This window comes from Electrona antarctica (assembly GCF_951216825.1).
Source record: "Electrona antarctica genome assembly, chromosome: 18".
In the NCBI taxonomy this organism is placed as follows: Eukaryota; Metazoa; Chordata; class Actinopteri; order Myctophiformes; family Myctophidae; genus Electrona; species Electrona antarctica.
Genome location: NC_136799.1, coordinates 45,849,314 through 45,917,103, shown reverse-complemented (window position 1 = coordinate 45,917,103; position 67,790 = coordinate 45,849,314). Strand labels below are relative to the sequence as shown.

Below are 67,790 nucleotides of genomic sequence, written 5' to 3'. Positions count from 1 at the left end.
GGACATGAGACAAGACAGAATACCCTGTTAGAAAGACTGAAAGGAAAGAAGACATTTACTGCTGGAGAATGGAACAGACAAGAAGAACAATGGAGGAGGAGAGAGGAGGAGATGATAGAGAGGATGTTGCAGTTTGTGGAGAAGGAGCCAGAAGAACCAACCCTGCCACACGTCAGGAGAAGGAGCAGCAAAGAGATATTTAATCCAAGCAGTGAGTATCAATATTATTGATCTGATAACACAATCTTCAATGTGATCGTTTATTACAGTGACTTTTATAAATGTAACATTTCATCAGTTATTATTGTTGTGTGTTGTCTTTTGTTTCAGTGAGTGGTGGAATATTGTCATTATGTATTAATGTAATTTATGATGATACTAATACTGTTAATAATAATCAGTATATTGTTGTGTTTCAGTGAGTGGTGGAACGCCATCTGAAGCAGGAAGTTCATACCTCTGGTCACCTGAGAACAAGGTTCATGATTGGCTGCTGAAGAGACATGCTGGACCAATAGCGCCGTCTTCAGGATATGGAAGTGAAGCTGCCAGCCAGCTCGATGCAATGAGTGTGAGAGATGAAGATGATTCATAGATATGAAATCAGACAATTAAGAACAATAAATAATTACACCAATTATCAATATTCAATCGTGATGCCATGTACAATATAACTGCTAATCTCAATATATACAAAGATATTCTTATACAAAAGTATATAATCCTATGTGCTATAGATATAAATATTGTAAATCAATACATTTGTTGACTACAAAAGGCAAAAGTTCTGTCTCTGCACTGCAAACATGAGGCACATATTATGCTTTTTTGCATAGTATTGTATAATATTAAATGTTTTGACAAAGGACTCGAATGGAAACAACCTTTTGTGCATTTATATAGCGCTTTTATCCAAAGTGCTTTACAGAAATTGTGCATTATCTCTCTAGGTCGTCCTCAGACGAGCCCTCCATCGTTGCTTCCAGTCATCCCGGTGCTCCATACATCTGGCCAGCTCGTTGGTGCTTTGCGCTCCTGCGTCGTTCTTGAGTACATCCACATATGTTAGCGCGGGACGGACGTCCTTGTGACCGGTGCCCGTGTGTTGGTTCCCACAGCACTAGTTTGCTGGCTGGCAGCTCTTGGTGTCTTTGGCAGTGTCCTGCTAGTCTCATTCTCCTGGCTGCTATTTTCTGGCTCACCCTTGGCATTCCTTCATACAGATTTATGTTGGTAACATGTGTGCTCTTACTGAGTGCTGCACGAAGCATTCTGGTGTAGCACCCATCGAGAGACTTCTGCAGGGTTGGCTTCAGGGTCCAGCATTCACTGCCGTATAGGAGAACAGACTCTACCGTTGCGTAGAAGAAGCTGAGTTTGGTTTTACAGGGGAGGTTGGAGTTCCATACACTGGCCATGCCGTTTAGGGCCCTCCATGCAAGTGCCTTCCTCACTTTCAGATTCAAAGCAGTGCCTCCTGTTGTTGTCAGAGGTGGATGCTCTGATGGGATGTTATAGGTGATAACTTCAGTTTTCTTGGCGTTCAGCCGGAGGCCACCCTTGTCACACTCTGATTCCACTCTGGTCAGGAGCTCCTGAGCTTGTTTCACGTGGTCAGAGAGCAGGCTGATGTCGTCCGCATAGTCCAAGTCTGTCAGGACTACTGTTGGGTGTCGTCTCGACCTCCTTGGTGTTATGGTGAGGCCAAGGTCCTGCTCTCGTCCATTGATGGCCTTCCTTAACGCGTAGTCCAAGACTATGACGAAGAGGAAGGGGGCTAGGGTGTCTCCTTGCAGTACCCCAGCCAAGATGTTAAAACTCCTCACTGTTGCCATCTGGAGTCAACACCTTGGCCCTTGTTCCTGCATACACATGGTCTCTATCTAGTAAGTTGGGAGGGACACCGTAGGCCTTAAGGATCTTCATCATCGTGCCTCTGTGGATCGAGTCAAATGCCTTTTTGAAGTCGATAAAACACAACACGGCAGTCATGTTGTTCCTTTTAACCTCCTCGATGATTCTCCTTAGGGCCAAGATCTGGGCCACCAGAGCCGTTTTGGTTCTCCCTCAGATGAGGGTCGATGGCATGCCGTATCCGTTACAGGATCATACGGTTGTAGACCTTTGCGGTGATGCACGTCAGGCTGATGCCTCGGTTGTCTGGCTTCGAGAGGTCCCCAGCCTTAGGCACCGGGATGATGTTGGACAGAGACCATATGTCAGGCTGCTTGTTATTAGCAAGGTGAGGTTACAAAACTGTAGGATGAAGTTGTCAAGCCCGCAGTTCTTTACGACCTCTGGGGCTATGCCATCCGGCCCAGCACTTTTGGCCACTCTGTGTGGCTTTCGCCCTGGCTAACTCACTGACCGTGAAGGGGCGATGTTCTGGAGTAATGGTGGTATGTCTTCCTCTCCATCAACTGTTGTTCCCAGCAACCTTTGGAAATGGTTGAACCAGGTGTTCACCCTTTCCTCAGGGCTGAGCCCCTCCACCTGTCCCTCCTTGGTCCTCTTCCATCCAGTCATTTCCTTAATGACCCTCCCCTTTGTTCCTCCCCTTTGATCTTATCCTAGGTTCTGAATAGAAGCAGTTTGGCTTCGTTCAGTCGCCCACGTCTCTCCGCAGTTGGCTCTCGTGCAAAGCCAAGCCGTGCTTCCTCCACCCTTCCTCGAGCCGCCACGACCTCCGGGTGCCTGGACTGCAGGGTGGTTCTGGATGTATCCAGAACGGACACACACAGCCTGGTTGCCTCCTCATTTGCGACAACGAATCGCCTGTATTCGTCGTTAGGCTCCTCACCCTCATCCAGCAGCTGAAAGCGCCTTGTGACCTCCTCTGTGTACCTGACTTGCAGGCCAGGGTCTGTTGAGAATGCCTTCCAGTCATAGCGGATTTTAGGGCTTGGCTTGGGGACCCTGAGGCTCAGTCGCACCCTCATGGAGACCACGCGGTGGTCAGAGCCCACAGAGCTAAACGCGCTGTATGGCTCAGCGTTCAGGATGGAGTTCCTCCACTTTTGCCTCAATAGTATGTCTTGTCATTATGATTACATTCATACACCGATGGTGGTGGAGACCATGCAAGGCACCAACCTGCACATAGAGACACACAGGGACTACAAATTTCACGCCCCCAAATGAGACAGCGGCCCCACTTCAGGTCCGTTAGAACGGTGTACTGAGAGGCATCATAAAATACCCCAATTTCACTGGTTCATTACTGAGGCTGTAGCGATTCTAATAAAGTGTCCCGTATGTTTGATTTGTCCTTTTCAATGTCACATACTGTACCTGCCATCTCAATATACAACCCACAATGTACTATAATATACTGTATCAGTGTGTTTAGTGTCACATACCTGCCATCTCAATATACAACCCACAATGTACTATAATATACTCCATCAGAGATTCAAAAGTTCTAGCATTGTAAATCTCAAGTTAAGGCGAGACATGGTAGGTGAAATCATGATTTTTCCTTTTTTTTTGTTGCTATTTTGCTTCCTAAACATGTTTTCTTCCAAACTAAAGCAAAATAAACATTCAAAACACAGATTTAGATGTTTATTTTAGTAGTTTATTTTAGCCAATGACAGCTCGTTTTGCTGGGTGAAAATCCACCCTCTCAATTTTCATGATTGGTTGTTGGTACAAAGGAAGTGACCATATTTGGATCAAACCACAGTCAGATCGAGGTCCAGACCTTTCCAATGATATATGGCATTATATGTTGTTGCCAAGATTTGGATGAGATATGTTGTCTCAAAATAGTGGCTTCAAATAAAACGTTTTGGAATTTTACAATACAATTCTTTAAAGGCCGTTTACTCAAAATGAGTTTTCCTCATACCTGGGACAAATAATCTCCACTTCAGTTGCACTCACATACACCAAACTTTCCAGTCTTATTCATAACTATATTCTGCAGATATTTACAAATGGGTTTGTTGATATATCCTTCACAGCCTGATTTACATCACATTTTATACCTAAAAACATGCCGAAAATTGGGTTTTTTATGCCTGTTGACACTATTTTCTGATTTGTGGAGTGATAATTAGAGATATCTAAAATCCCTTCTGTAATTTTCTTTGTCTCTAATATGTCAACAAAATGATTGGAACCTGGCTTTATCCGATCTTCAGATTTATCGTCCCGAAATGAATGCAAATTAGCGCATATAATGCCTAATTTGCATATTTAAACTTATAATTTCAGAAAACTTGTAATACAAAGAAATCTTAGTTTTAATATAAGTAATCAACTGGAGAAGTTTCATTGTGATAGCTATCAGTTAACTTTTTTTCCCTATTCACCTTAAAGTGGTCGCATGGTATACAGTATACGTCACGGTCGCATCCCTTGAGGTTTTCAATACCCCACTGTTTGTATTTACAGACATCACTTCATCATACATTGAACTATGGCTGCTACCTTGTAGAGATGTCGTTTGAAAAGTGTCATTTTTGTCATAATGGTCTGGAAGCACTAGTTTAGGAGAGACAGGAAATGTGATACAATATGCATTTAGTTCATGGGTCATTGCTATGTATTTTCTGGGTCCATCACATATTTCTATGTAAGGTTTTGTTGTTTGGTACAAAAATATTGTTTCAAATATCTACTCTTGCCATGATCAAGTGAAGTTTCAATATCTATCACTCAAATGATGATCGCTCAGATTATGTGAAAACAATTAGATGACATGAGACACCCGAGTCAACATTTTAACTTTATTGCAACAAGAACAAAAATCCCATGCATCATATCATCTGGGGGATTATGCTGCTGCTTCTTACCAATAAATGGTAATAGTTATAATTTCAATTTAGAGATTCACAAACATTCCTTTAATTCCCAAATTGTATAGTAAAAAACAAAGAAGAAAAAAAGGCTTGAGGAGGTTTGAGGAAAGTCATGTTTTTAACTGTAGAATTACTAGAATAGCCAAAGTCAACAATACATATTATTTTCTAAATCTTTCAAAGGTTATGGTGTAGTTGGAACATACATTTTTTGAAATAAATCAGTCAACTACTATCATAAGGACACTTTGACATGACGAACAATCTTTGACAAAGACGTGTTTTAGATGCAGGTCATGACTGAAACCAGCAAAACATTTGAAATCAATTCACCTGTAATTCCGTCATCACCAGAGGGCCTCAGACAGTGGTTGTACCTGTATTATAAGTGACTGACTATATAGATAAAGCTGTATAACATTGTAGAATATAGTAATTGTATGTTTTCACGCAGTCCTCAGTGGATCTTCCTCATACACTTGTCTCAGAGGGAACACTGTTGCTTGTTGTTGACACTCTTGCTCAGCGGGCTGCTGAGAGCTGAGTGACTCAGGTGACAGCTGAAGCTGTGTCCCGAGTGCCAGCGCACGGAGGCCAGGGTGAGATGGCTGCTGAGGGTGTAGCTGCCATCAGGCTGGCGCTGCGACTGGCCCGTGTGGACCTGGGTGCCCGTCACAGAGGCTCCGTCCTCTGACCAGGACAGGGTGGCACCGTCAGCCCTTGGCCAGGCACAGCAGGGCGACACTACTGTCCCCAGAGAGAGGAGGCTGGACCGGAGCCATCAGGGCCAGACTGGGGGGAGACGGAGGACAAGCTGAGAGGAGAGGACACATGAGACCAACATGTCACGTCATGTTGGTCATGTCATAACAGGAAAACATTCAGCAAAAAATATGTGAACATTGATAGGAGATCTACAAGCTCACAACCTCGATTTTGAATAAATTAAAGAAATATTTAAAAAGTCAATATAAATATTGTTGTTGTATATTTGTAATTAAGTACAATGAATACAAACTTCAATTAATTTATTTTATTTCATGTTGACATGTTTTGTTTTATTCAAAATGTGCAGTTAGTGCATGGAGTAACGTACAGGAAAACAAGGAGAGAAAGATCATGACGTGCGGAAAAGAGACTCTGGCGGATGAGAACCAATTAGTCATAATTTGACCATCTATTAGATGCCAAGACTTATATCCAAGACCAATGACTTGAGCAACCCAGCTTCATTTGATGTTTTGTAATATACACTGTTATATTATATACTTGGATATTATTAATAAAATTAGAATTAATTACATTAATTAACTTTATTAACATAATTAATGAGTGGATCAGAAAAGTGTAGTTAAATCATTTAAATAAAGCTAATCAACAAAATGAACGGTAATGTTTTTGTTTGTTTTGTTGCTTATGCGGAAATCAAACAAATATTTAATGTCAAATATATGTATACTTGCTTATGAAATTATTTTTCTCTGCATACTGTTACTTTATGTAATTTGAGAAAAGCCCAAACTTACCAATAATGACTTCAGTCCCTCCACCAAAGCCAGTGTTTCAAAGTGATTTGTGAACCTCTGTGCTGTAATCGGCTGCTCAGGGTTTCTCACTACAAGTGAGAACTTTAAATCCATGAAAAGTCTGATAACAGACAAAAATATAGACTCTTGAGTCTGAACGCAGGTCTATGTATATGATCACTCTCCCTGACACAACTCAAACAGGTTCTGCTCTTGCAATGGCTTTGAGACAGAGTTCATTCTAATTTGTAGGGTTTTTGTATGGGCATCTCGCTGAACTGTAACACTGTGGTCTGAGCCACAGCTTGCGCAAGTAGCACAGTAGTACGTTGCAAAATCTTCAGCCTGGATTCCATTGATGTGCAGAGGCTGTGTTTGGGCTGAAGAAGATCCAGAGGTAGAGAACCTACTGGGTACTCCACTTGCTGTGTTGCCAGTTGTATAAAGTAAAAACTTTGGAACACCACCAGGTTTCTGTTGGTACCAGTAAATGGTATAGCTGCCACTTTGAGTACAGGAGATCTTCACATTGTCTCCCAGGTTCACAGAGACAGACTTGGGCTGGGTCAGAACAATAGCTGCTCCCAAACCTGTGGAGAAGAATACACTTTAATTCACTAACTTTGAAAACCACAAGAAACTCACTTATTGTGTCACAAAAAATATATATGTTCAAGATTTTAGAAAATATAATTTCTATGAGTTATACATTCTTACCACTCAAGGTCAACAGCAGGGCAGTGAGTGAAGCTGTAGAAAAGGCCATTGTCTGATCTATGATCGGTTCAGGTGTTGCAGAAAGATTAATGTCTCTTTCTTCACAATATTCTGTACTTCTGTGTAACTCTAAAGCCTTCAATGCAAGGAAGCCTCACAGTCTGAAAGCACGCACCCCACTCATATAAGACACAATCTACAACCAGTCATCCATTGTCTTCAAACAAGCAGCCAACCAGAAACACTCTATTCCTCTGTCATTTGCATGTGCAGTATAGTCAACCGATAAATCCCAAAAGGATTGTGAGCAGACAGGTGTACAAATCTCATCTCACGTTTTAGAACTGATAGAGAATTTGAAGACCGATTTAGTTGGATTAAAGTTGTTAGTGTTTATGTTGGTTTGTTTACATTGAGCGACTATCCAGTGTGCTTGTATACGTTATTTTTTTAAACTGACCTCACAATGGTGCAGACTTGCTCAGTAAATAAGTACCACAGCAGGTCACGTCGAGGGAATGAGCCAGAAAACGGAATTCGATTTTCAGCTTTCCAGCATGGAGACGAGACAGCATCAAGGAACCCAGTCCCAGATTGACGAGTTTACAAAGAGACGTAGAATGGCTTGGACCGGCGCGCTGGCGCAGAGACATAACGTTCAACATAGTATCTAAGCACAGTCGTGTTTGTTCACAACATTTTCCTTGTCCTTGTAATGTATTTGGGCCCGACGTTCTTTCTATCCATCCTGGTGTTTGTTCACTATGTTCACTATGCCAAGAACGAGCTCAATATTTACAAAAACATACCACCGTCACTCTATTCTGAGTGATGTGGGCTAGAATTGAATGCCCACGAGAGGGCCGTCCCTAGCTTTTCAGACGCCGCCCTCCTCTTGGTGACGTACACGTTTTCACACGCTATTTGTGAGTGCAGTCCTGAAGTTCTCTACCCCTCTCTGACAACAAATGCATCTCAGACCCTCTCACCAGACCTGCCATCAAAGTACTTTAAAATGTAGAGTAAGAAATGATTTCCAGTGAGTATATTTATAATTTCACAATGAAGGTATTACAGGTATAAGAATAAAATACTGTTCCAAATTTGAAATCACGCCTAGACCAAATAAAGCCATGTATCATAGTGAAGAGGGGAGCATCGGGATAGGCTTCAAGCACACTTTTGAGCAAGGATAGATTAGAAAGCTGCTAAAAAAAACATTTGTTTCGTAAGCACTTTGGTGATATTGTTATCTATGTACTGTAGGCCTACTGAACGTTTATATGTATTTTATTACTACTCTACTGAAATGCATTGTGTTGTCGTTTTTATTGTTGATCTATGTGATGCTCTTCTTTTATTTCATTTTATGTACCTTACCGTACCTTATAGGCTACCTTACCCTCCTGTCTAATCAATTTAGTTTACTTTAAAGGACAACTTTAGTTGTTTTTTTTTCAACCAAGGTTCATGTTTTAGGTTAGAGAAAGTAAAAGACGAGTGTTTTTCATTTGCTGCTTTCTTTCGTTTTAGCGATTTTAGCTATTTTTGACAGGGGGTGGGGGCATTCGAACATGGGGCTAAAATATGTATTTTTTTTTACAAAATAAAATGGTGATTTATTTTTGTATCATTTACTATAGTCCTACTAGACCCCAATAAAAATATATATCTGGCCACAAAAGATCATTAGATCTATTGAATGTGACAAACTGACATATTGAGCCTACGACACACAGTATGGCATCGCCCTAGTACCTCCATTCAGTAGATCCTGTGATCTTTTGTGGCCAGATGTAATTTCCTGGGGTCTAGCAGGACTATAGTAAATATTAATAAAGAAATCGCTGCCCCATATTCGAATGCCCCCGCCCCCCTGTCAAAAATAGCTAAAATCGCTAAATCGAAAGAAAGCAGCAAATGAAAAAGAATTAACACCCACCTTTTACTTTGTCTAATAACAACCTAAAACATGAACCTTGGTTGAAAAAAAACTAAAGTTGTCCTTTAAGTATGTCTATTTACACCTGTACACAAGATGTAACAATGAATGAAGAACCTTGAACTTGAAACAGACACTACCAGTGAGTGTTATTTAACCTGTCTTAATCTGTCTTTGACAAAGATGTGTTGGAGACGGTCATGATTTAACAACTTTATTCAACACAGAGAAGCAATCAGCAAAACAATGAACCCAGTTCTGTCCCTCACCACCAGATGGCCTCAGTCAGTGCATGGATAGAAAAGAGACGATCACATATAACATGGAAAACTATTGTAATTGTATCGGTGGGTCTTCTCCATGCATGTGTTCTTCTTGTCTTAGAGGGAACACTGTTGCTTGTTGTTGACACTCTTGCTCAGCGGGCTGCTGAGAGCTGAGTGACTCAGCTGACAGCTGAAGCTGTGTCCCGAGTGCCAGCGCGCGGAGGCCAGGGTGAGATGGCTGCTGAGGGTGTAGCTGCCATCAGGCTGGCGCTGCGACTGGCCCGTGTGGACCTGAGTGCCCGTCACAGAGGCTCCGTCCTCTGACCAGGACAGGGTGGCACCGTCAGGGTGGTAGCCCTTGGCCAGGCACAGCAGGGCGGCACTACTGTCCCCAGAGAGAGGAGGCTGGACCGGAGCCATCAGGACCAGACTGGGGGGAGACGGAGGACGAGCTGAGAGGAGAGGGCACATGAGAGTGACACCAACATGTCACTTAACTACATGAACCCCAGAGCCCATAGAGTATAAGATAGAGTTACAACTCTGTTCACTTCATTTGCCAATACAAATTGGCGAATAGGGACGCGGGAAGTTTACGGAATGCGTCCATGTGGGCTCGTGTGAGTACATGAACCATGCATGACTGGGCTGTTTTCTGCCCCCTCAATGTCGCAACTCTGTCTATACTCTATGGCTCTGATGAACCCTACCATCCATATTCTGGCCATGTCATCACAGGAAAACATTCAGCATCAGCAAACATAGGACGGAAACAGATTTAAAAGCTCACGTCGCGTCGCATTGGTCTAAAATGTAATTAGAGTTTACGTGGTTAAAGGTTATTTTAAGAACAGACTGACAGACAATTGGAGAAAAATAGACCTCAAATTTGATTATATTGAAGAAACTATACTGCAATCTAAAAAGTGAATATTTGTTGATTGTATATTTTAAATCAATTCCAATAATTAAAAACAGAAATTAATTTATTCGTGTTGGCATTTTTCGTTTTATTCAACAGTAGGCTAGTCTCTCGAGACAGACTGTAGACAGCAAATTCAAAGGAAAAGGTGGCACTGTTTTTCCTTTGTTTTGCTAATAGTTCCCAGATTGATTCAACAGTGGCAGTTAAATTAACAGACACAAAATCGCAAAAGCCAGGAGAGAAAGAACATGACATGCAGAAAATAGCCCTGGGCAGATTGGAACCAATTTGCCAACATTTTACCATCTAATAGATTCAGAAAATAATATTAACATAATTAATGAGTGGATCAGAGAAGAGTAGTCCAATCAATTACATAAAATTATTTAACAAAGTCAATAATAAATCTTGTTGTTTTGTTGTTCGCTTTGTTTGAAATCTGGAAAAAGTTAAAATGATTAAATTTACGATAAAATAAATACATGTACTTACTTTTTATATAAACTTAACTTACCTATAATGACTTCAGTCCCTCCACCAAAGGCAGCATCTTGCCAATCTCACAATGGTTTGTCTCCATACAAAAACCTCTGTGCTGTAATCGGCTGCTCAGTGTTCTCTTCATGCGTCACTCACTACAAGGGAGAACTTTAAATCCCTGAAAAGGCTGATAATCATCTAAAATATTAACTCTGAACTGAACCCATGTCTAATGTATGATCACATGATTAACCTGATACTTGTATCTCAAACAGGTTCTGCTCTTCCATTGCTTCTAGTTCATTCTAAACATGTTGGTAGAGTTTTTGTATGGGAGTCTTATTGAACTGTAACACTGTGGTCTGAGCCACAGCCTGCACAAGCACAGTAGTATATCGCACAATCCTCGGCCTGGACTCCGTTTATGAGCAGAGTCTCGGGGCGAGAGTACGAGAACCTACTGGGGAGTCCACTTGCTCTGTTGCCACTTTGCGAATCAAGTACAAACTTTGTAACAACCCCAGTTTTCTGTTGGTACCAGTCCAAATTATACTGTTTCCTGCCGCCACTTTGAGTACAGGAGATCTGAACATTGTCTCCCAGGTTCACAGAGACAGACCTGGGCTGGGTCAGAACAAGAGCTGCGTCTAAACCTGTGGAAACATATATATTTTAATTTACAGAAAAGAATGAGAAGCTCACTTATTGCTTAAGAAAACACATAAAAACAGAGTGTGTTGTAGTCTAATGTGATATTAATTCTTACCACTCAAGGTCAACAGCAGGGCGGTGAGTGAAGCTGTAGAAAAGGCCATTGTCTGGTCTATGATCAGTTCGGCTGCTGCAGAAAGATACCTATGTCTCTGTTCACAATGTGTACTTCAGTCTTCACCATATGTACTTCAGTGGAACGCTAAAGCCTTCTATACAAGGAAGCCTCCCCACCCGTCCTCTATGAAACAAACAAGCAGCCAACCAGAAACACTCTCTTCCTCTGACATTTGCATGTAGTCAACAGATGAATGCGAATCCCAAAGGATTGGAGAACAGCCAGGTGTTCAAATCTCATTGCATCTTTGAAGTGATATGGAACGTTTTGAGACAGATTTTGTTGGATTGAAGTTGTTAATGTCGTTTGTTCTGTTGACATGCTCAATGTTATTGAGCTACAGCAGTGATCATCTTTCTCATGCTTTCTCATGCATGTTTAAACAAAAGCTGCATTATGGAGGTCTTATTTTCACTATTCCTGAACATGTTTGACATTTTCTAAACATCTGAAATGTTTCGAGTACTTTTTGAATGTTTGTTCACAGTTTTGCCAGCAGAACATAGTCTGTCCTGACTGAGCAAAAACATGTGTGTGTGTGTGTGTGTGTGTGTGTGTGTGTGTGTGTGTGTGTGTGTGTGTGTGCGTGCGTGCGTGCGTGCGTGCGTGCGTGCGTGCGTGCGTGCAGGGACGAATAGTTTTCATAATCCTCATGGGGGCCCGTGCACAGACTCACTGCGTGCGTGCGTGCGTGCGTTTGTGTTTGAAGCTCTCAATCATATGTTGATGGAATCTCTTGGCAACAATACTATCACAACACCCAGAAACCAGTTGCAAACATAGCTTATTATGACACATAAGCAGCGAGGTTTGGTCATAGAATGAAAAGCTGATATCCACTCCAAATTCTAAATCTCTCTCTTATGGGGCAGCAGTGGCTCAGGGGTAGATTGGTCGCTAAAGCGTCTGGAAGGAAAACCATGAGGTTCCCAGTTTGATGCTGGGCTTCCCCAGAGTTAGCCAAAGTGTCCTTGAGCAAGACTCTGTCTGAACCCCTATTTGCCCCCGATTAGCAGGTTGGTGCCTGCCTTGCATGGTTTCCTCCACCATCTGTGTGTGAATGTAAAAAGCACCTTGGATAGAAATGCTATATACATGCACCATTTATCATTTAAATCACAGCTCGCTGTTTGATATAAATTCTTGTGGAAGGAATTCCCAACAATAGTATTACAATAATCTCTGAAAAGCCAGGTGGCATTACTATAGACTAGTGGCCACTCTCTGTATTTAAGAACTTTCTGGAAGGAGTTGATGGCCACAAAAGCTGCTGTACTGTGACACCACACACGCACGCGTGCACGCACGCACGCACACACGCACACACACACACACACACACACGGTAGGCCTAGATTCTAGACTAGCTGAAAATAGTTTAAATATGTACCTGAGGGGGCTTCGGAATAGTAGAGTTCGTGTTACATTCTGTACAGTGTATAAGACAAATGCACTTGGAATGGGAAATAGAGGGGGAGAAATGTTTTTTTTTTTTTTTTATCGTTTTCTTTCTTCAATATATTTAAATTAAATACTCTTTAGGGGCATGTCATGTGATCTACCTGCACAGCCTTTGTGATCTACTGGTAGATCGCGATCTACCTTTTGGGCACCCCTGGCCTAGAAGAACATTGATTGATTGATTGAAAAATTTAGGCCTATTAACAGTTTGCAGAATTACAGTACATTTCAAGCACAAACTCAATACAAAGGCTGTTAACTGTGAGTGGACGACCCAATTACACTTGTTTACAACAGGGTCCACCATGTTCAATTCATCAAAACATTTAGAGACGTACAAATAGACACTTCTATATAGACAAAGAACAGAACAGGAACACCTGCAGGCTGCAGAACACCTGCATCATAGGGGATCCATGGGCACAGGACCAGTGTAACAGTTTTTTTTAATATAACAGAGGGTGGAGGGATTGAATGAATGAATATACATAATAGATAGATAGATAGATAGATAGATAGATAGATAGATAGATAGATAGATAGATAGATAGATGTCACATCTGACAAAACATGGAGTTTGTCGCCGCCTGGCGACACGTCTGCGCGAACGCACCACACACACACACACACACACACACACACACACACACACAGAGAGCTGCATTCAAGATCATCTCCGGGGGCGACCCGACCAACAAAGGCCTTTCTTTCAAGACACCAACAGCGTTTCACTCCATTTACAATGAAAGAGTTAACATGACGCAGAGTGCAAGCAACGCTCCAAGAAGTCAATGAAATCTGCCTCACTGTAACTGTAGACTCCTTGTTGTCTCGCTCTTAAAAAAAAGGAAAAAAAGGGGGGCCTGCAAACTTATAACTAAAAGCAACCGGGATCGCGTGGATTATTCCTTCCGCGGTCAGACAGAGTCTTTCATCATCGCTACAATGTAGCCGTCGAACAAAACAACACCGAAGAGGATCAGTGTTTTGTAACCAACGGCGGAGGAGGCAAACTATAACTATATACCACTAGCCGACACTTCCTGGATTCACAACAACACAATGGAATGGGTCGGGAATAGATAGCAAATAGCTTTGAGTGTGTGTATGCGAGGAGGACCCCCCCCCCCCTCCCGTGTTTGTGTTTGTGTTTGTTATAAAACACTACTTTATAATAGGGAGTTATAAGCCCCCACCCCATATCGCTTTGTTTTGCTGTCCTCTGCTGTCGCGATGCTGGAGACCCCACCTGGATACCCCTTCGAGGACATCCAGTATGAGGACATTGAAGTTGAAGAGGTGAGTGAGTAAGGCTTTAGTTTAAGACTTAACACTGGCAGCGGTTCCCAAACTTTTTCCATGTCATGGACCCCCCCAAAAAAATGATACTCATTATAACCTGCGGACCCTCCAACCCATTTGAAAATATAATATGCCCATTGCCCAAGGACCCCCATAATAAGAGAAGCTATTTACGGCATAGGCCTCCGGTTTGACCTGAATTAGGCTACGGACCCCCCATTTAATATCTCTGGGACCCCCAATTTATATTGTAAAATCAATGTTAATTTAACTCAGAGTGTACAAATGGAACCAAATGGACCCGTTAAAGAGTGTACAAATGTTGTACACTCTTGAGTTACAGTACGTCCCATATTTGGTTCCAAACTATCATTTAGCTGGGGACCCCCTGGAACTCCCTCAAGGACCCCTGGGGGTCCCCGGACCCCACTTCGGGAACCATTGACTTAAGACTCGTAGATGTTTTATTTGTATTTATTTTTCATTATCGATTCTGACATAAAATAGAGTCTAAATCTTAGACCAGTGGTTCCCAAACCTTTTCATGTCAAGGACCCCCAAATTGACACATTAGCCCCGCGGACCCCCGTTTGAAAAGATATGCCAGGGACCCCCATAAGAGAAGATTTGTATGGCTCTAGCAGTGATTCTCAACCGGTTTAATGTCAAGGACCTCCAGTTTCACATGCATTAGTCTATACGGACCCCCCATTTAATGGCATTTCTATCACTGAGACCCCAATTTATAATGTAAAATCTAATGTTAATTATAACTTGAGAGTGTATAAATGGAATTTGGTTACATTTGTACACTCTCAGAGTTACAGACCCATAACTTGGGTCCATTTGGTTCCAAACTATCATTTAGCTGGGGACCCACTGCAACTCCCTCAAGGACCCCTGGGGGTCCCCGGACCCCACTTTGGGAACCACTGTCTTAGGCTATGCCCCGGGGCACGATTTTATCTCTCCAGCTGCCAGTGGTGAATTTAAGTATCAATACTGCAATATAGAAATACTCCATTTCAAGTAAAAGTCTGGAATACAAATGGACTTTAATGTAGTAAAATACAAACGTATTGGCAACAAAATGTACATAAACTAAGTATACCAAAAGGAAAAGTACTGCATAATGTCCCCTTTCACATTTTCAAATGTATACAAATATTTTGAAAATAGCAGATTTAACAGATATAGCAGATGTATCAGCTGAAGTGGTTAATGTATGTTTCGTAATAATAATCAATCTCTACAAAGTATATCTAAAAACTAAAGTTGTCAATTAAGTGTAGTGGAGTAGAGGTACAATATTTGCCTCTGAGATATAGTGGAGTAGAAGTAAAAGTATTGACTCTAGTACTAAAAATGCTTCAAAAGTGTATTTAACTTAAGTACAAGAAGAAGAGTTCCAAGTAAACCTCACTGTCCTTTCTCCTTCCCCAGGTGGTTGGCAGAGGGACATTCGGAGTTGTCTTCAAGGCCAAGTGGAAAGGCAAAGATGTTGCCATCAAGACCATCGAGAGTGAGAACGAGAGGAAGGCTTTCCTTGTGGAGGTGAGATCTGTTTGTTTTGTTGTGCCACAGTCCATAGGATATGTGCATGTTTAACTCTTGGGAGTGAACACATTTTTTGCAGGACTTTGCATGTTCATAGAATCCTGCAAGCACCAGGTACCCCTGTTGACTTGTGCACGTGTGTATATTGTGCACGATTTATGAATATCACCGCCTTTTATTTGATCTGATAATGCGATGATGACCTCCGAAGAAGACACTGTTGGTTGATTTTCACGATTTTTCAAAAATAGCAGACCTACAAGCTTGTAGATCTGCTATTTTTCAATAGCTAAAGTATAACATAATGCTTAAAACACCAAAAGGGGTTCCCGCCCAAAATGGGTTAATAGTTTCGAGTAAGCAAAAAAAACTCCTCAATTTCCATTGTCTGTCCAAAAGTCTGAATGCCAGTCAGTCTACACAGAGGGCTGCCAAAAGTCTGAATGCCAGTCAGTCTACACAGAGGGCTGCCAAAAGTCTGAATGCCAGTCAGTCTACACAGAGGGCTGCCAAAAGTCTGAATGCCAGTCAGTCTACACAGAGGGCTGCCAAAAGTCTGAATGCCAGTCAGTCTACACAGAGGGCTGCCAAAAGTCTGAATGCCAGTCGGTCTACACAGAGGGCTGCCAAAAGTCTGAATGCCAGTCGGTCTACACAGAGGGCTGCCAAAAGTCTGAATGCCAGTCAGTCTACACAGAGGGCTGCCAAAAGTCTGAATGCCAGTCAGTCTACACAGAGGGCTGCCAAAAGTCTGACACAGTCTCACACACAATCCCTGCCAGGATGCATCATTAGACCGTCAACTGAAAGACATGACGTTAACGGCTGCAACTGCAGAAGAGCTATAACATTACATCTTGTTTAACGGCCTTTAATTTCCACGGTGGCGTAGTTTACTAGTTTCCGAGTTTATGAAAGCTGCAGCGGGGCTGTGCTATATGTGGGGTTCTGCCACAACCAAGTTTCTGGGTTGCTCTGTGCAGAGTCTGCAGAAAGTAGCCTTGCCGAGCCCATAGGGCAGGAGCCTATCTCCTGTTTCTGTAGCGTGAGGCAGCTTGATGTACAAGGACACCCCCTGGACATGACGCTAGTATGTCGCAGGGACTTACCCCCAATCCAAGCCTTGATGCTAAGTGTCAAGCAGGGAGGCACTGGGTCCCATTTTTACAGTCTTTGGTATGACCCGGATTGAACCCCAACATCCCAGTCTCAGGGCGGACACTCTAACCACAAGACCACTGAGCTGGTAGAGTCTGCAGACCTGTTGGCATAATGGTGTGCGTGTGCGCTGAAAATGTCCCTGTTTAAAATGTATTTCTTTGTCTTTAACTGCCTGCTGCGTAGTCCCCCACCCATGCCATTCTTCTGGGCTTTCCTGTTCACCACCTCCTTTTTATTTGATTCGTAAACCCATTTGGATTCAGACCTGAGGCCGATTCTACAAAATGTCTTCTAAATCCAAGCGGTTTTCTGTTGGCTATATATCGGTGGTGCTAAAAAACCTTTTCATGTCAAAGACCCCCAAAATTGTATGCAAATGGGAGTTCCGCCGCGGCTCAAGCCTGAGGTAGGCTATAGTCTGGTGCGTCTCGGAGGCAGGAGTGACAAGTAGGAAAGGAAGACACTGGAGCATCACATTTCACAAGGTGGGTTTCCATTAAGCCGTTTCTTCAGCGCATTAAGGCTCTTGCGCAAAAACTGCTGGATGGAAACACTTCGAAATGCGAATAAGTCTCCATCTTTCGCAGAAACGCTTTTGCGCTTGCCGGGGGTGGATTTTTGGGCTATATCAAAAAAGTGAAATGCACAAATGGGGTATGGAAACACTTGCGGAAAAGATTTCTAATTTAGAAAGCATTGAACTCGCATTATATCGCTTTTGAACAGTTGGGAAAGAAGAAGGGAAAAAGTAAACACGCAATGGTGAATCAGTGGACTTAAACGGGAGGATGGGTGGCCAGGGTGGGTGGCATGTGGATACATTTACGCACTCTCGAAGCCTCTGCAGGCTCTTGCACCCGGTGAGTGCTTTGACCGTGGAAGTGAGATGAATATAATTCTCCAAATCACCTCGGAACGGACGAGGGGAGACTACTAAAATACGCTTTACTGCTAGTCCATATAATAGAGAATGTATCACCACCAATTATAAGGATGCATTTAACTGGTATAAGTTGCCTGGCATTGCAAGCAACCGTGATGCAATGATAGTGCAATCAATATATAAACGACCAATTAAGTTCAAGCCTGTATTTAATCGCACGATGGTGTCGTGCAGCAGAGGGTGGCTGGCTGTCGGAAAAAATACACTTTATTATAGGGACACACACACACACACACACACACTTGGATACGCTATATGTCCATATAGAATCTTCCCCGCCAAATAAGGATGTTTTAAAACTTTTATATAACGTGCCAGGCCCTGCATGGTCCCTGCAGGCTATTCGATCCATCCATGCATGCTTCATCTATTCTTATATTCATTGATGAAGCACAACTTACAGTTACACAACTGTTTTACAGCTGCAATCAATCAATCAATCTATAAACGCTATGCTCCAATCGAGTCCCGACGTATACGCTACATGCGCCCCGAATATATTATAGCCTACAAGTTCGACTCATAAGCCTGGATTGCTTTTCGTCGCATGTGTGCGCAGATAACATTTATGTAGCCTACAATATCACAGCGGATGAGATGCGTTGAATCAGTTCTGTACCGTGGTAAGAAGCACAAATCAGGCAACAGTAAGTGGCTATATATATATATTATGTATCTGATTCTGTGTGTGTTGTGTTTGCGAGGAGCAGCAGGCTGTCGGGGAGAAAAACACATTTTATTATAGGCTATTATTTATTAATGTGTTCGGCTTATGGTTGAATGTCCCTTTTAAATAGAAAGTCAGGAAATTACTTTAATATTTAGGCTACAATCTAGTGATTCTAGTCTTAACAGCTATATAGTTTAATAGTTCATTAAATTATAGGAGCCGATGGACACAAACCTGTCCCCGGCCTCTGCACAGCATAAAGTAGCCCAATAGGCCTATCTCACAGCCCCCTTTCCACGCCCCCTTCCGGTAGCTAGTGGTGTCATTTAACATTAGCATTTACACGTTTCTTTCTCTGGAGAATCTAAGTACATTTCCTAATGTAAAAATGTGACCAATATTATTATGAAGCAAACAAGATGGTAAATCAGCTCGAACAGATAGAACAAACCTTACCTTGAGAAAACAAAAGTTGTAGACTTCTTAAATTACCTCTGTTAACATGTAGTGTCTATGGAGTGACGTCACGCTATCACCACTAGCTCCGAAAGGGGGCGGGGAAATTCTGTGAGATAGGCCTATTGCCAACCAGGCAGTCCGTCCGTGTATAATATTTTTGTGTAGCCTAAAAGAACGTCAAAAATTAATTAAGTGAAATCACTAAATATACCTTTTTAACCCATTTTGGGCGGGAACCCCTTTTGGCGTTAGCATTATGTTATGCTTTAGCTATTGAAAAATAGCAGATCTACAAGCTCATAGCGCGCCACCGAGCGGCGCGCTACCAGCTTGTAGGTCTGCTATTTTTGAAAAATCGAAGCACGACTGACATAGAAACATAGCTATTTCAGAAAACTGTCATTTTTAGAATCTGATCTCAGGTCAAAATGGGTTAAAACTGTTTGAATTCCTTCTCTATCTGCTGTGTTGTTCTGCAGCTCCGTCAGCTCTCGCGGGTAAACCACCCCAACATTGTGAAGCTCTACGGATCCTGTGACAATCCGGTGAGAGGAGAACACCCGGGAATTACCTGTTACCAATTTGTATTATACTGTTGTTTATTTTTTCAATATTGCACGTAATTCCCACACACTGACTGGACTGCACGTGAAGACGACGGGACGGTCAACATATTTATTGTTCTATATGGAAAAAAAGAGAGACTATCCCGAGCACTCAAAAAGTTAAAAAGAAGCTTTTATTAAATAAAAAAAAACAGCCATATTTATTGTTCTGACATGCGTTCTTTCCCAGGTCTGTCTCGTCATGGAGTTCGCCGAAGGCGGTTCCCTCTACAACGGTAAGGCAGTATGCTGTAAGGCTGTGAACGTCATTCTTAAAATGAAATAGTTTGTGTTTGACTTTTGACACTCCCCCCCCCCCCCCCCCCCCCCCCCTGGGGAAGAAACGGAAGAGGATAAAATAATCTTATGTAACATGTCTATATAAATATATACAGCACAAGAGTACATCATTTCTGTTCCACACTCACCCCAGAGGGCCGCTATAGTTCCACACTCACCCCAGAGGGCCACTATAGTTCCACACTCACCCCAGAGGGCCGCTATAGTTCCACACTCACCCCAGAGGGCCACTATAGTTCCACAGTCACCCCAGAGGGCCACTATAGTTCCACACTCACTCCAGAGGGCCGCTATAGTTCCACACTCACCCCAGAGGGCCACTATAGTTCCACACTCACCCCAGAGGGCCACTATAGTTCCACACTCACCCCAGAGGGCCGCTATAGTTCCACACTCACTCCAGAGGGCCACTATAGTTCCACAGTCACCCCAGAGGGCCACTATAGTTCCACAGTCACCCCAGAGGGCCACTATAGTTCCACAGTCACCCCAGAAGGCCACTATAGTTCCACACTCACCCCAGAGGGCCACTATAGTTCCACAGTCACCCCAGAGGGCCACTATAGTTCCACACTCACCCCAGAGGGCCGCTATAGTTCCACACTCACTCCAGAAGGCCACTATAGTTTCACACTCACCCCAGAGGGCCACTATAGTTCCACAGTCACCCCAGAGGGCCACTATAGTTCCACACTCACCCCAGAGGGTCACTATAGTTCCACACTCACTCCAGAGGGCCACTATAGTTCCACAGTCACCCCAGAGGGCCACTATAGTTCCACACTCACCCCAGAGGGCCGCTATAGTTCCACACTCACTCCAGAGGGCCGCTATAGTTCCACACTCACTCCAGAGGGCCACGATAGTTCCACAGTCACCCCAGAGGGCCACTATAGTTCCACAGCGTCACACGACGTCAGTCAGTGAGGCTCTGTACCAGTTACTCTGATGGATTCTCATGTGTTCTTACAATGTTCTCTTTCTCTCACTCACTCACACACACACACACACACACACACACACACACACACACACACAAACGACATGTGTGCACACACAGTGCTGCACGGTGCGGAGCCGCAGGCCCCGTACACGGCCTCCCACGCCATGAGCTGGTGTCTGCAGTGTGCCGAGGGGGTCGCCTATCTGCACGCCATGAAGCCCAAGGCCCTCATCCACCGCGACCTCAAACCGCCCAAGTAAGCCCTTTCCTCTGTCCTCCCCCTTCTGCTGCCGTTTCGTTTACTTTGTGTTTCACGTGGGGAGGAGGCAAATCCTAGCCACTGATCGTTTTCCAGGTCAAAATCAGTGGGGTTCGATTCCCGCTGGGGACGCTGGGGGCGTGTTCCCTCCTCATCAGTGCCCATACCCGAGGTGGGGTTGGCAAAAGGGCCTTTCTGTGTGGAGTTTGCATGTTCTCCCCGTGTCCCCTAGGGTAGGTATACCCTCACAAAAAACATGCAGTAATCCTGGTCTCTAAAACTACCTCCCCCTGGCCAGCCGGGGCGCCTGATGGAGGGGAAAGGAACTGGTCGGAATAACGTGTTCCTTCCACGCGCTACGTCCGGCCAGGGAAATTCCCCCCTGTCAGGTGAGAATAAGCAGCTTGGACTCCTCATGCATATAAGGAGGCAGGAGGTCAGTCCGCTGCCCCCCCAGGTTGGCAGAGGAAGTGTAGCGCCCAGGATTACATTAGATAATAATTGGCACTGGGTGAAAAAACTGGGTTACAAAATTGTGGGATAAAAATTATAGAAAAAAACAAAAATCAGTGGGGTACAGGCTTTAGTTCCGACCAGAGCCATCTAATAGAAGAGTTATGATCGCTGTTCATGCAGCCAGCCTGAACTGAGACAAGCTGGAGTTGGAAATACATTTGATTTCAACGAGGGCGGCGCAAATAAGAGCTATTTCAAGCATGTGTGCAACATGACAACTGTTTTAAAGTATTGCACACTGACAACTAAAGTATCTTTTAAAGTATTGCACACTGACAACTAAAGTCTCTTTAATGTTTATGTTGTACTAATACTACAAAACAATCTAAAATAAAGGGATTTAAGATCATTAAAGCTTGGGTTGCCTGGGTCCAATGCATTTCTGCCTATACTTCCGGTCCAGGACATGTCCCAGTCGGTTGTCCCCCATTCTCAATAGAAGTCTATGTAGGAGGAGAGCCCAGAGTAATGTACTCTTTGATCTCGCCGCAAAGCGGGTGCCTATGGGCGATAGTTCCAAACATTGCTCCGATGGCTGGAACTATTCCATTGAGATAGAAGGAGCACTTCCGCATTCCATTGTTACAATGACAGTCAACGGGAGTGTCATTACTCTCTTTTATACTACTCTGGGAGAGCCACCATTGGACTGCCACTGTAGCCTGGCTAATAAGCCAGACCGAATCAGTCGTTGGCAAAAAGAAAATTGCCTGCCGGCGGATTACGGTCTGGAGAGGATCAATTCACTCTTCGCTAAGTCCCACCCAAGCCCGTTGTTGGCCAATACCACGTTAGCGACGGTTACTAAGGTAGAAAACTGGTCACGCTTGCATGCTGGTCAAATACCTGGCTCTCAAAGTCAGTCAGTTAGCACATAAGCGAACACAACAAAAGCTGATTCTGACAGTTTATGACATCAGGAAAACTTTTCGTCTTTTGATAGATTTATAAAGTAACTATTTTGGTTGGAGATATACAGTGAAGCGGTTCTGGTGTTCCCAACTCTCGTTTGTAAACAAGTCTCCATGCTGTTTGAGCACCCAGCTGCAGTCCCAGACATTTCTCCTAAAGTGTCTCCCTCAAACGCGTCCACAATTGTGTATGGTGTTTGCGACAAGTGGACGAGATCAAATACATTTGTTTACATCCAACGGCCTGGATGGAAGGCTGAGACCGAGGCTACTTCAGAAGTGTGTGTACAGATTTGGACCAATCAGATCGTTTTGTAGGCAAACCGGAACTTCTTTCCACACAAACTTGTCAGGGTTGCCAGGTCTGCTTATTTCCCGCTACTTTTGGCTTAAGGCTAATAATTAGTGTATGTAATACATTACCAAAACATTAATTATCATAGACATAGGCCTACATAGTATTTATAATGATAAATGCATACAATCTTTTTATTATGATTATATATGGTCATATTATTGTGTTTGTTTTGGCTTGTTTTTCTTGATTTGGCTTTAAGAGTTGGCTTGTTTTTGGAGGTGGGTTGGCTTATTTCTCTCACACAATGTGGCAACACTGAAGTCAAAACAAAAACAGACAAGACAACGTTGACATTTTTTATTAAAAATAAAAGTGAGTGAGTTTTCCTGATGTCATAAACGGTCAGAATCAGCTTAGTGTTCTAAAAGAGTGACTTTGAGAGCTGTTCCCCTGTTACAATGGAAGTCAATGAGAGCCTATTTTTATTTCTAATATGTACTATTAAACTGCACAACGGAGCGAAATAATTCATGGAACGGACTAGTTTGCTCATAACAAGGTAAGAAAACAAACCCTCTTTCTGAGGTCCACACATTAGTCCAGCTGCTTAGCTCCAATATATAAAGGAATCGTTCAGTTTGTGATAAAAGCATGAAATCTGGTACACATATAGCCAAGGGCATCCCAAACATAATTGGATGTGGAGGCATCCTGAATTTTCAACATGGCACCCATGGCAGCCATTTTTCAAAATGCCACCATTGACATCCTATTATAAGGCAATATTTTCTAAATTTCCGTATGCTTTAAGTAGCATGTGACATATCAAACTAGGGGGTTTTCATGATGCTGAATCTATTCCAAGCATTAGTTTTGCATAAAAACACTCATTGGGCTAAATTTGGCGATAGCAACTTGCCCAACTGTGCTGATGTCAGCACATTTGGGCAAGTTGCTATGGCCAAATTTAGCCCAATTTGGCCAATTAGCCCAAACTAATGCTTGGAATGGATTTAGCATCATGAAAACCCCCTAGTTTGATATGTTACATGCTACTTAAAGCATAAGGAAATTTAGAAAATATTGCCTTATAATAGGATGTCAATGGTGGCATTTTGAAAAATGGGTGCCATGTTGAAAATTCAGGATGCCTCCACATCCAATTATGTTTGGGATGCCCTTGGCTATATGTGTACCAGATTTCATGCTTTTATCACAAACTGAACGATTCCTTTATATATTGGAGCTAAGCAGCCATTTAGAATTTGACCTCTCCCGGGCCTCAGAGGTCAAATCAGACTTGACTCCACATCTGAAAATACACCTCATGGTATCATCTAACTATGGTAAAAGTTTCATGCTTTTTTGAAAAAGTGCAAAATTTTTTTGGTAATCCGCTGTACTACATGCTGTACAGCAAATATATTTATTGACACTGCTTAAACATTTTGACCAGCATTGCAAGCGTGACCAGTTTTCTACCGTAGTAACCGTCGCTAACGTGGTATTGGCCAACAACGGGCTTGGGTGGGACTTAGCGAAGAGCTAATTGTATGCCCATTTCCTACACCAGAGAACTGGTGTGGCCAATCGGGACACGGTATGCAATATGGGCGGGCTTTGGTACATTGACGTTCAATGCTTGAGACCTTTGACTGACAGTAGCTCTGACCAATTGCGTCAAAGAGAAAATGTTTGAACCCGCCCCCCGGGAAACAAGATCCATACACAGCATTTCCAGACTCAAATACCACACGACAGTGTGATTTGAGTCCGGCTTATTAGCCAGGCTACTGCCACTGGCCCCATGAAGTGAACGCAGTAGTTTGCGTAACTCTGTCTATATCTAAGGCTCTGGTTCCGACATAACCTAAACCTAACCGCAACCACAGAGCAGTGTTGTTTTTGGCAGCAAATTTAGATTTTAGTTTTAGTCACAGTCTCTTGAATAGTTTTCATTTAGTTTTAGTGTTAGTCTAGTTTTAGTCGACTAAATATCATAAGATTTTAGTCGTCTAAATCTACAGTTGATTTAGTCGAACAAAATGTATTTTGTCGGGCCTTGATGCTGTTGTAATGACAGTTTTTTTTCACTTGCTGAAAATAGCTGATCTACAAGCCCACTACGCTTCGCAGCATGACGCGTTGTGAGCTTGTAGATCGTCTATTTTCAGCATGCAACTAATTGTAAAATGACTCATACTGGATCTCTTGTCCACTAGTCCCTTCCTAACATTTTAGTCTAGTTTTTATTTGTTGACGAAATTATCAGTGTATTTAGTCTTAGTTTTAGTCATCATAGCTTAGTTTTTTTCAGGTGTGCCAGTACAGTACAGTACAGTACAGTACAGTACAGTACAGTACAGTACAGTACAGTACAGTACAGTACAGTAGACTGAGTAGAGGGTACAGTAGAGGGACCCCCACACGGTAACTCTGTCATTTCTCAACCGTTTCGGACGTGGGGCGGCTCGCCGGAATCGGGCCGGCACCCTGAGTGCGTTCATGTGGGTCTGGAACATGGCATAAAGTGGAATATTGAGTATAGAATTGAAGTTTTAGATGTTTTTCTTTTTCTTTTCTTTTTTCTTTTTACAAAATAAGAAATAAATTGACAGCTACAGAAACTACTTCAATTTCCCCTCTCGGATTAATAAAGTATATCTCATCTCATCTCAACAGAGTAACAATTACAAAAAAACAAAGATATTAAAGGAAAAATAAAACCAAACAAAAAACCAAGTACAATATTGAGGTATTTGTACTTTACTTGAGTATTTCCAATTTCCAGTACTTTTACTTCTACTCCACTACATCTCAGATCCAACTATTGTACATTTACTCCACTACATTTATTTGAAAACTTTAGTTACTTTAGCTACTTTGTAGATTTTGATCTACAAGCTCACAATGTGTAGCGATGCGACACATTGTGAGCTTGTAGATCTGCTGTTTTCAAAAAGATTGTTACACATTTGAAAACTTGAAATGGGACATTCTGCACAATGGATACTTTGTACTTTTGGTACTTTTAAGTACAATTTAATGCCGATATTTTTTGAATTATTTTGTACTTGTAACAGAGTATTTCTGCATTGCAGTATTGACAGTGGCGTGCACAGATGGACACTAGGGGTGCTGGAGCACCACCTGCCCTTGCCCTCTCTGCACAGCAATGTGCCTTTTTTTTGAAGAAAAAAAGTGTACAGTATGTGGTCCATGGTGACATTAATCAATTCTTGATAAAAAGCTTCTAATATATTATTTATGCCCCGAAATCTATAAATCTCACACTATTAAGGCAACCGGCCGGTTCCACGCGCTGCACAAGGTGCCCTTTTTTTCACTTGAGCACCTGCCCCTCTAAATGTCTGTGCACACCACTGAGTATTGATTGACATATACCAAAGTACTTATACCCGAGTACTTTTATCCCCCACACCACTGAAATGTAATGTACCCGTTGGTTGCAGCCTGCTGCTGGTGGCCGGCGGCACCGTGCTGAAGATCTGTGACTTTGGCACGGCGTGCGACTACCAGACCCACATGACCAACACTAAGGGCAGCGCGGCCTGGATGGCCCCGGAGGTGTTTGAAGGTGAGAGAGAGAGGGAGAGAGGGAGAGGGAGGGAGGGAGGGAGGGGGAGAGAGAGAGGGAGAGAGGGAGAGAGAGGGGGAGGGGGAGAGAGAAGAGAGAGAAGAGAGAGAGAGAGATGGTAAAAATCCTTTCTCTCCATCCACTGCCATTGAAATAAGGTGTTTTTCAGTAGCTTTTGTTTTTCAGTTGCTTCGTATTGATATTCTGTGCATTCAATTATTATTTTTAACTTGATGTCAGTAAAAAAAAAGAACATCACAGGTGCAGCATTGTGACTGGGCATGTTTGTTTTTTCCAAAAAGATGTTTTAGCAAATTCAACATAAACAAGGCGGAACCAGGGTGGAACAAGGCAGAAAGTTAGGCTGACAAAAAACAAATCCTATACTCAGTCTGTGTCTCATGGGAGTGCTGTGTGCCGTTCAGAAACCTGTCCACCAGTGATATCATCGATGGGGAATCCAAGCTAATAGATCTCAAAATCTCAAAAAGTGAAAAATAATTCCAATAATAATAAACTTTATTTATATAGCACCTTTCATACAGAGTTGCAGTTCAAAGTGCTTCACAGGCAGGACAGAAATCAGGTACTTTACAGTTAGGTCATAACATATCAGACACTCCACATAGTATGCATATAATCATCAATAAGAGGGGAATAAAAGGTCAGGCATCAATCAATCAATCAAACTTTATTTATAAAGCACATTTCCAACAGCCAAAGGCCGACCAAAGTGCTGAACAAGAAAAAATAAAAATAGAAAATACAACATGACATTGAAGGCAAAAAAAAACAATAGCGTACAAAGAGCAACAATAATAAGTAGAAAAGGGAACTCGAGCAATTAAAAGCAAGGGAGAACAGATGGGTTTTGAGTAGGGATTTAAAAACACCGATCGACTGGGCAGATCTGATGGTGAAAGGCAGTGCGTTCCAGAGCCCGCAGCATAGAGTTAAAAAAGACATACATATAAGATCATGAAAATAACATTTATTAATTTAAGTCTAAGGTATTTGAGAGAATAAGCACAGTACCGGGGAACCTTCTATAAAGTGCTATGGGAGGTGCTAAAGAGGTGTTGTAAATTTTTGTTTAAAGATGTTGATGGAGTTGGCCTCTCTGATTTCCTGAAGAATTGTGTTCCATAGTTTTTGTGCATAGAAGGCGAATGCGGCCTCTCCCATTTTCTTTAGTGGTTTATTTTTCCTTTTTGTGTCAAGCAAGGTTATAATAGTTTTTTTTTTTTTCATTATAGTTTAGGTTTAGTTAGTTTTGGCTTTTTTTTTTCTAATTCAGTTAGTTTTAGTTAGTTTTTAGAGCGGGTTTGCTAGTTTTTATTTAGTTTTTATTTTGGTGAAATGCTTAGTTTTAGTTTAGTTTTAGTTTAGTTATAGTTTTTTAAACTAAAAAACTATAACTACAACTATAAAAACTAAAACTATAACTAAGGGTATTTTTTCTATAATTTCAGTTAGTTTTGTGAACACACAATACAGTTTCAGTTTAGTTATCGTTTTTAATTTATTTTTAGTTTTTATTTAGTTTCAGTTAACTAAAATGTTTTTTTAATTCTATTTTTCGTTTTTTAGTTAGGAAGGGACTGCTCACTCTAGGGAACAGAGACGGACAACTTACTGCATCAACTTATTTAATAACGAATACGAATATGGCGAAACGTGTCGTGCTAACAGGTGTGTGTGCGCGTGAACAGCAGTAGACGGCAGTCTTTCCTGGCAGAAACTACACTGGAAAAATGTGTGTGTGTGTGTGTGTGTGTGTGTGTGTGTGTGTGTGTGTGTGTGTGTGTGTGTGTGTGTGTGTGTGTGTGTGTGTGTGTGTGTGTGTGTGTGTGTGTGTGTGTGTGTGTGTGTGTGTGTGTGTGTGTGTGTGTGTGTGTGTGTGTGTGTGTGTGTGTGTGTGTGTGTGTGTGTGTGTGTGTGTGTGTGTGTGTGTGTGTGTGTGTCACCCACAGGCAGTAACTACAGTGAGAAGTGTGACGTGTTCAGCTGGGGCATCATCCTGTGGGAGGTGATCACTCGGAGGAAGCCCTTTGATGAGATCGGTGGCTCCGCCTTCTGCATCATGTGGGCTGTGCACCGAGGTCAGAAACACCTTCTTTTTCATGTTTTTGTGGCTTTTGCCTTTATTTTTTATTTTATTTTTTTATAGAGGGATAGATAGTAGGCTGACAGGAGATGGGGAGAGAGATGGGAGGGGGGGGTGGGGGGGGGGGGGGACGACACGCACGCAGCAAAAGACCGCCGGGATCGGGAGTCGAAACCGCGGCACACTGCCAGACTAGGACTACCAGCCAAGGTGCCTGGACCGCTGAGCCACGGCCCAGGATGGACCTCTGAGCCACGGCCCCAGGCCTATAGGTGCCTGGACCGCTGAGCCACGGCCCCAGGATGGACCTCTGAGCCACGGCCCCAGGCCTATAGGTGCCTGGACCTCTGAGCCACGGCCCCAGGCCCGGCAACACCGTCTCACAGACATGCCTTTTGTATCGTTGCTGTCGGACAGAAATGAAATGTACGTGTGGGCCATGGCTCAGCGGTCCAGGCACCTTGGCTGGTAATCCAGTCTGGCAGTGTGCCGCAGGTTCGACTCCCGATCCAGACGGCCTTTACTGCATGTCTTCCCCCCCATCTCTCTCCCCATTTCCTGTCAGCCTACTGTCTGTCCCTCCATAAAAACATTAAAAAAAAAAGAAATGAAATGTACGTGTGCCTGTCCTATGCCTGGTGTTCTTGGGTCAGCCTCTTGTACATTTACCGTCTGATGTCCAGTGAAGGGTATTTCTCGCGTAGCCAGACAGATATTCCACCATCTCTCCGAATGCTATATATATATAACCTGACTCCGCCAGATGGGGCAGCAGAGAGTACACTGGGTTCCCCCCTCGTGCTCCCATCTGTGAACTCTCAGGCAGACATGATGCCCGGCCACAAAACGGCCTGGCCAATCAGCAGCAGCTATCCCGCCTCTAGCTGCTGCTGATTGGCCAGGCCGTACACCTCCCGAAATCCGAGTAAATGAAGCTGGCCGTTTTCCGTTCACGGAAATATATTTAAAAAAAATATCTTTACATTTCATTCTTCCATTTCCATCTCTGCTGAGCAGCAAGCTACATGTGCTTTCTTGTGATCTACAAGCTCATAGCGCGCCACCGAGTGGCACGCTATGAGCTTGTAGATTTGCTATTTTTGAAAAATCAAAGAACGACTGACATAGAAACATAGCTTTTTCAGAAAACTGTCAGGATGTAGAAGACCTTTTTAGAATCTGATCTCAGGTCAAAACGGGTCATACCGTTTTATATTGTACTCATGATCAGAGGGTCCGTTTTGCTCCGGCCTGTATGACGGAAGCATTTGAAAAATTTGCGAGAGGCAACAGTCTGGCCACGCGCGACTGAGTGAAGGGTGACGACGTTGCCCTGCTTACATGTCAAACGTGTTCCCACTGAGACTGAGAGAAGGGTGATGACGTTGCCCTGCTACATGTCCAATGTGTTCCCACTGAGGACTGAGAGAAGGGTGATGACGTTGCTCTGCTACATGTCCAATGTGTTCCCACTGAGACTGAGAGAAGGGTGATGACGTTGCCCTGCTACATGTCCAATGTGTTCCCACTGAGGACTGAGAGAAGGGTGATGACGTTGCTCTGCTACATGTCCAATGTGTTCCCACTGAGGACTGAGTGAAGGGTGATGACGTTGCCCTGCTACATGTCCAATGTGTTCCCACTGAGGACTGAGTGAAGGGTGATGACGTTGCCCTGCTACATGTCCAATGTGTTCCCACTGAGGACTGAGTGAAGGGTGATGACGTTGCCCTGCTACATGTCCAATGTGTTCCCACTGAGGACTGAGAGAAGGGTGATGACGTTGCCCTGCTACATGTCCAATGTGTTCCCACTGAGGACTGAGTGAAGGGTGATGACGTTGCCCTGCTACATGTCCAATGTGTTCCCACTGAGGACTGAGTGAAGGGTGATGACGTTGCCCTGCTACATGTCCAATGTGTTCCCACTGCTTTCTCCCTACGTATGACTGCCAAGTTGTCCCGTTTACACCGGCTAAGTAGATGTTGGTTGGATACTCGTATGGTCGTCTGCTTTAGGCGTGAAAGGGTTGACAGTTTGTGGAGATCATTTTCTCCTCCTACGATACAAATATGGTATAAAATGGATCGTGATTCAGGCCACAAGTGGGACGCTAACTATTGCAGGTGTATAGCCTCAATGCTGACTTTAAAGCTGTGGGTCTTTGTTGTGCGTTACCATAAAAAAAGTGTTTTGATAAAAGACCATTTTGAGCAGTAACTCCATCTCACACACCGGATAATGTTTATTTTGGTTGGTCCAAACCAAACTGCTCTTTATGTTGTTGATGCAGTCATGCTAGTAGGATGAAGTTGAGAGGTAGATGGTAAAAGTGAGGATTTCTACGTGACAGTTGAGTTTGTGATTGGATTGGAGTGAGTTTGTGATTGGAGTGAGTTTGTAATTGGAGTGAGTTTGTGATTGGAGTGAGTTTGTGATTGGATTGGAGTGAGTTTGTGATTGGATTGGAGTGAGTTTGTGATTTGGATTGGAGTGAGTTTGTGATTGGAATGGAGTGAGTTTGTGATTGGAGTGAGTTTGTGATTGGAGTGAGTTTGTGATTGGAGTGAGTTTGTGATTGCAGTGAGTTTGTGATTGGAGTGAGTTTGTGATTGCAGTGAGTTTGTGATTGGAGTGAGCTTGTGATTGGAGTGAGCTTGTGATTGGAGTGAGTTTGTGATTGGAGTGAGTTTGTGATTGGAGTGAGTTTGTGATTGCAGTGAGTTTGTGATTGCAGTGAGTTTGTGATTGCAGTGAGTTTGTGTTTGGAGTGAGTTTGTGATTGGATTGGAGTGAGTTTGTGATTGCAGTGAGTTTGTGATTGGAGTGAGTTTGTGATTGGAGTGAGTTTGTGATTGGAGTGAGTTTGTGATTGGAGTGAGTGTGTGAATGCAGTGAGTTTGTGATTGCATTTGTGATTCCAGTGAGTTTGTGATTGGAGTGAGTTTGTGATTGGAGTGAGTTTGTGATTGCAGTGAGTTTGTGATTGGATTGAGTTTGTGATTGGATTGGAGTGAGTTTGTGATTGGATTGGAGTGAGTTTGTGATTGGAGTGAGTTTGTGATTGGAGTGAGTTTGTGATTGGAGTGAGTTTGTGATTGGATTGGAGTGAGTTTGTGATTGGAGTGAGTTTGTGATTGGAGTGAGTTTGTGATTGGATTGGAGTGAGTTTGTGATTGCAGTGAATTTGTGATTGCAGTGAGTTTGTGATTGCAGTGAGTTTGTGATTGGAGGGAGTTTGTGATTGCAGGGAGTTTGTGATTGCAGGGAGTTTGTGATTGGAGTGAGTTTGTGATTGGAGTGAGTTTGTGATTGGAGTGAGTTTGTGATTGCAGTGAGTTTGTGATTGGAGTGAGTTTGTGATTGCAGTGAGTTTGTGATTGGAGTGAGTTTGTGATTGCAGTGAGTTTGTGATTGCAGTGAGTTTGTGATTGCAGTGAGTTTGTGATTGAGTGAGTTTGTGATTGCAGTGAGTTTGTGATTGCAGTGAGTTTGTGATTGGAGGGAGTTTGTGATTGCAGTGAGTTTGTGATTGGAGTGAGTTTGTGATTGCAGTGAGTTTGTGATTGGAGTGAGTTTGTGATTGCAGTGAGTTTGTGATTGGAGTGAGTTTGTGATTGGAGTGAGTTTGTGATTGGATTGGAGTGAGTTTGTGATTGCAGTGAGTTTGTGATTGCAGTGATTTTGTGATTGCAGTGAGTTTGTGATTGGAGTGAGTTTGTGATTGGATTGGAGTGAGTTTGTGATTGCAGTGAGTTTGTGATTGGAGTGAGTTTGTGATTGCAGTGAGTTTGTGATTGCAGTGAGTTTGTGATTGGAGTGATTTTGTGATTGGATTGGAGTGAGTTTGTGATTGCAGTGAGTTTGTGATTGGAGTGAGTTTGTGATTGCAGTGAGTTTGTGATTGCAGTGAGTTTGTGTTTGGAGTGAGTTTGTGCTTGGATTGGAGTGAGTTTGTGATTGCAGTGAGTTTGTGATTGCAGTGAGTTTGTGATTGGAGTGAGTTTGTTATTGGAGTGAGTTTGTGATTGGAGTGAGTTTGTGATTGGAGTGAGTTTGTGAATGCAGTGAGTTTGTGATTGCAGTGAGTTTGTGATTGGAGTGAGTTTGTGATTGGAGTGAGTTTGTGATTGGAGTGAGTTTGTGATTGCAGTGAGTTTGTGATTGGAGTGAGTTTGTGATTGCAGTGAGTTTGTGATTGCAGTGAGTTTGTGATTGGAGTTAGTTTGTGATTGGATTGGAGTGAGTTTGTGATTGCAGTGAGTTTGTGATTGGAGTGAGTTTGTGATTGCAGTGAGTTTGTGATTGCAGTGAGTTTGTGATTGGAGGGAGTTTGTGATTGCAGTGAGTTTGTGATTGGAGTGAGTTTGTGATTGCAGTGAGTTTGTGATTGGAGTGAGTTTGTGATTGCAGTGAGTTTGTGATTGGAGTGAGTTTGTGATTGGATTGGAGTGAGTTTGTGATTGGATTGGAGTGAGTTTGTGATTGCAGTGAGTTTGTGATTGCAGTGAGTTTGTGATTGGAGTGAGTTTGTGATTGGATTGGAGTGAGTTTGTGATTGCAGTGAGTTTGTGATTGGAGTGAGTTTGTGATTGGAGTGAGTTTGTGATTGCAGTGAGTTTGTGATTGGAGTGAGTTTGTGATTGTATTGGAGTGAGTTTGTGATTGCAGTGAGTTTGTGATTGGAGTGAGTTTGTGATTGGATTGGAGTGAGTTTGTGATTGCAGTGAGTTTGTGATTGGAGTGAGTTTGTGATTGCAGTGAGTTTGTGATTGGAGTGAGTTTGTGATTGGAGTGAGTTTGTTATTGGAGTGAGTTTGGAGTCGAACCAATTCGGCCACAAGCAACAAATATGAGAAACCTTGTGCATCAAGTGCAACACTGTCAGTGTTGCCACTGTCACTGTCATTTGAAAAAACGACTGACATAGAAAACATGATGTTTTTCAGAAAACTTGTCGGGATTTAGAAAGCATTTGTAGAATGGTCCTCAGGTCTACATGGGTTATTGCAGGCACTCGGCCCCCGCTGATCAAAGACCTTCCGGAGCCCATCGAGGACCTGATGTGCCGCTGCTGGGACAAAGACCCCGCCGAGAGGCCCGCCATGGAGGAGGTGAAGAACACCATGAGCCACCTCATGAAGGTACGTTGATTTTGGTTGACAAAAAAATGTATTTTCTTTTGTTGGGTAGTGCAGAGCCACTCCCAAGGAATGGCAATGTGTGTGTTTAGTACCACCAACAGGTGACAAAGTGGCGCTGTTGAGCTTCACACTGTGCACAGGTGCATGATGGGAAGCTGAGTTGTTGGCGTTGGTGTGACACCAGCACAGAGCTCAGTGCAGTACAGACTACAGTGTATAGCACATGCACAGGTGCATGATGGGAAGCTGAGTTGTTGGTGTGACACCAGCACAGAGCTCAGTGCAGTACAGACTACAGTGTAGCACAGGTGCATGATGGGAGGCAGAACAGTACAGTCTACAATCTACATAGTCCAACAGCCAATAGTACGACAGCCAATAGTCCGACAGCCAATAGTCTGCTAGCCTATAGTCAGACAACCAATAGTCAGACACCCCAACAGCACCACTCAGTTCAGACGTGTCTGATTCATTTATGTTACGCGTTATAATGCCTGATTTCCCCCGGCTGGACGTAACGCGTGGAAGGAACACGTTATTCCAACCAGTTCCTCTCCCCTCCATCAGGTGCCCCAGCTGGCCAGGGGGAGGTAGTTTAGAGACCGGGATTACTGCACGTTTTTTGTGAGGGTACCTACCCTAGGGGACACGGGGAGAACATGTGAGGGTACCTACCCTAGGGGACACAGGGAGAACATGTGAGGGTACCTACCCTAGGGGACACGGGGAGAACATGTGAGGGTACCTACCCTAGGGGACACGGGGAGAACATGTGAGGGTACCTACCCTAGGGGACACGGGGAGAACATGTGAGGGTACCTACCCTAGGAGACACGGGCAGGAGAACATGTGAGGGTACCTACCCTAGGGGACACGGGGAGAACATTTGAGGGTACGTACCCTAGGGGACACGGGGAGAACATGTGAGGGTACCTACCCTAGGAGACACGGGCAGGAGAACATGTGAGGGTACCTACCCTAGGGGGACACGGGGAGAACATTTGAGGGTACGTACCCTAGGGGACACGGGGAGAACATGTGAGGGTACCTACCCTAGGGGACACGGGGAGAACATGTGAGGGTACCTACCCTAGGGGACACGGGGAGAACGGTCTTAGCTTACGCATGTTTCGCGATAAATGCATTTTGTTACATATGTGATGTATTCCCATGCTTTTTGTTCTTGCCTATTGTAAGTCGCTCTGGATTAAGAGCGTCTGCTAAATGCCTAAATTGTAAATTGTAATGTGAGGGTACCTACCCTAGGGGACACGGGGAGAACATGTGAGCTTTGTGCCGGTTCAGTCTCTATCCTTCTTTATACTCTATGCTTCCATCATGGGTTCTTCTTTGTCCTCCACAGTACTTCCATCATGGGTTCTGCTTTGTCCTCCACAGTACTTCCCGGGTTCTGACGAGCCCCTGCAGATCCCCCATCACGGCTCGGCCAACAGAAGTGGCTCCTCGTCCGCCACCAGCACAGGTATATAGACGTCAGTGTTGTTTTCGTCGACTAAAACCAAGACGAAAAATGTCCGTCGACTGCCTTTTTCCACTGACGAAAACGAAATGGAAACTAACTGAAAACTAAGCTGCGATGACTAAAAGTAAGAATAAATATGTTGACAATTTCGTCAACAAATAAAAACTTAGACTAAAATGTATTGAGGGACTAGTGGACAAGAGATCCAGTATAAGTCATCAGTCATCATGACGGCATCAAGGCCTGCCAATACATTTTAGTCGACTAAATCAACTGTAGATTTAGTCGACTAAAATCTTATATTTGGTCGACTAAAACTAGACTAACATTAAAACATTCCACATGACTAAAATGTGAAATGTGTCTACAAGCTCGTACGCTACGAGCTTGTAGGTCTGCTATTTTTGAAAAATCGTGACAATGTGGCGCAGATTTTTATATTATATTCTTTCAGAGCGAACGTTTTTAACTCATATCTTTGCTTCTCGGGGGGGGGGGGGGGGCATATATAATTTTGGTGGTCCTTGACATGAAAATGTTTGAGCACCGCTGACATAGAAACATCGAGATTTAAGAAGGCATTTGTAGAATCGTCCTCGGGCCTAAATGGGTTTTGCGGTACCATGCTGTAAGACCGTTGACACGTTGTTGTAATGTGAATCACTCTTGTGGTCAATCACAGACTCCTATGCTGAATGCACCATCAACAGCAACAGGAGCGAGCGCGACATGGAGCTTGGGAACAGAGAGGAGACCCTCAAAAGCATCGAGGCCAAATTTCCTCTGCAGTTCAAACCCTCAAAGGTATAGTGTGTTTTGCAAAACGGAATACCGGATACAACGGATGCAAATGGGGGCATTTCAAAATGTCCGTTTTTCTTACTAGCTTTTTTTTACCAGGGCATGCAAGTATTAACCCATTTTGGGCGGGAACCCCTTTTGGTCTTCTTAAGCATTGTGTTATACTTTAGCTATTGAAAAATAGCAGACCTACAAGCTCATAGCGCGCCACCGAGTGCCACGCTATGAGCTTGTAGGTCCATGGAACAACATATTTTCAGATGGGGCTCGGCGGCCAAATGCATATAATTCTGGGGGGTCCTTGACATGAAAAAGGTTGAGAACCACTGACATAAAAACATAGGTTTTTCAGAAAACGGTCAGGATTTATAAGACATTTGTAGAATCGTGCTCAGGTCTAAATGGGGCTAACAGATGTCAGGCTTAATATCTAAGAAACTATTACCTAATGCTGACGGGCCAAATGGCATTCTTTTCTTTGGCCGCGAGCCAAAGTATGACACGGTGCTGGCCTAGGCCGTGGATGGAAGGCAATGTGCAAAGCATGTGGGTGATGGAATGATTACGGCATTTGCTCGTTTATCGACGGTGCGAGAGACGTGTTTATCGGCCAGGGTTTGCTGTTGGAATTCCTAAAACAACACCACGCAAACCTTAAGGCAGTGTTTCCCAACCTTTTTTTGTCCCAGGGCACACTTTTCATAGCCTAAAAATCTCAGGGCACATCTAGATACACGGTGTATAGGCCTATACATATACATATATATGTGTATGTATGTGTGTGTAAATATATATATATATATATATATATATATATATATATATATATATATATATATATACATACACACAGTGTTGGGAAAGTTCATTTATTTTAGACTTTTTTGAATAAAAAAACCTTGGGGGATTAAAGGAGCATTCAGTGATTTGGGTGATTTGGAAAACCACCCAGTCCGCCCCGGTAACAAAATGTGCACATGCACGCTCTACAGTGGGGGGGAAGTGCAACAGGCCAACAGCATGTGCACCAAGGCCTGCCCCCACTCGATCATGATTGGAGGAAGGCCCCTCTCATCCTGATTGGATGAAGGCTTTGCCACCCGCCACCAAAACTGAAACTAGGGTTTTTTGACCCCAGGGGCTCACTGGGGACAGGGAGGAACTCCTTATATGGTCAGCACACTCTATAGTAGGGAGGATTATCCAGAAAAAAAGAAAAAACAAGTGATATTTGAATTAAGTCAAATCACTGAATATACCTTTAATAAAGTGACAACTTTTACAATATCTCCATTACCATTATCCAAATTAATTCCTTATTATATATTTTTTTTAAATACATTTTGGAGAAAAAAATAGCTCATATGCAATGTGAAATGCCACCTAATTCTTAATCCTTTTCCTTGGCTTTATTATGGGCCAACTTGTGAAAGCTGCATGCTTTTATTGTGAAGGGTCTCAGTTCTCACAGCCTGCATATTTCCACGTGCTGAAAATAGCTGATCGACAAGCTCACAACACGTTGCGTCCGCAACGCGTTGTGAGCTTGTAAATCAGCCATTTTCAGCATGGAACACGTGTACGACGAAGAATAAATCAGGCATCACTGCGCTTCTGTGGAGGATTTTGGTCGCCGAACGAGGCGATCATGTATGGACACTTGGACAGCTATTTTTCGTGGCACATTATGTTTAATCACAACAACGTCACGTTTACTTTACCTCCTCATTGTTTGGGTCGGGACATGTAGGACTGTATGTGTCTGCTGTCTACGTGCGCTCCAGTCTTACTGGAGGGGGCGAAATGTAGCGTCTTCTGGATGCATCTCTTTAGCATTAACATTTCAATGGCCGAGGGTCGTTAGAGTCTATTGTTCCGTAGTTGTTGTTATCGCACGTCTAATGGTTAGACGTGTGACAACAACAACGATTGCTTTCGGGGGAGGGTTAGTGTTATTTTCGGTCAAATCAGGCGGCACACCTGGACACATCAAACGGCACAGTAAAGTGCCGCGGCACACAGGTTGGGAAACACTGCCTTAAGGCACTGCACTCTCTGGCCTCATTCACACCTAAAAGACACCCGTGTCTTGTCCGTGTTTAATGCCCCCCCCCCCTTCCAATGGAAGTCACCTGGTGCTCTGCCCCCCTCCCCCACATCAAACAAAAATGTTTGGTCAAACCATGTGACTTCCATAGAGCACCGAAGTCCTGACGTCACATTTGCATTGTAATCTCCATAGGGGGATTTTAGATTGCCTCATATGAGAACTGTGTTTGAAAAATAAACCGATCACCCCGGCCTTTTCACTCATATGGATATGAAGCATCGACTGAAAGTGGAAATGTACAAATATATCCAAAGAGTAACAAAATAAGCGTTAGAATAGAGTCAAACAACCCAGAGACTACATTTCCGGGTTTATTGATATTTAATGTTTCGTGGTTAGTACGAGTCGAGTCACCACCAGCTGAGCTTACGTCAACGAGGAATCTCAGGAACGCAATGTGTTGACAGCTGGGCGTGACGTATATTAGCAGTGACATTGCCTTCATATGTAGTTTCAAGGCTTTTGCGGCCACATTAATTCCATTTTCTCCAGAAACTGGCTGTATCAAATATGAATGGACATCATTAACGACGCACAGAAAGGCCGTGGTGGTCGGTTTATTTTTCAAACACAGTTCTTATATGAAGCGACCTAAAATCGCACTATGGAGATTTCACTGCAAATACAAAAATACATGAACCTGTGTATTGGCGCCCTCTACTGAAAGTGACGTCAGACTTCGGTGCTCTATAGGAAATGCATTGGGGGGCGGCCATTAAACACAGACAAGACACAAGACACGGACAAGACGGGTGTCTTTTAGGTGTGAATGAGGCCTCTGGTGCACATTCATCATGTCGGCAGACATTTGAAAGGACAAGCAAAACAGTAGAAAGATGTTTATTGTTGACATGAATTGATACATGCATACACACTAGAGTAGATGCGGTATTCTGCCGTTGCTCTCGGGAGGAAACCACCCAACTCCATTTTTGAGGTTTTAGATGTGTTTATTTATTTCATAAACCAGTGCTATTGAACACCCTTTACGTCTGTGTGTTGTTTGTTTTTAGAAAATAATGAACCAACGAAAAGTAGTAAACAGTGCTTCGAACTTTCTATGCCTTGCACGTCTTTAGAATCAAAACCACGGGGTGCTAAAGAGCCATTATATATATATATATATATATATATATATATATATATATATATATATATATATATATATATATATATATATAATTTTATTTTATTTTTATTTATTTTTGGGGGGGGGGGGGGGGGGGGGGGTCCTTGACATGAAAATGTTTGAGAACAACTGACATAGTAGCCTCGGAAACCCAGACGTTTTTATTTCCAGGGAGAAAAAAAAAAGTCTGGGTCCGAGTCCACTGCAATTCGGCATAGAGTAGCGCAAACATCACTCACTCTCTGCTGATTTCTGATCGTCTGCACCTTTGTTAAATTGACACACACACGCACACATGTACACACACACTCCTCTCTCTCTCTCTGTCTCTCTAAGTAATTTGTCTCATGTCGCGCAGCTGCGCATAGTTTCTCCCGGCGGATCCTGCCGGGAGCTGCCTATGCCATAAAAAGCATAGGTGAGTTCCAGGCATAGAAACATCAGGATTTAGAAGACATTGTTTTGTAAAATCGTCCTCGGGTCTAAATGGGTGTAAATGTTTTGTGTTTTTAGACGGCGGGCACGCTGCGGACCAACGTGTCCAGAGTGCCCAGCGTAGAGGGCCAGCCGCCGGGGCGCTCCCACAGCCCCGCTCAGCCCGCACAGCCCGCCCCCACCGTCACCGACCAATCGGAGCTCAGGAGGCCAGTCAGTCCCACAGGTACGTGTGTGTGTGTGTGTGTGTATGACGCCGTTAACAGGACGCCTATACGTCGGTGTCGATTTTGTCGACAGGAACTTAAGACGAGAAATGTTCGTCGACTACCTTTTTTCACTGACGAAAACTACATGGAAACGAAATGAAAACTAAGGTATGACGACTGAAATTAAGTACTAAATGTACTGACAATTTCGTCGCCAAATAAAAACTAGACTAAAATGTTAGGAAGGGACTAGTGGACAAGTGATCCGGTATAAGTCATTTTACACTTGGTTGCATGCTGGAAATAGCTGATCTACAAGCTCGCAACGCGTCTCGCTGCGACGCGTTGCGAGCTTGTAGATCGGCTATTTTCGGCAAGTGTAAAAACGGTCCTTACGACGGCATCAAGGCCCGCCAAAATGCATTTTAGTCGACTAAATCAACTGTAGATGTAGTCGACTAAAACAACACATTCCAGGTGATTAAAATGTGACTAAAACTATGGAAGCTATTCGAGAGACTATGACTAAAACTAAAATCTAAATGTTGCTGCCAAAATCAGCACTGCTATACGTCAGACTTTTGGGGGCTCGGTGCCCATTTAGGACTGAGGGGCCAGATTCTACAAAATGTCTTCTAAATCGTGACAGTTTTCTGAAAAAAAACCCTTATGTTTCTATATCAGTGGTGCTCAAACTATTTCATGTCAAGGACCCCCAGGATTATATGTATTTGGCCGCGGACTCCCATCTGAAAGTATGATGTTCCAGGGACCCCCCCCCCCCAGAAGCAAAAATAGGAGTTAAAAACGCCCGCTCTGAAAGAATATACATTCAAAGATTTGCCGCACATTTTCACGGTAAAAAGAAAATAGCAGATCTACAAGCTCGTAGCGCGGCACACGGTGCCGCGCTACGAGCTTGTAGATCTGCTATTTTTCAATCGCTAAAACACCAAAAGGGGTTCCCGCCCCTGAATGGTTAATGCTGCTGCGTTTTTTTTTTAAACCACACAGAACTTTATTCGAGTGCACGGTAAAAGAAAAATACATCACATTTCATTCCAATAGGGACGTCATTTATTTATTTATTTTTTAATCACACTCGTGTGAGGTGAGGGGCGCTCTTTATCATCTTACATTACATTCCGTGCTCAGCCAATCAGGTAATCAACATTCCGTGGTGCAAACGCACAGACGCACAAAGCTATACATAGGGGGGCGGGGCTAGCGGCGCCCCCCCCCCCCCCCCCCCCCTCAAAAAAGGCAAAATAAGTTGGCTTTTTGCACCCCGTGCTGTGACCTCATGCTATGCTTGAGTTTCACTCCCATGTTTTGTCAATGACTTGACCCATTCTGGAAGGGGAACCCCTTTTGGTTGTTCTAAGCATTATGTTATACTTTAGCTGTTGAAAAATTGGTTGAGAAGCACTGACATAGAAACATAGGGTTATTCAGAAAACTGTCATGATTCAGAAGACATTTTGTAGAATCGAGCTCAGGTCTAAATGTGTTTTAATAGACGTCCATTATGGCGCCAAAATAACTTTGCTTCTGGTTCCATTCAAAAAATACTTGGAACCTTATCACGGAACCGACAGCCATTTCAGGGTTCTGAAACCAATTCATTTTCGGTGGAAACACTCCGAACTGGTTCCATATTAGCCAATTTTAGACCTGAGGACGATTCTACAAAATGTCTTCTAAATCAGTTCTCTGAAAAACCCATGTTTCTATGTCGTTCTCAAACATTTTCATGTGAAGGAGCCCCAAAATTATATGTAATTGACCCCCATCTGAAAATATGTTGTTCCAGGGACACCCCCCCCCCCCCCCCCAGAAGCAAAGATTTGAGTTAAAAACGTTCGCTCTGAAAGAATATATATTCAAAGATTTGCGCCACATTTTCACGATTATTCAAAAATAGCAGATCTACAAGCTCATAGCGCGACACTCGGTGCCGCGCTATGAGCTTGTAGATCTGCTATTTTTGAAGAACTGAACCGGTTCCACCATGGTGGAAAAGGGGTGCCATGTAACACCAGGGCAGAGTGACAGTGCACCGAACAGGCCACTAAGGGGTGCTAGAGGACAATCATCCAGTCTTTTACACTAGACATGACAGTGCACTGATTTTGTAGTTTGTGCTTTAAAAGATAATATGTAAATATACTACTTGTATATATCTCTGCTCTCGGGAAGAAACCACCTAACTCCTACGGAAATTAAAAATATAATTCTTTTCAGGATATTAAGAAAACCTTATATTTGGAAAACAAAGCAACACTGCCTTGTCAAAGTTGGTGTTGTGACTTTATAAATTGAGAATGTTCTTGCATGAGAGGGGGAGAGGTGGTGGAGTTAGTTGCTTTAGGAGACAGTTTGAGGGTCCAATGGAGTTAAGAGGTTTTGTCCCAAGCGTTTTTGTTTTTTTCCCCCTACTTTCCATTGGTTTCATATTTCCGAAACAACACACAGACGTAAAGGGTGTTCAATAGAGCGTCGCAGTCCCGCCTCCTACCCTGGACCAGGAAATGATTCTCCGTTCATTTTCCTCATAGACATTTCTTAAAGTATTTATTTAAAGATGGTTACGCCGCGGACAAAACCAACTCGAGTCGTGACAAATCATGACAACACAAACAATATTTTGGACCAAACAAATAATTACAAAGATGAAAAACAACAAAAAAAGTGTTGTAACCTGCCGTTTCTTTCTTCTTTCTAATTATTTGTTCGGCCCAAAAAATTGTGTTTGTTGTCATGATTTGTCACGACTCGAGTTGGCTTTGTCCGCGGCGTAAACGTCTTTAAATAAATACTTTCTGAAATGTCTATGAGGAAAATTAACGGAGAATCATTTCCTGGTCCAGGGTAGGAGGCGGGACTGCGACGCTCTATAGCACTGATTTATGCAAAATAAATGTTAATCATTAGTAAAAGCTGTAGGTCTATTTATTATCACAGTCATCAAAACATGTGATAATAACATGCTTGAATCGTGTGTGTGTGTGTGTGTGTGTGTGTGTGTGTGTGTGTGTGTGTGTGTGTGTGTGTGTGTGTGTGTGTGTGTGTGTGTGTGTGTGTGTGTGTGTGTGTGTGTGTGTGTGTGTGTGTGTGTGTGTGTGTGTGTGTGTGTGTGTGTGTGCGCGCGCGTGCGCAGTAGCTGTCAATTGCTTGGACAGCTCCATCCCCATGGCCTACTTGACACTGGATCATCAACTACAGGTACATTAAATATACAGTCTTAATCACTTTCCAAGATATTTGGGGCTTTTCTGCCTTTTTATTTCGATAGAACAGTATGTAGATTGAATGGTGAAGAGAGTCGGGCAGTGACACGCAAAGCAAAGGTCCGTCGGCCTCGGGAATCGAACCCGTGACTCGCCGTCAGGCTGCGTCAGAGCGGATATGTGGGATGCACTTAACCCATTCTGGGCGGGAACCCCTTTTGGTGTTTTAAGCATTATGTTATACTTTAGCTATTGAAAAATAGCAGATCTACAAGCTCATAGCGCGGCACCGAGTGCCGTGCTATGAGCTTGTAGGTCTGCTATTTTTTGAAAAATCTGGAAAATGTAGCGCAAATCTTTGAATATATTCTTTCAGAGCGAACGTTTTTAACTTAAATCTTTGCTTCTGGGGAGGTCCCTGGAACAACATATTTTGAAATATTTTGAAGCATAGTTTTTTTCAGTCTGTATTGGTATAACTTGACTAGAAAAACATGTTTGGTTGTGCTATTTTGGAGAATTCCATACTAGAAGGCTTTCTTACCTTTTATTTGTAGTTGTTACGTCCCCACCAAAGAGGTCCAGGTGTTATTTTGTGCAAAAGTGCATTATTAGCTATTTCCCCTACCATAAGCCCTCAATGGGGGTTGGGTTTCCATCGAAATAAGTAGTAAAGTGTGCCGCTTGAGATATGAAGAGAGGATATTCACAAAAAATTGTATCTTTGAGCGATGCATATGCGATGCATATGCAATTCATTGAGGGCTTATGGTAGGGGAAATAGCCAATAATGCGCTTTTGCACAAAATAACACCTGGACCTCTTTGGTGGGGACGTAACAACTACAAATAAAGGTAAGAAAGCCTTCTAGTATGGAATTCTCCTTTAAATTAAAAAAAAACATTTGATAACGAAAAAAAAAAAAACTTGACAGCTCACCCCCATAAATCACAAGACATGTAGAATGCAAGTGTATACAGTACATTATTTACAATTGGAAGTGCTGTATGTGCAATTTCTGGTGGACAGTTTGTACAGAATCTGGTTAATCATTCAATTAGTTAGTTAGTTTCCTATCCAACATCAGGTTCTTATGAGCTCTGCAGTGTTGTCAGCCAAGCTGTCGCTCCGCAGCACGTCCAACATAGGTGGTACGCTTCTTTCCCCTCCTGGCTTTGCCCTGGGTTGGCTCCCATAGCGGTCAATTTACGCCTGACGCAGTGCCCTGCTGCCAGCCTCGTCCTTCTCTCTCTGACTTTGTCCGTGACCCGTGGTATAGGTCCCCATAGAGGTCCACATTTCTGATGCGGTCCGTCCATGTGACGCCTATAGTGCCATTCGTAGCATTCTTGTGTAGACTCCTGTTGTACTGTGAAGAAGTGTCGAGAAGAATCCTTCAATTAGGCCATGATGATTTATGAGAATTGAAGACGGACATTATAAAACACACGTTCTCGACCGTCACCTTTTAAGCAGACCCCCCCCCCCCCCCCCCCCCCCCCCACAGGACTAATGCCCCATGTTGTCATAATTACCATCATCATCATCAATCATCATCATCATCATCATCACTAATAATTCATCGGAATGAGACGGGAATTAAACCGGATTCACTTGTGGTTATTAGAGAGATTTGAGAGTGCAAGTAGATTCGGATCACATCTTTTGTAATACTGTATAATATCATCATGTCTTTACAAATGCCTGTGAAGACATAAATCTCACATTTATCCCGGAACATTAACCCATTTTGGTGTTTTAAGCATTATGTTATGCTTAGCTGTGGAAAAATAGCAGTGGCGCGCTACGAGGTCTGCTATTTTTGACTGGTGTAAACCACTCCAACAACTGGCTTTGTTAGTTTACGTGTCCACGTGTCCACGTGTTTGTTCGTACCAAAAAAATCACACCCGTGTGAACTGAGTGGTTTAAGGTCTTATATAGACTGATCAGCTGTGGTCTGACGTAATGTCTGACGTAATGAAATCACACCCGGGTGAACTGGGTGACCGTAGCAACCATGCTCATTTTTTGAGCACAGACAGACAGACACGTAAACTAACAAAGCCAGTCGTAGGAGTGGTTTACACCACTCAAAAATGAGCATGGTTGCTATGGTCACTCAGTTCACACGGGTGTGATTTCATTACGTCAGACATTACGTCAGACCACAGCTGATCAGGCTATATAATACCTTACACCACTCAGTTCACACAGGTGTGATTTTTGAAAAATCGAAGAATGACTGACACAGAAACATAGAAGCTTTTTGAGTGGTGCAAACCACTCCAACAACCAGCTTTGTCTGTACCCGTGTACCTGTACGTGGTACCTAAAAGAATGAGCATGGTTACTATGGTCACTGACATTACGTCAGACCACAGCTGATCAGGCTATATAAGACCTTGCACCACTCAGTTCACACGGGTGTGATTTTTCAGAAAACTGTCAGACATTTTTAGAATCTAATCTCAGGTCAAAATGGGTTAATGTAAATCGCTCTGGATTAAGAGCGTCTGCTAAATGCCTAAATTGTAAATAACACTTCTGAGTGTTCTTTTACTACTTCTCATCTACCATAATGATCATGTGATCATAGACGGATGACAAAAACACTGCTATGCTGGTCCTCTTTTTAACCCATTTTGGGCGGGAACCCCTTTTGGTGTTTTAAACATTATGTTATAATTTAGCTATTGAAAAATAGCAGATCTACAAGCTCGTAGTGCGGCACTCTGTGCCGCGCTACGAGCTTGTAGGTCTGCTATTTTTGAAAAATCGTTAAATGTGTCGCAAAGCATTGAATATATATTTCAGAGCGAACATTTTTAACTAAAATATCTGTGGGGTCCCTGGAACTACATATTTTGAGATGGGGGTCCGTGGCCCAATAGAGAGAATTCTGGGGGTCCTTGACATGAAAAAGGTTGAGCATAGAAACATAGGTTATTCAGAAAAAATGTTAGGATTTCAAAATGGGTTCATTTACTAGCGTTGACTGAACTGTGGCTCTCTCTCTCTCTCTCTCTCCTTTCAAGCCACTGGCTCCTTGTCCAAACTCCAAGGAGTCCATGGCTGTGTTTGAGCAGCACTGCCGAATGGCTCAGGAATACCTGAAAGTCCAGACGGAGATCGCCCTTCTCGTTCAGAGGAAGTAAGTCGAATACTACCCTAGTATTGCATAATTGTTGTGACTTCACGCAAATGTCATCTCCAGAAAGAAGGATGTACGAATGCTGTGTGCCTTAACCCATTTTGGACGGGAACCCCTTTTGGTGTTAGCATCATGTTATGCTTTAGCTATTGAAAAATCACACCCGTGTGAACTGAGTGGTGCAAGGTCTTATATAGCCTGATCAGCTGTGGTCTGACGTAATGTCAGTGACGTCACATACTAACCATAGTAACCATGCTCGTTTTTTTGGTACGAACAAACACGGGTACAAAGCCAGTTGTTGGAGTGGTTTGCACCACTCAAAAATAGCAGATCTACAAGCTCGTAGCGCGCCACCGAGTGGCGCTTATATTATAGTAATACCTGATGATCATGTTTTAGGGTGGAAAAACATCGTGGCACTCCATCTTTAACGTTCAGTAGATGTTCTGTGGTCTGGGGGTTTTCTGGCTCAAACAAAGTGCTCTGATTTGCCTGTGGACTGTGAGGTAAGAGTCCACTAATCCCATATATGACATAGGAATTTGCCAGCAGATGTCACTGTTGAGGCCTGTTTGCCTGTTTTCATTGCAGCTCAAAAGGCTTCAGAATGCACAGAGAAAACCCCAGACCACAGGAAATCCACTGAGTGTTCAAAGTCCAGGTTGTGTGGGACGCAATTGATGCCATACAACCTAAAAGAAAAAAGTGAAAAATTGAAAAATAAATTTCATGAAACCTTTTAAAGATATCGTTTTACATATTGTTCCAAGGCGGAGTCCACACCAAAACTACAAGTGGTGAGCGTGTTATAGTCATATAATTATACTGTAGTGATCCGTTATTAGAGCGACTGAGCGAGAGAGGTGTGTGTGTGTGTGTGTGTGTGTGTGTGTGTGTGTGTGTGTGTGTGTGTGTGTGTGTGTGTGTGTGTGTGTGTGTGTGTGTGTGTGTGTGTGTGTGTGTGTGTGTGTGTGTGTGTGTGTGTGTGTGTGTGTGTGTGTGTGTGTGTGTGTGTGTGTGTGTGTGTGTGTGTGTGTGTGTGTGTGTGTGTATCAATTTAACAAAGGTGCAGACGATCAGAAATCAGCAGAGAGTGATCGACGTTTGCGCTACTCTATGCCGAAGTGGACTCGGTCCCAGACTTTTATTTTTCTCCGTACGTCTGGGTTTCCGAGGCTAGGTTAAAACTAACCCGTGGCAGGTTAAAACTAACCCGTGGCAGGTTAAAACTAACCAGTGACTTCCTGTGAGGTTAGGGGTTTATCCATTTTCTAGAATCCAGCTAATCACACCACATCTAATTAGCCCCCCCTACACTGTACAGGGTCCCCCCTACACTGTACAGGGTTCCCACGGTCATGAAAATTACTGGAAAGGTTTTGAAATTAGAAATTACTTTTTCCAGTACTGGAAAAGTTTTCTCAAAGGTCGTGGAATTTTATCAAGGGTCCTGGAAAAAAAATGTACTCAACTGAAGAAAAAAAAAATATATATATATATTTTGTAAATATAAAACATTTCCAATAATTTGTTACACGCACATTTGTAACAAAATTATTATTTTTTCTCTGAACTGGCTGCGTGATTGCAGCATAATGTATACAGGGCGTGACAAAATGGACAGAGCTACAAGCTCACAGTTGGCTTCAGCGTGATGCATAGTTGTCTCCACCAGGCCGAAGGCATGGGGAGAGAGTATGTTTTGCACTCCGTCCGTCCGTCCGTGTGTCCGTGTGTCCGTCCGTGTGTCCGTCTGTGAACAGCTAATCTCCGGCACTGTTAACCCGGTCGATGCCACATTTTGCACACACACTCCCTGGATGCCAACGATGAACCTCTGCCCCAAAATTTCCAGAATGGCCTGTTATAGCGCCACCAGGGTGCCGCTTTGTGCAAAACAAGTTTTTGGACAGTACACCTACAGATTTTGTCCAAACATCACGCAACTTGGTACACAGTCTCTCTACAGCCATTCAACCAAACGGGTCTTTCAGATTTCTCAGACTCCATCCTGATTGGCTAAGATTGGCTTCCAAAGTTCGCAGGAGTGTTCAGTTTCAAACAAAATGCTGCAAATCATGAACACATCGTGTGATTTCCGTGAAATAGCGCACACACATTCCCACTAGGCCGAGGTTAGAAATGCCACGTGAACATTTTCAACTCAGCCTCATGGTGGCGCTATAACTGGCCGAAAAGTGTTTTTACCTCCAACTGCACGGATTTGTGGATAACTTTGTATGCCAACTCCCTAGAGGCCAAGGAAAAACCTTTGCCTGGAATTTTTCCCATCTGCTCTTTATAGCGCCACCAGGAGGCCGACATATGTAAAACACATTTTCTAATATTACTCCTTCAGATGTTATCCAAATTTCACGCAAATCGGTACACATGCTCTCCATAGTCATGTAATCCACCTTCATTGCCTACGATTGGCTTCTAAACTTTTCAGGAGTAGCCCGCTTGGTACCTGTTTTGTACAAATCGCCACAACTACTCAACGCAGCGTCCGATTTCGGTGAAACTGTGCATGCATATTCCCACTAGGCTGAGGAAAAAATGCCACTTGACAATTTTCAAATCAGCCTCATGGTGGCGCTACAACAGGCCAAGCTGTGTCTCACACACACACACACACACACACACACACAAACACACACACACACAAAACATGATTATATTACTCCTAAACATTTTGCCAAACATCACACACACTTTTTCTAGTTAGCTTGTAGGTCTGTTCCTTTGTCTCATGACACCAACCTGTGTAGCTGCAGCGCATGATTGGAACGGTGAGAGACGCCCAGCTGGAAGAGACTCATTATTGCGCCGCTGATTGTTATAGTCCTGGAAATTGGGTTAAATATCCTGGAAAAGTTTTGAATTTTCATTGGAAAATATGTGTGGGAACTCTGACTCTACTCTCTCTCTCTCTCTCTCTCTCTCATGTGGGGTGGCAGTGGCTCAGGGGTAGAGTGGCTGGATGGGAACGGCAATGTTCCCAGTTCGAACCCGGGCTCCCCCCAGAGTTAGTGTCGAAGTGTCCTTGAGCAAGACTCTGAACCCCTAATTGCTCCCGATGAGCAGGTTGGTGCCTTGCATGGTTTCCGCCGCCATCGGTGTATGAATGTGTGTGTGTGTGTGTGTGTGAGTGGGTGAATGTAATGCACAATCTCTGTAAAAATTAATAATAATAAAACTTTATTTGTATAGCACCTTTCATGACATGAAATGCAGCTCAAAGTGCTTTACAGAGCAATGGAGAAAGAAAGAAAAGAAAAGCAAGGCATACAACATAAAAGATAATAGCAGTAATGCAATACAGTGGAGGACATGAATAACAAAAATTGATCTTTACAAAAAAATGTAAAGATCAATTAAAAGCAAGAGTGTAGAAGTGGGTCTTGAGCTGTGCTTTAATCCATTGAGACCTGGAACACATCCATGTCACGTTAGCGTTTAACCACATTAACCATTAACCCATTTTGGGCAGGAACCCCTTTTGGTGTTTTAAACATTATATTATAATTTAGCTATTGAAAAATAGCAGATCTACAAGCTCATAGCGCGCCACCGAGTGGCGCGCTATGAACTTGTAGGTCTGCTATTTTTGAAAAAATCGTTAAAATGTGCCTCAAATCTTTCCGAAAATTTTCATGATTTAGAAAACTTTTTTTTTTTAAATTCGACGTCAGGCCTGAATGGGTTAAAAATGTCTACAGAGGCTGCCTGTCGAAGGTGCAGTGGGAGTTTGTTCCACGCCGTCGGCCCGTAGAAGCAGAAAGCTGCTTCACCGTATTTTTTTTAGTTGCCATTTTTTTGGCAAAGCGAGCAGGCCAGCAGTGGAAGACCTTAAGGGGAGGTTTGGGACATTATGAATGTGTGTGAATGTAATGCACAATCTATGTAAAGCGCCTTGGATAAAGGCGCTAGGGCATTCACTTCTAGTCATTTTTACTATATTGACTAGTTGGCTAGTTTACTAGTCGACTAGTTTAACTACCTATTATGTAAAAAAAATAAAAAATAAAATAAAAATATTTGTACATTTAAAACTGTGTACATTGGTGACTATAACTATAATCTACCTGATCTTGAGGCCTACAAAATAGAAAATGTACTAGTCGACTAGTTGAATAGTTGACTAGTTGCTTAAAGCCCTAAAAGGCGCTATTATAAATGCACCATTTACCATTTTATATATATATAAAAAAGTATTTTCCTCCAGACAGGAGCTGAATTCTGAGCTGGAGCAGGACAACAGGGAGCAACAGAGCACGTCCCGCCTGGTCCAGGAGCACAGCAAGCTGCTGGAGGAGAACCGCAGCCTCTCTGGCTACTGCCAGAGCCTCAGGACCAAACTGGGCCTCATCCAGCAGCAGCACCACAGTTAGGACCAACGCTGGAGCGCCCGCTGGAGTCTTCTTTCGTCCCCGTCACTGGATCCGACACCCCCCACCCCCTGTCCGCAGCTGAACAGTCCCCGTTTTCCCCCTCTGTCGGCTGCAACGTCGAACCCGAACAATAGCCAAAGAAGAATGTCTTGTTCATGTGTCGCGTTGGGGGTTTTGTGTGCGCGACTAAAGATGCGCTCGGCACACGCGTGCGTCAGTGTGTTGGAAAAAGTGGACATTCACGCTATCGGGGGAAACCTTGTGTAAAAGCAGGACGGGGGAAGTGTCTACCGTTGGACTTCTTACTATGCAATGGAGCAGCGTGTTCGGTGCTTCCAAAGTAGCGATGCATCAGGTTTATTTCTCTAGACGAAGTGCCCCCCAGCGGAGGCGTTCAGGAGGTGACGTGCGGAGCTTGTCTTGTGTGTTTTTGCGGGATGTCGTCGCCCCAGCATCTGAAAGTGTTCCAAGAAAACGAGAGAGTCGCCACGCCCTGTTGTGTGGTCCTCGCCGACTACATCTGCCTTTTTTTTTTTTTTTGTGAAAAGGCACATATAGAAACGAGTCCAATTCCTCAAGCTTGTACTGTGATTTCAAACTCTTGACAAAGGGGGTTGTCCCTTTGCGTATACATGTTGCCTTTTGTACAAAACATTTTTTTTAAGAAAAAAAAGGTTTGTTGGAAATGCAAAATGGCCTATAATGAAACGATGGCCTTGAGGGATTTTTTATCTATTTAACTATTTGATGAACGGACTTCTATTTGGAAGTATTTTATTCGATTCTTTCCAGGAGTGAGGACACACAGTCACAGTATCACCAAACCCATCGTATAGTATTATCACCATTCACTGCACTTTTTTTTTTTTGTTCTGTTTTTGTTGATGCACCGTTTTGTTGTTCATAGTGTCATTATTTTTTCTTGTTTGCCAATGGAATTCATTGTTTACACCCGACAGATTTAGGCAGGGGGGGGTGGGTGAATATATTGTGCTCCACTTTTACAATTGGGTTGGCTTTGGATTGGCACCGTTGTGTATGCATCTGTTCACAAGTTGCCTTAGTTAGTAATTGCTCATGTAAATGTGCATTTTAAAATGATATGCTGTAGATATTTTTTTGTCTCGTCTCGGTTTTCTTTTCTAAATCTTGACACATGTATGCATGTACTGTACTGTACGGTACGGTACGGTACGGTACGGTAGGCAGTTGTGAAATGCACTTTAGTGAATTAGCTGTTAACCCATTTTCAGAAAACTTAGAAGATTGTTTTAGAATCGGCCTCAGGTGTAAATAGGTTAAGATATTCAGCTGCACTTTCTTGGTAAGTTAGGGTTTAGGCCTACGCTTTACAATTTCACCAGTCAACCGTTTTCAGCTCGAGACCCAACACATTTTGCCGTCTCCCCGGGACCCAAGCATACAAAAAACATATGAATTAAAAACGTATTTAATATATATATATTATATATATATATATTATATAATTTATTTTTTTTGGTGAGGGGGGGGGGGGGGGGGGGTTCTCCTTTTTCAATTATTTATGATAATGGTATATTTACTACAAAAATGGGTTCCAACCACTGTTTGCCACTGGGTCTTCAGTATACTTTCAGAGTGTGTTCTCCCCGTGTCCCCTAGGGTAGGTACCCTCACAAAAAACATGCAGTAATCCTGGTCTCTAAACTGCCTCCCCCTGGCCAGCCGGGGCGCCTGATGGAGGGGAAAGGAACTGGTTGGAATAACGTGTTCCTTCCACGCGCTACGTCCAACCAGGGAAACTCCCCCGTCAGGTGTAAAGGAGCAACTTGGACACTCAGGCATGAAGGAAGCATGAGTTCAAGTCTGTTGCTCTCCCCATGTCCCCCATATGGGGACTAGGTTGGTGGAGGGTGTGTAGAGCCCAGGATCACATTAGATAATTGACACAGGGGTGAAAAATGGGTTACAAAATCATGGGATAAAAATTATAAAAAAAGAAAAAACAAATCAGTGAAAAAAGGTAGTCGACGAACACTTTTCGTCTTAGTATTAGTCGACGAAAACAACACTGTTCCTCAGGACACATGGCTCAGGTTTGAACCCATTTGATTTGGCCCTAGGAACACATACAAAAGTGGAATGAAATATTTATATTACTAGTACTACATGTAGTTCTTTTGAGCTGGTTGAAATGGGCTATCCAGCCGTGCTGAAATGGGCATGACGGCACACCTATAGCCGTTAATAGAAGATTTGAGAACGGATTAATCACATTAGAAATATCATCAGTTGTGCTGACTAGTGATTATAGACAGAGTTTTGTTCAGAGCAGCAGCATTATTGGCTTAGGAATGGAACACAAAGGGCAGGTTTACGCTCCTGTATTTTAACATCAGTTATGGTGGTACTTGGAGAGACAAATATTCTCTCGGGTGGCAGCGGTGGCCGAACGGATTGCGGAGCGGTCTTGATACCGGAAGGTCGCCAGTTCGAATCAGCGGTCCGACACGTTAAAATTACCACCGCTGAAGTGCCCTTGAGCAAGGCATTGAACCACTACCATGAAATGTTCTATGAGCAGGGCCTGGCTGGAAACAAGTTCTTGAGCTTAGCCCAGATACCCTGGGTAAATATAGTAACTTAACTTTGCTTTGCTTTGCTTTAAAAAAGGTTGCGAACCAATGCTATAGTATGTGAAGAGTCTACCTGCTGTGCTATTAACTCATTGAAAAGCTGGAGTTTGCGCGAGCGTGTATCTTTTCTACGTCCGAGCATAGACATGGTAACGCCCCGCCTGCCTCTGATTGGCCTACCGACACTGCCGGCCTTACCAGAGTTCCCTCTGAGGTGGAAGATATACATGCGGGATAGTCTGCTGCGCGAGGTTACTCCGTGGTGGGAAATAAATAAACAATACAAGTACGATATGCAGTGCATCCGGAAAGTATTCACACTCCTTGCTTTTACCACATTTTGCTTTGTTACAGCTTTATTTCAAAAGGGATTAAATTCGTTTTTTTTCCTCATCAATCTACACACAATACCCCATAATGATGAAGTGAAAAAAGTTTTCGAATATTTTGTTAATTTATTAAAAATAAGAAACTGGAAAAACACATGTACATAAGACCCCAAGCACACAGCTAAGATAATGAAGGATTGGTTTTAGGACAACTCTGTGAAAGTCCTTGAGTGGCCCAGCCAGAACCCAGACTTAAACCCCATTGAGCATCTGGAAGGACCTGAAAATAGCTGTGCAGCGACGCTCCCCGTCTAACCTGAATCTGCATGAGAAGAAGGGGGAAAATACCCCAAATTCAAGTGTGCCAAGCTTGTAGCATCATTCCCAAAAAGGCTTAAGGCTGTAATTGCTGCCAAAGGTGCTTCAACTTACTACTAAGTTAAGAGTGTGAATACTTATGTACATGTGTTTTTCCAGTTTCTTATTTTTAATAAATTAACAAAATAAAAAAACTTTTTTCACTTCATCATTATGAGGTATTGTGTGTAGATTGATCAATTTAGAAATGAAGCTGTAACAAAACAAAATGTGGTAAAAGTGAAGGAGTGTGAATACAATTTCCGGATGCACTGTATAATACAAGAGAATGACAGCTTGGCACGCGCGACAGTAACTTTTATTTTTGTAGAATAGGCAAACTAATATTGTTTATGCCGTTGGCCTGTTTATGTGTAAACTTGAAACATTATTGTACTGTAAAAAGGTCTCTTTTCCCTTGATCTTTATCTTAAGTAGATTTTCATGGACAGGATATCGAGGCGAAGTCGTGGCGGAGAGGGTATTCGGCTCGGTGACCTAAGGGTTGCATCACTGCTTATTGCAGATGATGTGGTCCTGATGGCACCATCGGTCCAAGACCTTCAGCTCTCACTGGACCGGTTCGCAGCCGAGTGTACGGCGGCTGGGATGAGGATCAGCGTCTCCAAATCTGAGGCCATGGTTCTCAGCAGGAAACCGGTGGATTGTGCAGTCCGGGTAGGGAATGAGGCATTACCCCAGGTGAAGGAGTTCAAGTATCTCGGGGTCTTGTTCACGAGTGAGGGGAGGTTGGAGAAGGAGATCAGCCGGAGAATCGGAGCGGCAGGGGCGGTATTGCAGTCGCTGTACTGCACTGTTGTGACGAAAAGAAGGCAAAACTCTCTGTCTACCGAGCAATCTTCGTTCCTACTCTCACCTATGGTCATGAAGTGTGGGTCATGACCGAAAGAATAAGTTTGCGAATACAAGCGGCCAAAATGAGTTTTCTCCGACGGGTGGCTGGCATCTCCCTTAGAGATAGGGTGAGAAGTTCAGTCACACGAGAGAGACTCGGAGTAGAACCGCTGCTCCTTCGCCTGGAAAAGAGTCAGCTGAGGTGGTTCGGGCATCTGGTTAGGATGCCTCTCGGGCGCCTCCCTAGGGAGGTCCTCGATGCACGTCCCACTGGGAGGAGACCCCGGGGCAGACCAAGGCGCAGTTGGAGGAAATACATCGACTGACTGGCCTTGGAACGTCTCGGAATCCCCCAGGAGGAAGTCACTAATGATGCTCTGGAGAGGGAAGTCTGGAGCACTCTGGTGGAGCTGTTGCCCCCGCGACCCGACTACGGATAAGCGGTTGAAGATGGATGGAGTATAACAGTATTAGTTTACTATAATTAGATTAATACACGATAATCAACACTAACACTTTAATTTAGAACACAGCCAAGTCAAATCGTAGTACATACGTGTTCAATCAATTATTCAATCAAAGCAAACGGCACACACAATATTAGTTTGCCTCTTCTACAAAAAATAAAGTTACAAGTTACTGTCGCATTTTGCCATTCTCTTGTACTTGTATTATGTGTGCCCTTGCATCTCGGAGGACAGGCAAGACGGGCAGTGTCGGTAGGCCAATCAGAGGCAAGCGGGGCGTTACCATGCCTATGCTCGGACGTAGAAAAGATATACGCTTTGCGCGATGGCAGTCATATCCGGTCACATTATGCTCTAACCACTACACCAGGGTGGCCATCAATATACCTTGTACACTGTCACATGGTGTTTATTTAACTCTGATAGTGTACAAGTGGAACCAAAAGGACCCGTAATTTGGTTCCAATTGAGAATTGTACACATCTCAGTTGTACTGTAGTTTACATGTACAGAAGCAGGCTAGTGACCGAAAGGTTAAAGGGCCACTTCACCCCTTTTGCAACCACATCTTATATTAACGATGTTTGGGAGACAAGAAACACTTTTCTGAGGGTTTTTATGTGGGTAATATGTTTTTTTTTGTAATATATATATATTTCAGTATTTCAAAGTGTCCATGCGCTCCATGATGTCATGGACACTGCAGGGCTCACTTATTTATGTTGTCTCAGCAGAACAGCCCTCCCCCTATCCACAAGGAGGAGCAGTGGACCAAAGCATTATGGGAATTGTAGTCCAGGAAGGAAGTGAGCCCAGTGTCCATGACATCATGGAGCCCATGGACACTTTGAAATACTAACATGTAAAAACCCCAGGAAAGTGTTTCTTGTCATTAAATAACATTAAACATTAAAATAAGATCTGGTTGGAAAAGGGGTGATGTGGCCCTTTAAGTGCTGTTGAGCAAGTCACTGAACGTGTGTGTGTGTGTGTGTGTGTGTGTGTGTGTGTGTGTGTGTGTGTGTGTGTGTGTGTGTGTGTGTGTGTGTGTGTGTGTGTGTGTGTGTGTGTGTGTGTGTGTGTGTGTGTGTGTGTGTGTGTGTGTGTGTGTGTGTGTGTGTGTGTGTGTGCGCGCGCGCGCAGTATACATACCCTGGGTAAAAGAATGAAATAAACATTCAGGATTTAGTGTGAAAGTAGGATCAGCGTTGGAAGTAGTACTCGCATTCTTTACTAGAAAGTACACGGTAAAAGTACAAAATATACTTGAAGTACTATGAAGAAAAAGTATTTGTTAGGCAGAGTATCCCATTTCGCAAAGTTTTCAAAATGTCTGGAAATCCTTTGAAAATGGCAGATCTGCAAGGTCACAACGCGTTGCATTGCGACGCATTGTGAGCTTGTAGATCGGCTATATCCAATTATGTGTTGGTTAATGTATGTTTTGTGATCATGCAAACCTGCAAAGTAACTAGCTAAAGTTTTAAAATAATTCCAGTGCAGTAAAAGTCATATTTGATTCTGACACTGAGCAAAAGTATTGATTGAAAATTGGAAGTACTCGAGTAAAGTAAAACTAAATCTCAATCAATTGTACAATTGCACTGTAAGTACAGTACGTACAGTACAGTGTAATGCTGTGTAAAGTTTACACCACTGAGTATGATACGATTATGAACCACATCTTGTTTTGTCTGAAAAATCACAGGTTTGTCCCGGCAGTGATGGCCAGTGTTGTTTTTGGCAGCAAATATAGATTTTTTTAGTTTTAGTCGTCGTCTCTTGAATAGTTTTCATTTAGTTTCAGTCACATTTTTGTCACCTGGAATGATTTAGTGTTAGTCTAGTTTTAGCCGACTAAATGTCACGCCATTTTAGTCGACTAAATCTACAGTTGATTTGGTCGACTAAAATGTATTTTGGCGGGCCTTGATGCCGTCGTAATGACTGTTTTAACACTTGCTGAAAATAGCAGATCTACAAGCTCACAACGCGGCGCAGTGCGACGCGTTGTGAGCTTGTAGATCTGCTATTTCCAGCATGCAACCAAGTGTAAAATGACTTGTATCTTACTGGATCTCTTGTCCACCAGTCCCTTGCAAACATTTTAGTTTAGTCTAGTTTTTATTTGTCGACGAAATTGCCAATATATTTAGACTTTTAGTCATCGTAGATTCATTTTAATGTAGTTTCCATTTCGTTTTTGTCGGTGAAAAAATTTAGTCGACGAACATTTTTCGTCTTAAAGCTGCATATAAGCAATAATATGTCAAAATGTTAATGGCCTTTTTATTTGTATTTATTTTGGTATTCAGACAGCCAGCAATGGGTAAAACGCCGGCACAAAAATGTAGTCTCTGACACATCTAGGGGCCACAATCTGCATTCAAATATGTTCCATGGAAGCTTTGTCAATCGATCGATTTTCTTCCTGATTGGTTAGTCATTTCGACCAATGACAAAGCTGCTATAGGAACATCTTTGAATGCAGATTGTGGCCCCTAGATATGTCACAGAGGGGAGTGTTTTACTCACTGCTGGCTGTCTGAATACCAAACAAAACAAAGTCATTACAATTTTGACATATTATTGCTTATAGCAGCTTTAAGTTTTTAGTCAAGACAAAATCAACGCTGGTGATGACAGGGATGTAAAGACCCCTTATTTGGAATCCTTTCCTGTATGGAAGAGGTCATTGATTTAAACAGATTAAAAGTTCATTAAGAACAATACAAAAGTCTACAAGTTGGCGAAGGGGGGGGGGGGGGGGTGGGGGGGGGGGGGGGGGGGCAGCTGTGCAATAAATAAATACAAACGCAGACTGCACAAAAAAGGGAAATAAACAATACAACAACAAACACACAAAAGAAAGTATAACACATCAAAGTAAATCATGTAATCTACAGAGAGGAAGAAATAAGATATTTCTTTAGATGTTTCTTGAATATTGGCAAGGATAATGAGGATGTAAGTGAAGCATCTAGGGAATTCCATAGACACACAGACCCAGAGAGGGAGGGAGGGTATATATATATATATACGTGTGCTTCGTCTGCACTGCTGCAAGCATGACAGCTACAAATCACTGACTCGTGTGACCAGCTTGTACAGACCCAGGCCCGGTGAGCTCACTCTCATTCCTGGCATTCCACAGCCGGGTGTAGGAGCTATAGCTTCCGTGTACAGGCAGTGAAAGGGGGCCGTTCGAGTCGGGAATCAAGTCCAGTTGTGTTCATTTAAAGATGGAGTGCCACAATCTTTCTATTTTTCCAGTTTTTCATGTGTCTATGGCCCCTCTCTATCCTGATTGGATGAAGGCTTTTTGACCCCCAGGGGTTAACTGGGGACAGGGAGGAACTCCTTATATGGTCAGCACACACTTTAGTATAGGGAGGATTATCACAACAAAACAAAAAAACAAGTGATATTTGAATTAAGTGAAATCACTGAATATACCTTTTTAAAGGGATTGTGACATTAAAAAAAAGTTTTTGGTTTTCACAGTATTTTTCCAGTTTTTCATGTGTCTATTTCGTTTTATGTGCAATGGTGTATTAACTTTGTATTTAGGGTTTCTTCCTGGAGGCTGAACCCTTGCCAGTGAAACGGGCCAATGAAATAAACAGTAATATAGTGACATCACACTATCAGACCCTCCCCTAACCCCTCCCCCTTTATCATACAACTACAGCTGTGGGTGCGGCTTCAGTTCAGGTGGATCACTTAATGAACTGGTGGGCTTGTCCACATAAAAAGCATGATTTTAACAAATACACTGTACACTTAGAAAAAGTTATTCCTCCTTATATTATAATAATACCTGATGATCGTGTTTTAGGGTGGAAAAAAATCGTGGCACTCAAAGGGGAAAAAAAGAAGAAGATTGTAATAAAAGAAGTGCAATTGCAAGCGTGGGTGCGTTTTATATTGGCCATTCTGAGGATAATTGGCATTATTTTTTCTCCAAACGGTAGTGCTCTTGCTATTTTCTAATTTCACACCTGGCTTGTCTTACATCTTAAAACAAGCCATTTAGCAAAGCCAAATCAGCTGAGGATAATTTAGGCGTCAGACTATTACTTTGGTTTGTGCGGGGAAACAAATGAACAATTCCCAAATTAACTTCATAATGAAACGCTCTGTTGAATACAGCTTTTACAAGTGACTTACGAGTGATTTGTTATGTTTCAAGTGAAAGGCTATGAGGCTTTTTTTTTTATTGTTGTTATTATTATTGTTATTATTATTGTTATTATTATTATTTTAGCCTTGCCGTTTCCCCATAGGAATGTGTAGCCTCTTCAAGCAGTCTGCAAATCCGTGGTAATTCAATTAAACGCACCCGTACGCGGCTCTGAAATGATAGATTTGGACTGAATTTGAACCCGGTATCCCCTCCCACACGACACCAGCACACTGTAACATTCCCCCACTCAGGAATTTGCACAGCACAAACATCAGCCACACGCCTGTCATCCCTGCAGCCCACCCCCCACCCCCCTCCCCCCCTTTAATCTCCCCTTTTAACCCATTAGGACTGAGACCAGATTCTAATGTCTCCTAAATCGTGACAGTTTTCAGAAAAAGATCTATATGTTTCTATGTCAGTGGTTCTCAAATGTTGTCATGTCATATAGACCCCAAAAAGTATATGTAATTGGCCGCCGACCCTCGTCTGAAAATATGTTGTCCCAGGGACCCCCCCCCCCCCCCCCCTGCAGAAGCAAAGATTTGAGTTAAAAAACGTCCGCTCTGAATTAAAAATATATTTTCACATTTTCAAGATTTTTGAAAAATAGCAGACCTACAAGCTCGCAAACGCGGCACTCGGTGTCGCGCTGCGAGCTTGTAGATCTGCTATTTTTCAATAGCTATAAAGTAGGCCTATAGCGTAAATGCATGAAAACACCCAAAAGGGGTTCCCGTCCTGAATGGGTTGGAGAAGGATGGGAGGAGGGGGGCACACAGGAGCAGAGGATATTAGATGGCTTGACAGCAGCGGGTTCTCCGTATACAGTATGTATGTATGACGGGCTCCACTTCACACCGAAACCCCTCGTCGACCTCAGCGTGGCTCGATCCGCTTCATCATGTATTCCTCTTTTAGTCACCATCTTGCTTTCATCTTTGGTTTCCGGTACAACTTTCTAGTACTACGCGCGCGCACACGCACGCACGCGCGCACACACGCACGCACACAGATTTTCATTCAGGTGGTTTTGCCATGCAGCTCCGGTTTTCTCAAAGGGCGGCGGTGAAACCCAAGGCAGTTACAGGTAATTGTGCTCCTTGGCAAACAGGATGCATATAGTGTAGTGTTAACATTTTGTATTATAATTATTGTCAATTTTTCCTATATGAGAAAATGTGTCACACATATGCAGTGCTGACTCAAAGGTATAACCATTATGGAAACAACACAGAAAACATTGGCTTTCCGATTCAAATTTGAAACGCGAAAGGCATGAAGCAAAGGGACCCTGGCCCTTTAATTAACACACAACGTGGTTTGACAAAACTATACGGTTTTGTCAAAGTATGCATCGTTAACTTTGTTGTGATTTCATGCCCAACCAAGCTCATGTTTTGGAATAATTAATTTGGTCGAGTGAAGGAGGATTTGGGTAATTTGGGGAAACAGCTGAACAATTAAGACGGAGAAAATAGATTAGTTTAAGTTTCCTTTTGTAGAAATACAAATGCAGACGTTGCAGATTACTTCAGAAGAACGGAATTAAAGAACCAAGTCACACTGTTCACACATCTGATTGGAGGATATAGCCAATAGAGCGTCGTAGTCCCGCCCCCTTGAGAGACCCGGAAAAGAAATCCCCGTTCATTTTCCTCATAGACTTTTCAGAAAGTATTTATTTAAAGACGTTTACGCCGCGGACAAAGCCAACTCTTGTCGTGACAAATCATGACAACAAAAACAATTTTTAGGGCTGAACAAATAATTAGAAAGAAGAAGAAAACGGCTTGTTGTTTTTCTTCTTTGTAATTATTTGTTTGGTCCAAAATCGTGTTTGTTGTCATGATTTGTCACGACAAGAGTTGGCTTATAAGGTCTTTAAATAAATACGTTTTGAAATGTCTATGAGGAAAAATGCATTGGGAACTATTTCCTGGGCCTGGCGTCGTCATGAAAGGGGGCGGGACTACGACACTCTATACACCTGCCATTTAGACCTGAGGCCGATTCTACAAAATGTCTAATCTAAATCAGGACTGTTTTCTGAAAAACGTAGGTTTCTATGACAGCGGTTCTCAAACTATTTCATGTCAAGGACCCCAGAAATTATATGAACTTGACCGCCGACCCCCATCTGAAAATATGTTGTCCCAGGTACTGTATAATCAAAGATTTGCGCCATGCGCTTTTTCTAAAACTGCAGATCTACAAGCTCGTATGAGCTTGTAGATCTGCTATTTTTCAATAGCTAAAGTGTAACACAATGCTTAAAGATTAGGATTAGTTTCACTCTTGAAGGTTTATCTGATTCGAGTTAAGGACTGACATATAGCGTAAATGTGCTTACCACACGCAGTACTAGATTCTTTAGTTTGGCCAAAACTTGCCAACAAGATCCATAACTATTCTTTTTTCGTTCAGTGTCTTGCACAAAGACACTTTGACGTGTAGACAGGAGGAGCCGGGATTCGAACCGGCGACCCATGGATCATTGGACGACCTGCTCTACCTCCTGAGCCACAGAGTAGGCCTACCTTTTTCCAACCACCATTTTATTTCTCCTATTTTTTGAGTAACCCATCAGTCACTGCAGCTATAGTCTTTACATTCCCTGAGAGCACAGCGAGCCCCCCAACTGAGACATTCTGGACCGCCGTGCAGCGGAGCCATGTGGAAATCAGTTACGGCTATTTATAACGTCTTGACATTGAGAATGTGGGCTGATCTGAATTCAGCGGCTCAGAAGACGTGCCCGTGTCTGTGGCAGCCTGATAAAGTAGAATAGGTTTGGCCTCCATACCTATTTGGAAGACGCACTATACCAACTGGCGGCCCCCGGGGGCCACATGCGGCCCTGACACCTTCACTTAATGCGGCCCCGCAGGTTAATATCTGAATACTGATATAGTATTGATTTCAGCTGTTGCAATTCCAAACATGACCCGCTTTAATTACTTCAGTCTGCTGAATGGCTAGTATTCTAATTGTATTGTATTTTTGTTCTCGTAGATTGGCTATTTAGCTAAAATAGCTGGCATTTGTGGCCCTCTGGAGTGAGTGTGGAAATATAGTGGCCCTCTGCATCTTCAAAGTTGCCCACTTCTGCTATAAATGATACTTGTCTTCTTCAGCCAGTGGTAAAAGGAGTATTGCATCAGCACAGAATAAACGTTGTTTTTTTTTGTACTGTACAGGGATATAGCGATTATGAATGGAGGTCCTGTGGCCGGTTGCCATTCTCCCTTTCTCATAATTAATCTTTCATTTAAACACATGCATTTGCCTTTCTGTTCCTTTGTTTGACTGCTTGGCGTGTGCATGTGAGTGTGCGTGCGTGCGTGCAGTAGCCTGATCTTTTGTTCTATTTAAAGGTGCTGTAAATGATATGTTTTGGTTAAAACAAACTGTTTCTTGCTCTAATATTCCATATTCTATATTTATTGTTTATTAACAGTTTGCAAAAAGAGGCCTCGGTGGCACAGATTTATACACAAGGAGGGTAAAAGGATAACCCAGATAAGCTCTCATGCAGACCTGTGTAAGCAAGAGAGAGAACCCATCTTTTTTAATTAAAGGACCACTTCACCACTTTTCAACCTATCTTCATATAATAGGTCCTCACTAATAATCATGATAAAATGGCACGATTTTTTTCTACTCAGTCAGTGTCTCATAGGAGGGCTGTGGGCAGTTCAGAAACCGTCCTCCAGTGACATCATCATTAGGCAGATTTTTTTTGAAACAAGATTTTTTTTTACAAATATTAGATCGTGAGAAAGATGGCTTCCATTTTCGCATTGCGACTTTTCAGGACTAGAAAGCCTGCAGTTTCTATTAGCTCGTATTCCCCATCGATGATGTCACTGGAGGACGGTTTCTGAACTGCCCGCAGCCCTCCTATGAGACACAGACCGAGTAGAAAAAGATTGCGCCATTTTTTCATGATTATTAGTGAGGACCTATTATATGAAGATAGGTTGAAAAGTGGTGAAGTGGTCCTTTGATACTATTAATGTTTATATATTTGCTGTATGGGTGAGATAGAATGCATTTTATTGTGGTTCATTTGCCTGAACACGGTACGTAATTCTGACTAAAGCCCTAAAACCACACCAAAAGGGTCACCATGCAACTCCTTGACGGTCCAAACGGTTGCAAGGAGTTAACGCTGAAACCGTCTGGACCCTTTGGTGTGGTTTTGGGCCGTTGAATTCCATGCGTTGAATCACTAGGGTCAACGTGGGTCAACGTGCAACAAGACATATCACACCGCAGGGACAACGCTGAAACCGTCTTGACCCTTTGGTGTGGTTAGACCAAATTGACACTGAGTCCGCGGACCCCCATTTGAAAAAGATATGCCAGGGACCCCTATGAGAGAAGATTTCTACGGCTCTAGCAGTGATTCTCAACCTGTGTAATTTCAAGGACCCCCCAGTTTGACATGCATTAGTCTACGGACCCCCCATTTAATGTCATTTCTATCTCGGCGACCCCCAACTTATATTGTAAAATCAATGTTAATGTAACTCTGAGAGTGTACAAAAAAGGTCCATTTGGTTCCAAACTCTCATTTAGCTGGGGACCCCCTGGAACTCCCTCCTCAAGGACCCCTGGGGGTCCCCGGACCCCACTTTGAGAACCACTGGGTTAGGGCTTAAGGATTTCATAATGAAATGTGTAGTATAGCCTATAATGAGGCTGCAACATCCTTGCCCATATACGTTCATTATCATTAATGTAGCTGTACAGTATAGCCTACATATCCGCAACTATAATCGTGTAGCCTCTCTTGGTGCCTTTGATCTCTCTAGTCTAAACCGTCAATCCCCATCCGAGATTCCCCTTGATCACCATTTTGCTTGCTTGTATTAAACATTGCAGTATTGATACATTTTAGTTAGGTAAAACATGCGAGTACTTTTTTTTCCATGTAATTCCCCTCACTGTATATATATGTTCCTTTTCCCTTTTTGAGTGGTGCAAACCACTCCAACAACTGGCTTTGTACCCGTGTTTGTTCGTACCAAAAAAACGAGCATGCGGTTGCTATGGTTAGCAACCAAAAAAGCGAGCATGGTTGCTATGGTTAGTATGTGACGTCACTGACATCACAGATATCACGTCAGAGTGAATCAATCTTGCGGAGAGTACTTATGACACAGATGCTTTCCTGGTTCTAATGTACAGTAACTATAACAATAAATGTGTAGTTGCACCACTCAGTTCACACGGGTGTGATTTTTTTTTATACCTCCTTTATGATGAATTCCTGTTCTGTTCTTTGACTATATAGAAGTGTCTTTTTGTACGTCTCTAAACGTTTTGATGAATTGAACACGGTGGACCCTCTTGTAAACAAGTGTAATGCTTAATTGGGTCGTCCGCACTCACAGTTAACAGTCTTTGTATTGAGTTGAGCTTGAAATGTATACTGTAATTCTTCTGCAAACTGTTAATAAATATTTCAATCAAATCAATCAATCAATCAATCAACCAAGTCCAGACGTGTACGTGCGCCCCGCTTTGGGAGTAAAGAAAAAAATGTCAAACGGACCACAGTGCAGTAGTTCTCAAAGTGGGGTCCGGGGACCCCCAGGGGTCCTTGAGGGAGTTCCAGGGGGTCCCCAGCTAAATGATAAGATATAGGAACTAAATGGACCCGTATGGGTCTGGATAACTCTGATAGTGTACAAATGGACCTGTGCACTCTCAGAGTGATTTTAGTACAATATAAATTGAGGGTCCCAGAGATAGAAAAGGCGTTGAATGGGGGGTCCGTATAGACACACTGGGGGTCCTTGAAATTAAAACGGTTGAAAAAAAGCACTGCCTTTTTTTAATGAGGGTCCGCGGTGCAAATATATAGGCTAATATGTCAATTTGGTGTTGGGGGGGGGGGGGGGGGGGGGTTCTTCCTTGACACGAAAATAAGTTTGAAAACCACTGCCTGCACTGTGTGTGTGTGTGTGTGTGTGTGTGTGTGTGTGTGTGTGTGTGCGTGCGTGTGTGCGTGCGTGCGTGTGCAGGAGGAGGGCGTGGGAGGGGGGGGGGAGGTTGGGGAGACTGGGACTGTCGTCATTGTTGTGAATGAGAGGGACACGGGTCGGTGACGTCAGGGGCCCCAATGTCAACAACGTAGCGCTGCTGCTAGTAGGAAGAGAGAGAGAGAGAGAGAGAGAGAGAGAGAGAGAGAGAGAGAGAGAAGAAGGCGGAGAGAGAGAGAGAGAGAGAGAGGCTACAACAAACACATCAGCGAGCAGCAGCATGCCATGCGAGCCGCGGCTTTAATTGGATCGCCGCTTTAGTAGCCTACTACTATACTATAGGCTACTACTACTAGTAACTACTACTACTAACTATAACTACTACAACCTCTCTCTCTCCATTGCGGGGTTCATTCTTCATCTCTGTATAGGCTACTACTAACTATAGCCTGACTGACATCAGCATCATCATCATCATCATCACAAACTCATGGTGATGACCCGAAGGAGAGAAAAAGCAAAGACACCTTAAAAAAAAAAGGCAAACAACCACGCGCTTCTTCAATCATTCCCAGATCATCAGGATCGGGATCAGGAGGGGCTGCTGAGACCACCACCACCACCATGTGGAATCACTGTTGATTTGTAGAAACAAGAGGGGGGGAAACCAAAATACCAACACAACGGGGACGCTGCTGCTGCTGCCACCGTGAACGAAACAACGGGTAAGCTTCTGCCCGATTCATAATTATATTAAATAAAGGCTTTTCAAGACCTTTTCAACAAGCGCTTTGATAAAAAAAATGTGGAAGCTCTGGTTATTATTATTTTTTTGTGGGGGGGGGGGGGGTGCCTATAGCTTTGACAAAACGTGTCTCCTCCTCGTTCGCCGTGTGTTGCTTTGGTTCGCTTATTTATTTGCATTTTTTTTTTAAACAATTAGCCCTATACGTGATGACTGGTGATGTGTTGCATATGCTTTCATGGTATTATTTTTTTGCTGTCTTTCTTTGCGTGTTTTGATGGTTGGCGACTGATCGAGCTGACCCGGGTTTGTGTGTTCAGTAGTGCGTCTGTCTTATAGCCTAAAGATGTAGTATACTCTCGTAGGTATATAGAGATGCATTTGATCGAAATACCTACATCTTAAAGTCTAAATCTTAGGCTACACGGATCTATCTATGAATGATTCGGTGGGCAGCCACGGTGAGTGTCATTGTGGCAGCGCTGCTGCTGACAGCGCGCTTTGTTGTTGAGAGAGAGAGAGATTGAGATGAGGGGGTCTTGTTTTGCAGGAGAGGAGGAGGACTATGGGTGGTCGCCGCTGGTCAGCAAGCATGACTCTCCTGCTTTCATAACGACCCTCTCTCTCTAGTCTCTAGACTGTCATCTTGCGGAAGGAAGGAAGGAAGGTGGGGGTGGGTGGGTTGAGGGGGGGCGATGCATTGCACACACAGTCAGGGACAAAGGATCCCGAGCTCTCTCTCTCTCTCTCTCTCTGAGGCTGCAGCCCCCCCTTATATTCCCGCCCTCATGCATCGCCGAGGGAATTATATATAGGAATAGATGATGTAGGCTAGTGATCAAGAAACCCCATCGCGTAGCCTATAGCCTATTGTGGAGTATTAAAACAATGCACATTTTTTGCGTGTGTTATTGTGCCCCGATGCATAAAATGCGTTTGTTTTTTTAATTATAAGGCTATATCGCGTCATGAATGTTTGAATTGAAGCGATCATCACCATCGCATGCACCCCCCCCCCCCCCCCAATGCCCATGGTGATGTGAAAGCGCTATGACTATGATGAGAATTTGCATCAGTCACTCGCTGTCAGCAATATATAGCCTACCCGCTGCATGCGCTCTCTGTCTCCTCGTGAGTCACTATTTGCAAGCGTATATAGCCGACATGTCTGGAATATGAAATCATTCTTGGCCATAGTTTAAACCATATGGGGCTATTAGGCTACATTTCGGATAAATTCCCCTCTGTGTCAAGCAATATGCACGTGGTAAATGTAATATATCCATATTCATGAACTGTAATAATTGTAATAATTCACATATAGCCATAATGGGCTGGCCTATATATAATATAGGCCAGATATCACAATATATTATTATACCAATTTAATTACGTAATTATTCTGATTTTTGACGGCGATGATTATTGGTGCTTTTCTGCTTCAACAACATGTTCATACAATGAGATTTTTTTTGGACAGTAATCAGTATTATTAGTGTCTGTGTGTGTAATAACTTTGGGTAAAGGAATATCAGATAGAACTGATCAAAGGCAGTTAACCCATTCTGGACT

General features: G+C 43.1%; 2 protein-coding genes and 1 pseudogene across 4 annotated transcripts; 1 reads left to right on the top strand and 2 right to left on the bottom strand.

Moving 5' to 3' along the window:
- Positions 1-5,289: 5,289 nt before the first annotated feature.
- Positions 5,290-6,419, bottom strand: LOC306942072 (immunoglobulin kappa constant-like; annotated as a pseudogene). The gene is made up of 2 exons: positions 6,332-6,419; positions 5,290-5,619 (listed from the first exon to the last, which is right to left on the bottom strand). The product of its transcript is annotated as an immunoglobulin kappa constant-like (transcript).
- A 2,951-nt stretch (positions 6,420-9,370) lies between these two features.
- On the bottom strand, positions 9,371-11,476 carry LOC306942645 (immunoglobulin lambda-1 light chain-like; the record flags this gene model as incomplete). The annotated part of the gene is made up of 3 exons (XM_079528653.1): positions 9,371-9,708; positions 11,018-11,314; positions 11,428-11,476. 3 exons carry the CDS (start codon positions 11,474-11,476, stop codon positions 9,371-9,373), a joined length of 684 nt encoding a protein of 227 aa, XP_079384779.1.
- A 2,105-nt stretch (positions 11,477-13,581) lies between these two features.
- LOC306942259 (mitogen-activated protein kinase kinase kinase 7-like) lies at positions 13,582-51,778 on the top strand. Of its 2 annotated transcripts, none has more exons than XM_079528061.1 (14): positions 13,582-14,249; positions 15,696-15,806; positions 19,522-19,587; positions 19,838-19,883; positions 21,008-21,146; positions 26,348-26,472; positions 28,446-28,574; positions 33,593-33,723; positions 35,122-35,206; positions 35,889-36,010; positions 39,760-39,907; positions 43,054-43,115; positions 46,159-46,274; positions 50,506-51,778. In XM_079528061.1, exons 1-14 carry the CDS (start codon positions 14,184-14,186, stop codon positions 50,669-50,671), a joined length of 1,512 nt encoding a protein of 503 aa, XP_079384187.1. In that variant the 5' UTR covers positions 13,582-14,183; the 3' UTR covers positions 50,672-51,778. The 2 variants fall into 2 exon arrangements, with proteins under 2 accessions (XP_079384187.1, XP_079384186.1); XM_079528060.1 differs by having other exon boundaries at positions 43,051-43,115.
- Positions 51,779-67,790: the final 16,012 nt, after the last annotated feature.

Bases quoted from the DNA above. Each gene is read 5' to 3' on its own strand.
- LOC306942259 (XM_079528060.1), top strand. From the start codon at position 14,184: ATGCTGGAGACCCCACCTGGATACCCCTTCGAGGACATCCAGTATGAG. The intron at 21,147-26,347 runs GTAAGCCCTTTC...CGTTGGTTGCAG, and splicing joins CGCGACCTCAAACCGCCCAA to CCTGCTGCTGGTGGCCGGCG. The intron at 35,207-35,888 runs GTATATAGACGT...GGTCAATCACAG, and splicing joins CTCGTCCGCCACCAGCACAG to ACTCCTATGCTGAATGCACC.